Source organism: Setaria viridis, chromosome 5, assembly GCF_005286985.2.
Source record: "Setaria viridis chromosome 5, Setaria_viridis_v4.0, whole genome shotgun sequence".
NCBI lineage: Eukaryota > Viridiplantae > Streptophyta > Magnoliopsida > Poales > Poaceae > Setaria > Setaria viridis.
In genome coordinates, this window is record NC_048267.2 from 37329328 (window position 1) to 37381822 (window position 52495).

Genomic DNA, 52495 nt, shown 5'->3' on the forward strand with positions numbered 1-52495 from the left:
TTTACCGTCATCAACACCTCGACATCCAGCTCATTACCATATGGTGCTTCTAAGTTCACATGTAACGCATACACGAGTTTTACGTACATACGTATATATTTTATATGTCAACTACCTGAGCGACTACTTCTGCAGGATGCAATAGAAAGAGGAAGAATTGATGAACGGCAGGTTCTCGGTAGCGTACCTTGACCCAGCATGAATTAGCGAGCCAGAGCACAAGTTCAAATTGAATGAAAGGGTCAAAGCAGAAATGGAAGCAGCATAGACACAAGCGGAGAAAAATGCTATAAAGCAAAAGGCCCACAGAGATAAAATGCACAAAGTGTCCGTGTACATTGCAAGAGTAACGAGAAAAAAGGCTCACAAGAATCATATCATGGGGGCTTACAATTTTCGATAAGCTAGCTAGTTTAAATTACTATTTATATACTTGGTGCTAATTAATATCATCTATAATATAAATTATTCTAATATAATGCAGAGATCACTGGATTTGCATCTGTATTTACCCCAAGCAAGGATTTGCAGTGATCCTCGATTCAGCTAGATTTACCAAAGATAGTTACAAGGAATTCCTAAGCATTGTATAAAAGTAAGACATTCCTTGGTAGTAATTAAATGCATGTTGAGATTTTATGCACCTAAGTTGTATTACTAACTCTTGTCTTTATATCCTCAAAGTGCGTCTTGTCTTTATATCCTCAAAGTGCGCACAAACTTTACATAATGAAAGGCGGGGAATACCATGAAAATAGGAAGAAAATGATGAAAATAATAACACATAGATTCGTAAGAATATAAAATTTTGATTTCTTTTCATATAATGCAGACTTATCATTTATAACAACTCATCATTTTTCTAATTGATTGCAGTGCCACAGGCAACCTCCCGGTACTTCGCTATGCGGATATTACGTGTGCGAGTTCCTCAGAAACAATGGGAGGTACCGGACGAACCCCGAAGACGTAAGTCTCTTATATGCTAACTTCCTAATGATGATACATCCTAATCTTCATTTACTATATACCTGCAGATGCCTAGAATCGAACCTCGTGAGGCGACGCTCGAAGACAAAGGCATCATCAACATTTGTAGAGACATGGCGAGGTTCATCAATGCAGGATTTGTCACGAGGAAGGAGAATTCTTTGATCCAAATGGCGTGTTGATGGCGGACGATTGCAAAGGTCTACGTAGATGGACAAAGTAGTTTGAATATTAGCGTGGCAAAGAATAGCTCTATTCCAAATGTTGAATTATGTGAATTATTTATTATTCAAGTTTGTTGAATGATGTGAATTATCTATTATGTACGATGCATTTTTTAATAATATGAATTATTTATTATTTAAGTTCGTTATTATGTGGTTGGAGATACATATTTAAATTTGGCGGCTAAAAACCGGCGGAAAATAAAAATTATAAATAAATCACGAAAAATAATATATAGGGTGGGAAAATAAATATTCCTGGCTACCACCCACCAGCACAGAAACAATATGTGATGGCGGGTGGCTAACATCGCCCGCCAGCATAGAGTGGTCTGTGGTGGCGGGTGAGCACCCGACAGGACAGACCACCATTTGTGCTGACTCAAAGTTGCTAGTGAGTGGTCAGCCCGCCAGCACAAAGTCCTTTTAACCGTCAGACCACCATTTGTGCTGACTCAAAGTTGCTAGTGAGTGCTCAGCCCGCCAGCACAAAGTCTTTTTAACCACCAGCACAAATCTTGTGTGGCCTGGTGGTGGTGAACTGTACAGTTGTCACCGGTAGCTCATGTGTACCAATCTCTCATTCACTCGGAGGCTGTGTTCAGCGGCGTTCGAGAGGGCTCGGTCGTTTGGCCATTAATTGGGCTAGCAGCTACCACTACCAACCAGCGTTCTTTGTGCTTAATTTGGTCATCGGATGGGTGATTAGGATCGGCGGCTCCGTCCCGTACACTTGTGGTTCATCGATCGGGTCATGTGTAGCCAGCCGTGGTGACAGCAGGTGTTTCTTTCCAGCCTTCAATATGCAGTTGGCAGGAGACTAGGAGAGAGCAACCTTCAATCTGCTAGCCATCGCCCTTGGCGGCTATTCTATCGCTAGATACACCTATATTCCACAATCCACCATCACTAACAATCTATTTACTACTATGGATATTCGTATCCCCCTTTTCTTTACGTGGTATCGCACTCCTTTGCCACCAGCCCCAGCAGGTGCCAGTTCCGTCGTCGTTGCGTTGCCATTTTATCCGACCAGCACCCTGGCTTCCCCTTCCCTCTTAAGGCTTTTGTCGGTGAACCCTCACAAAACCTAAACCCTCCACTAATCTCATGACCCTACAACGGCTGAAGACTGTCGCCTGAAGCCCCTCCTAAATTTTAGGCATTTTACTTTTAGAAAAAGTGTCCTTTTGAATATATGATGTTTTGGACAGACTAATTAATTTGGTCATATATTTTAGAAATGAAGTGAGTACTTTGCTAGTGTTTATATATATATATATATATATATATATATATATATATATATATATATATATAGTTATTAGGAAAACAATATGCTGCATTTATAATCATTTTATTGATAGATATCCAACTAACTTGTTGGGAGACAAATTTCATAATGAGACAGTACAAAATATGTGCTTCATATCTGTATAGTTGTAATAAGATAATTATATATTGTGCTGGGCATGCATTTTGTCCATTATGTAACAGTTTCGGTTTTAAATTATATATTATTAGGTATATGTCCATTGTATGAGGACATACATGATCTTTTATAAAATCAGAGCTATTGAAAAATGCATAATCTGATTTGCTGCATGGACGACAACAATATTGTAGGCACGTGATGATAACTTAAAGTAAAAAAAAAAAAAGGCACTTCTTGTAAGAAGAAAAATAAGCTAAAGTCTGAGGGTGTCAATCAATTAATTATGTGTAATAAAAAACAATTTATGCTTGAATAACGTATAAACTATTAGGTTTCGATCATCTATAGCCTGTAGGTGTCGAAAAATTAATTGTAGAACGCCGACCAAATCTGCATGGATTTTTTTTTTTGTACTTCAGCAATCCAAGTAGGTTAGACCGGGATCACCCTCATTAATTCCGAGCTCAGATGAGGCCAGCTTAAGCGAGCACGCTGCAGATAATCTCCATCTTACGAAGCAGGGAATCAGCTCGGTCCTGCACGACCTTCCACGCTTCGCGGACGTGCCGTTCCTCCGTGAGCGTGCTCCCGATGGCGCACCTCAGCATGTAGACGCCGCCCACCTTGGCCGAGCAGCCGAGCTCATGTATGGCCCCGAGCAGGTCGCGTTCACCTCCTCGAGGAGCCTCCTGTTGAGCTCGTTGGCCGTCTTCTCGCCGCCGAACCTCGCCGGCGACCGGAGCCGGAAGCACACCAGCGCGAACCCCCTCGGCAGCACCACCTCGAACCGGGCGTCGGCCCTCACCATGCCCTCGAACGACGCGGCCATGCGGACGTGGGCGCGGACGTGGTCGCGCAGGCCCTCGGCGCCGTAGCAGCGGAGCACGAGCCACAGCTTGAGCGCGCGGAATCGCCGCGTCAGCGTCATGGACCAGTCCTTGTAGTCCACACGACGTGCTTAACCGAATCCTGCGGGCTCGCACCCTGTGTACACACGGTAGCCGGCGCGCTGGCCGCTGGTGAGCGACCTTCGCCGGAACAGGCCCGGCACCACGCGCACCGCAGGATCATCGCTGGCCGCGTGTCACCCTTGCCGTCCGCAGCGAGCCAGCGACGTGCCGGGCACCGAGAATCTCCCGAATCACACGCGCCGCAGGCCGTGTCGTCCTCGATATTCCCTACGCTATACTGTTGCGGTGTTGCCGATGAACGGAGCCTACCGGCTGAACGCCAAGAGCGTTGTCTCGCCGTGGCCCTGCAGGTTCCTTTGATCGAGTGCGTGCCCTGAGGGTGGGCAGCCGAGCTCGGAAGTCGGAACTCATCCGATCATCCCCTCTCTGCATCCGACCCCGATCGACTAAGATGGGAACGGGAATTGCTGCAGGATCGATCTGTTTCAGAAGCTCAATCGTACATTTACCATAGCGCGCGTCGCGGTTGGAATAAAGTTGCGGCTGTACTGTCACGTCGTGAAATTACGCTAGAACACAGTTGATTGAATTGGGATCCTGCCATCCTGCTGGTCAGAGAAAAGATTTGTCGAGCAACAGGCACCAGTGACGACGGCCATATCAGAAGATCTACCCATAAATAGCCGAAATAGAACGGATGGATTGTGATGGGTTATTACATGACTAAAGTTTAATCCCTATCACATTTAATATTTAGATACTAATTAAGAGTATTAAATATAGATTAATTAAAAAAACTAATTGCATAAATGAAGGTTAATTCACGAGACGAATCTTAGTTCATAATTTGATCATGTGATGCTACGTGCTAATCATGGATTAATTAGGTTTAATAAATTCGTCTTGCGAATTAGCCTTCATTTATACAATTATTTTTGTAATCAACCTTTATTTAATACTCATAATTAATTAGTATCTAAACATTCGATGTGATATAGACTAAACTTTAATCCCCGGCAAACAACCCTAAGTTACAGTTAATCCGCCGTGGACATGGGGCGTTAAGGTCAACCGGGAGTAACGGTGAGCACTACATCACCGGACTGATTAGTAGTGTTTGTCGTAGCTTAAATTCAGCCGCCCATCAAAATCCATACGCATTATGTCAAAATTGACCGAGCCGCGCAAGCTCCAGCAATGTACGTTTGCTGTATGGGACACGGATTGGCCCCGTGGCCGGGGTGGGTGTTGCGACACCACGGGATGGCCCAAATGAGCGGTGAACTTATAAGATGGCATACGGAGAAAAACAATTACAAATATATAGCACGCACTTCACTTTACTTGCACGCTAACTAGCGTCCTAGCTAGTCATCTCTGCTTGAATCGACGCGTTTTATTTTGGTACCATACAGTTCATCTACCGATTCGTCTTCTCATCATCATCAGGCCAGCCAGACCATCATTGCTCAAGCTTAGTAGCTGCATCCCTGATGCGCCTGAGGGAGCCGGCGAAGTCGTCCAAGAGTTCATGGCAGGCGAAGTGCGCCTCGTCCACCGCCAGAATTACCTTGATGGTGTTACTGTAGCTTTGATAATGTACCGTAAGGGCCTGCGGATATTAATAACCAGCCAGTTAAGTACTAGTACTACTGCAGTACTCTTATGAAAGTGAACTACGACTGCGAATTCTGTATCAAGAATATTGCAATCATACGAATGACTTACTAGTGGAGGCCACTAGAGGCTAGGACTAGGAGCTATGAAGGCAATGGGGTGCCCAAAAAGCTCTACCTCTTCACCGGGCCCAACCATGTTTGAGAATGCTATGGTTGTTTGGGTAGGCATATGCGGCCGAAGATAGTAGCAGCTGCCTGCCTTTTCGTTTAATAAAATGTTATTACAAACATGATGATATTATGTGTTTACAATATAAGCAAGGGGAGTTTTCGGAAAAAACCGACAAGTTTGCGCACGAGGTAGGCAGCACATATACCTTTTGCACCATAAAATTTAAGGACCATTTCCCCGATTGCGTGTGTGTAGAGCATAGTCAAGTGGATCAGCATGCATGGTTATATGAAATGGAAGGATGATGTAGCCAAGTTTGTTTCCTCATTTCACCGCCTTACTCTCACCGGACTATCATTTCAACCACTCTCTATGTTGACAGCGATAAAAAACATTGTTAAGAGTTAATCATCATATGCTAACTGATGCTCGTACGTAAAACAAGCGAAAACGGTTAGGGTCCGTTTGGCTCCTAAGCAAGCTTTCCTAGCCTTGCCTTGCCTATCATAAGCATTAATGAGCTTCCCAACCTAGGGGAGTGGTAATTTGGCGCTCTCACGAAAGCAAGGGCCTTGTTTAGTTGAGGCCCGAATCTGGCTTTGTACATTGTTTGGGCCTCCTTTTGGGAGTTTTGAACTAAACGGCCTGCCAAACTTCGATCCAAAATCGGCCTTTAGGATGGCCCGATTTCGGCCCAAACTTCGCAACCTTATCCACCGGCAGATGACCGGCCGCACTCCCAACCCTAGCACCGCCCGCAGTCACGCTTCCTCTCCCCCGCGCCGCTCACCTCTCCCCCGCCGCTCGCCTCCTCCCCGCTGCTCTCCCCCCTCCCCCGCGCCTGTAATAAGTGCCATTTAAAGCAATACTGTGACCATGAAAAATTCAGAAAGAAATCCAAAAGAAAAAGAAAGAAAAAATGGCAAAAAGATCAAATTCGGCCAAATTTTGACCGAAATTTGAATTTCAAAATTTGAAATTCAGAAAACTTTGTCCAACATGTGGAAGGCAAGTATGAGATTATTTGGAATTGAGGGATCAAAAATTTGGAGCTAAATTGGTGCCAAATATTATAAAAGAATCAGAGAAAGAAAAAGAAAAAGAGAAACTGCCGTTTACTGTTCACCGTCCGAAAAACAGCAGTCCAGAAAACAGCAGCAGAGTCTGTTTTCAAAATTCATTTCTGGAAAATTTTGCAACTAAGTGCACCAGAACAACTATACCATGTTGAAATATAGACTTTGGACTACAATAATCATGTGTTGTTGGCCAGGAACAGTAAAAGGAAGGGAGTCAAATTCCAGCTCAAAGTCAGCACAAATTCATAAATTGACTGAAACTCTGAATTTTCCTAAGTCTGGACAGCAGCAAGGCAATAACTTGGAGCTTGAATTCAGAGCTATTTAAATCAAAAGAGGTACTCGTTCATGAGCAAAATGGAACAATGGGACAACATAGAGCATGTTTGAGGTGAAGTTGGACTGAGGACAGAAGGATTTGATCATGAAATCGAGTCATTAAGTGAGCTCCATGACACTGACGACGACTGACGAAACTGAATGAAGGTTTCAGTTGCAATTCAGAAGAACTTGAGAAAACAAATCCAAATTCCCTCAAATTCGGTGTTTATCTCAAACCGACGCCAAAATAAAAAATGGCAAGCTTGAGTTTATCTTCCGACTCTGTTAAAGCACGGGAGGCCGTCGGATTGCGGATCGACCATCAATTGCTTCTGAAGATCGCGGGCGCCAGAAGAGCGGTGACTGAGCACCATGGCGTGTCGCCGCCGCCGCTTCCGATAGCTTGCCAGCACGACGACTAGGCCACCTTCTCACCACGCAAGCCTAGGGGTAGACCACGGTGGCAGCCATGCGCGCGGTAAACCGTTCATATACTTACTGCTCCCGCGCCGCCGTTTCACCATCTCCTTTTTACCGCCGCCCGCTCTCCTCTGCCCGAGCACCGCCGCCAAGCAAAAATTCCACCGCCACGTCTCACCTCCCGTCGATTCCTCTCGCCCACCCCTCCACAGACACCCCAGCCACACCCTGAGCTAGTTGTTGTCCCACATCCTCGCCAGAATAGCCGTGCTCACCGCCGCTTCTGTCCGCCGCCGTCGCGCCGCCCGCTCACGGTGAGAACCACCTTGCGCTGCTTTTCTTCCCTCTTGTGTAGTTGTGATCAAGTCCTTAGGGTCCCAGGATGGAGTAGAAGTAGTCGTTTGAGTCGGTTAAGCGGTTGTCGCGAGTAACCACGGCCGGCCGAGGGAGTTGCCGCCCGTCGCCGTGGAGGGGATGGCTCCGGCCATCTCCGGGGAAGCTGTTGCCGCGCATGGGGTCGTGTAGGTCTAGGGTTGGGGTAGCAACCTAGTCCCGCCGCCGGGAGGGCGCCGGCCGGCGAGCCGCGCCGCCCCCTGTCACGGGCGTTTTGGCGGGAGGTAGAAGAAGCGCTGTGCGCTCGGGCCCGTGTGTCAGAGAGAAGAGGGGGAGAAGGAGCAGGCCGAGGCGGTGCAGTCGGTGCTGGGCCGCGACGCGTTAAAGGCCCAAGTGTAGCGCGCGTGCGGTTTGGCCGAAAAAGAAGGAGGCAGGTGCGGTTCGTGGGCCGGCGTTGCGGAAGCCCAGGGAGTCGCGCGCGCAGCGACGCAGGCCGGCGTCGCGTGGTAAAGGAAGAAAAAGGAAAAGGGGCCGTGGGCCGGTGCTGGGCTACCAGAAGAGAGAGAAGGGGAAATCGGCCCGTGGGGCCCATCGGGGGAAGAAGAGCCGGCGGGTAGATTGAATAGGGAAATGTGGGGTCCGCGCCGTGGGGTCCAGGGGTTCGTGAGAGAGGGTAGAGCGTGGGTGAGTAAGAAAAGTTTTTCCGGGGGAATTTCGGGAAAAGTTAGATTTCTTTAGCAAAATAATCCATTTAAATTCGTTTTACACCATTTTAATCACAGAAATTTGTAGGAGTGTCCAAAATTAGTGAAACCAATTTTGTTAGGCTTGTTTTATTTTCCTTTATGCATTAAAATTTTTACACCCTAGGAAAATAATAAAAATTTGGGTATTTATTTAATGCCTTCCTTTTAAGGTAATTAAATAAATACTTAATATTTATAAAATGTATAAAAACATGAATAATACTTTATCAATCACAAATAACTCTTAACCCATAGGAAATTAGATTTTCAAGTTAGAAAATAATTACCACTTTTTAAAAAAAATAAAAGAAAAAGCTATAGGAAGGGTTTATTAAGAAAAATAAAAATATAAGTTAATCTTTTAGATTTTTGTGTGTTGACTTGCAACTTTATCATGATAAAGTCGTATAGTCCTTGTTGGCTTGCAACTTTATCATGAAGGAAAGTCGTATAGTCCGTTATTCAAAAAGTTTGCATTCTAACCCCTGCATGTATATGCCGTAGATTCAGAAGCACCGGAAGAAGATTACTGGGAATTTTCAGAAAGACCCTTGGAGTCCGACGAAGTGTTTGAATTTGTCCCCTGGGAAGCAAATCCGTCGGCATCTACTAATCTTTTTAACGATCAAGGCAAGCCCCGGTGCATTTATACCTATCTATTTTGGAGTCGTTATTTCATGTGACTAGTTATAGGTTATTTGTTATTGCATGTACTAAGTCTAGGAGTTGAATGAAACCTATGCTTGTGTATGATCCTACCTTGTTTTAAGGACATCTTTGCCACTTGTTCAAATCCTAGAAACTACCCAAGTCTAGAATTGCTTACTTGCTTACATGATTGGCTTACCAACCTTAAGGAAAACTCTTAAGTCATACATGTTGCTTATGAAGAATAGTCTGGAATATGAAAACGGACAGAAGCTAAAGATGTAGTTCTGTCTGCCAGATTAATTTGGTTAAGGACCGATTCGTGTCTTAACCATTGATCAAGTGATAACATCTGATCACTTACTGGGTATGGGACCAGTAAAGCCCAGTAGATTAGTAAATTCTATGATCAGGAATGCTTCGTACCCGCATTTGACGTGCTGGAGATTGGCAGGGGTGTAGCCTGAAACTCACATGGAGATCAGGCCAGACGTGGGGTCCCATGTGGGGGTGCATCCCTGGGTCCGGGTAGTTGTATTCCTAATCATTGACTTTACTAATCGAGAGGTTGTTAGTACGACCTGGACAGTCGTATGATGCTGGTGATCAGGGTACTCTCCTGCAGGATGTAATTAGATCCGGATCGCCGCAATTCTCGGTTATGAATGCACTTGATCACTGTTGAGCATCGTAGTATAAACTCATGTGATATAAAACCTTATGTTACCAAGTCCTGTATGATTTAACAGCTATGATTGTTTTACTTCTGTTATCATCTAGAATGGTTAGGTAATGACTTAACTAAAATAAAAGATAAAACTAAGGCCTCACTCGTAGTAAGCTTTTCCGGCAAAATTGTGTCAACCAAGCACACCCAAAGGCTGACATGCATTCCAAAGAAAACTATTATACTGGTTAGTCGGGTAAGACTTGCTGAGTACCCCGTACTCAGGATTTTCCCCTTGTGGTTATCTTTCAGAAGCTCCTCAGGAAGCTACTGAGGAGGAGACCCCGAAGACCTAGAGTATTGACCTGAGTCTCACAATACTCTAGAAAACAGTTTATCGACGCATCTTCTCCTGAACTTTTTATGTTTAATCTTAGAGTTTGTCTAACACTGCACCACTAAGTTTGCCTCAACTTATGTCTTGTAATAACTCGTACCTCTTAATTATGTATGTAAAAATGTAATGTTTGTTGATATTATCCCATCGCGGATATTATCCTGATGTATGGCTATGAGACACATCGTGGATCCTTCGAGGAGTCCTAGGGACACTCGACGGACTACCGGACTTATGCTGTTTTAGGTGCGTTTCGGATAATTGTTGTTCCGACAGCGATTAGGCGCACTTAAACCAGCTTAAGTTGGGCGGTTCCGCCACAGCGCCGCGCGCCCTCTCCCCCGCCGGTGTCCTCTCCCCCGCCGCTCTCCCCCTCGACCGCGCCACTCGCCCTCTCCCCCCGTCGGTGTCCGCTCCACCGCCGCTATCCCTCTCGCCCGCGCCGCTCTCGTGTCCCCTGCCAGTCTCCCCCTCCCCTACAGATCTCCCCCTCGCCCGCGCCGCTCGCCCTCTTCCCCGCCGGTGTACGCTCCCCCGCCGCTCTCCCCCCTCGCCTGCGCCGCTCCCCTCTCCCCCGCCGCGGTCGCCTCTCCCCCGCCTAGATCTGTCCCCCTCGGCCGCTGTCCCACTCCCCCTCCAGGATATCGCCGCATCCGCTCCAATCGACCTTTCCACCACCAGATCCAGTACGTACTCGGTCCGCTGCACCGCGTCCGGTACCGGGTGCACCGTTGTTGACCCAGGCGGTGGCGATGGACCACTTCAACGAGGAAGGGGACGGCGCGGAGTTCAACGTCGGCGGATCTAGACTCCCCGCGGGCTTCACCGCCAGCGGATCCCGACTCCCCGCGGGCTTCACCGCCAGCGGATCCGGCAACCCCGCTCCCTTCAACGCCGGCGGATACGGAGATGCCTCTTCGGGTTTGGACTTCGGCCACGTCCTCGACTACGACGCCGGCCACCCCACCAGGAACTTGTTCTCCCTGGCGCCGCCGGGCTCAGCAAGCAGTGCGTACAACCCCTTCTCCTCCATGCCGCAGCAGACCCTGTCATCCAGCTTGCCCACCCCAAGCCAGCTGGGCATGGCCGGCCTCAACCTGAATGCAACCTCCGGGTGGCCGAACATGAACGACTACGAAGGCATCCTTCGCTCCGGCAACCGAGTTGGAGGAGGCGGCAGCAGCCGGGTCGGCCCTCTCGGCGGAGAGGGTTCCGGCAGCGGTGACCAGGCCACGGCTCCCTTGCCTCGTCAGCGGCGTCCTACGGCCAGGGCACGCGGTTCCCGGCGTCGTGGCGTGGCTCAAGCAGTGGAAGCCGAGAACAATCCGGTACTTGTTCCCACTCCCACTCCCCCTCTGTAGTTCCATGATCTGTATATGTGGTGCCGCGTACATGAAACCCTTGTGTGCATCAAATGTATTGCTTACTCACGGTTACTGTCATTAGGAGTTCTTGCATTGCTTGGTCGATCATGATGTATCCCTGGTGTGCATGAAATGTATTGGTTAGTCATGGTTACTGTCAATAGGAGTTCATGCATTGGTTGTTCAATTACATTTATCCCTGGTGTGCATCAAATGTATTGCTTAGTCATGGATACTGTCAATAGGAGTTCATGCATTGCTTGTTCAATTACATTGTGCACAGAATGAGCCAAGCAGGGCCAAGTGGACAAAAGAGGATACACAGCTCTTTTGTGAGTTGTACTGCCAACAAATCGAGTTGGGCAACTGCAAGAGTGGCAACATGAGCAAGTGGGGCTGGAAAGATGTTCAGGAGAAGTTCCAAGCGGCGACTGGCAAGTTCAGGAACAGCGAGCAGTTTGGGTACAAGTACAGGCAGTTGAAGTTGCTTTGGCAGTTCATCCAACATCTGCGAACAAAGTGCACAGGCTTGGGGCACCGAGAAGATGGCTCTGTGGTTGCTAGTGATAACTGGTGGCACAAAAATAGCAGGGTTAGTGATATGTGAACACCGCATGTGTACTCCTTTCATTCCTGTCGTGGCTACTGAATGTTTGTGTCTTGCTATTTGCAATGCAGGGGCACGCGGAGTGGTATGACCTCAAGGATGGATGGCCAGAATACATTGACGAGCTGGACCGCATGTTCTGTGGAGTAGCAGTGACTGGAGAGACGTCCTTTGTTCCAGGGGTCAGCCGGCAGATCAACTTCATCAGCAGCAGCGAAGAAGATGTTGCTGATGCGGACTGTGCCACCCCTCGCAGCTGTGCCACCCCAGTCAGCAGTGGGAGCAAGAGGAGCTCAAGTAGCTTCCGCAGCACTGCTACAAGCCCCAGCAAGAAGAACAAGGGCCCTGCTGTTCGGAACATGCACAGCAACATGACAAGGTTCAACTCCAGTTACGATCACAGGACATCAATTATCCAAAGGGCCTTGGAGGGTAAGATGAAGGAGGTTGAGGATGTGATGGACAAGAAGCAGCACCGAGAGGAGGCTAGGAAGCAAGAACAGAAACTTGTGACAGATTCAGCGACAGAGCTTGGAGTGCACCTGATGGAAGGACAACTCTGGGATAGTGTCATCAAGATCTGCATGGATGATGACCTACGCAACATCTTCCTGTGCACACCTGTTCAAGCAAGGTTGCGAATGATCAAGAAATATGCTGCTACGGTGTAAACCAGACCCTATGTCTTTTGTGTGTGCTTGGCATGTCTTTTGTGTTATGTCTTGTTGTTGAATTAATATGTGTTGGTATTGTTTATGTTGTGAGGATGAACATTTGATGAACTGTGTTGGCTAATCCTATATGAACAGCATGGTTATTAACAACATGGTTGTGCATTAGAGCAGTTTGGTTGTTACTTGTTAAAGTTATTGCCTCTGTCTTCAGATGGGTGTCATTTGACTGAAGGTAGCAGCAATTACTACTGTGGCTACCAATTTATTTGTGCTAACTTTTGCTGTGTTGTTTTGGAATGCCCAGGATGTTGCTGCTCATTTTGGTGCCCAAGTGGAGGAGGTCGAGGACCAGGAGGAGGAGGAGAAGTTGATGGCCGAGTGGTGGGACCTATTCTGGGAATTGGTGGTATTAGACGATGATGAAGCACCATTTATCTATGGTACGTATGAATATGCTATTCATATCGACAAGTATTGCGATAGAGGACCCTATAGGAATCCACCATTGACTGGGGAGCAATGGGTAATTAACAAGCTTGCCAATGAAACATCCTGCTACACCATGTTTAGGATGAGCCCCCACATGTTTTATAGGCTGCATGACTTGTTGACATCTGAGTATGGGCTGACTGCATCAAATAAATCTAGCACTATTGAGGCTCTAGGATTGTTCCTTTGGATATGTGGGGCACCACAATCTGTTAGGCAAGCAGAGGACAGATTTGAGAGGTCACTAGCCACTGTTCATAGGCTATTCTACAAAGTCCTCAATTATCTGGTAGACCTATCTGCCGACATCATTAAACCTAGGGACCCAGAGTTTAGAACAATGCATCCTAGGCTGCCAAACAATAGGTTCTACCCTGAATTCAAGGGTTGCATAGGGGCAATAGATGGCACTCACATCCCTGTAGTAGTGCCAAGTGCAAAGTTTATGCAGCACATGTGTAGGAAGGGCAAGACAACCCAGAATGTCATGGCTGCTTGTGACTTGGATATGGTTTTCACATTTGTGCTTGCTGGGTGGCCGGGTTCAGTGCATGACATGAGGGTGTTTGATGATGCAATGACAACTTACAGCGACAAGTTCCCAAAGCCACCTAGAGGTACACACAACTGTTTCTAGGTCACTAGTGTTTTCTAATACAACCATTGTAAACTTACAGGTATGTACTGTTCCTATAGAGAAATACTACTTGATGGACTCGGGGTATACAAACCGCACCGGCTTCCTAGCTCCTTACCGCCAGACCAAGTATCACATCCAAGACTTTCAAAACACGCCAGAACCACAAGGTATGAAGGAGGTATTCAACTTTGCCCATTCATCTCTTAGAAATGTCATCGAAAGGGCGTATGGAGTGTTGAAAATGAAGTGGCGCATATTGTTGGACATCCCGGAAACAGTGCCTGCGCCGGAGAGTGCGTACATGGCAAGCATGAATGCATTCCGAGACATGCTTGCTGAACATTTGTTTGCTAGGTCTTGAATAATTTGTGTTTGAGGACATGTAATTGTTTATGTACTTTGTGATTCGGTGTAATAATTTTCGGTGTTGTTAATCTGTAATAATTTGCGGTGCACTTGAGAATATTTTCGTTGAATTTTTGTTGTTGAAACAGTAATGAATTGTGTTGTCATTTGGCTGGGTCAGTGCATTTTTTGGAGGACAACATGCATGGGCCAATGCTGAATTGTGTTGTAATGGTGAAACAGTGCCTGGTATAATGATTCAACAGTGTATTGCAAAGTTTGGGGGGGCACCAGTTTGGAGCTCCAGAATTTGGCATGCAAGCCAAATTTCGGCTGCACAGTAACTCCCAAGTTGGGAGGTCCCAACTTGGGCAACTAAACATGGCCAAGGTCAAAACTTGCCAGCAGCACAGGCTCCAAGGTGGCCTTGCCCCTCATCCAAACTCCTAGCTCACTTCCTCTCGTAGCTGAGCAAGGCAACACACATGTGGACCTGTTCGGCTGGACTTATAAGCCGGCTGAAAAGCTGAAACGGCTGATTTGTTGTGAGAGAAAAACACTATTCGGTGACTGATAAGCCGGCTGATAAGCTGAAGCGAACACACAAAAAAAAACATTAACGACATCTCTAGCATTTCTTGCATATATTTTCATGGAAAAAGAAACATTCTTACTTGTAGGCTAGCGGGTGGCCTTAGATTGACGAGTGTTAGAGATAGAGTCAATGTAAATGTAAACGTATCTTAGGTGTGTGCGCCAGGACTCTTAGGTAGTTTGGATGGTGTATATCTCCCGTAGAGATAAACCGCTTGATTTTTTTGTAACTAGAATATCTAGATGAGTCCCGGCCAAGCAACTCAGGGATAAATATGTAACTCATGCGTGCGTAATGATTAGCACGCCAATTAACATGCAATCACCGCTCAGCCTGAGTTTGGGTGTCGGTGTTCCACCTATCCGCTCCTCTGATTTTACAAGGAGGACTGACCGAAAACAGATGAGCTTCCTTGTGTCAGTTTTACATGAAATTCAACTTAGGAAGTTAGCTAGGGAATATGTAACAGATTTAGGAGTTTTGTTACAATGGTTGTAAAGTACCGATTAGTATTTCCAAGTATCTTTTTTTTGTAAATTTTTGCTCGGCGTTGATCCGAGGAATGTATAAATTTATGCATTGATTGTTTGTCTTGTTGTCGAGCTGAGCAATGTATAAATTTTTTAGTAAATCGGCTGTGATTGTGGTGGACAGAACTCTCTAACTCGGCTGGGGGCCTGGCCTTTTGTAGTTGTAGATGTGTTGATTTTTTTAGTTCGCTGTGCTAGGCAGTGAATCTGGACTGTTGCAAATGCGGGAACAAACTTTGAAGATTTGAGGAATTCCTGGATTAAATTAGCTTGATTTGCTTCGTCGCTGGGAAAAAAGAGGGACGGGAAAAGATTAATCAAACAAAACCTAAACATGTTTGTATCAGTATTCCTGTAAACAATTTGCACAGCAGTGATTACTGAACCTTCACAATCCTGATTGCCCTCCCCTTCCGTGTTTACTCCGCTGCGATACCATACATCCGTCATCGGCCTTCCCTCCTCATTCTACTGGGCATTCGTACAAAAAAAAATTGAAAAGCCAGTGGCAAATTTGCAAATGCACCTATTTCCAAATTCAGCTAGGATGAAAGGTAGTCTCGCGCACATAACGCCTAGAAACGGACAGCAGGGCTAACTTTTCCGAAAAGGACGGTATATTAGTCTATATTTGATACAGTGCCAGGAGCATGACCCCTCAAAGATTTAAGCAAAAAAAAAAGGTGCTGCTTGCTAAATAACAAAATCTTCGGGGCTTCCTTGAGGAAAGTATAATGTCAGCTTGGCCTAGGAGCACCAAGCTCAAGTGAGGCACATTGCATGGCTTCCCTTCATAGTGCTTTGCTGTAGATTCGACTCCAATGGCATTCCAGCCTGTAGTAACCCAACGCAAACATGTATATATACTTACAGGTACGCAAAGTCACCACTACGCTGGAATAATCAACGGATGGGAGGCGTCTTTGTCCGATTCTTGCACTGAATGATAAATACTCCTATATTCATCCAAAAAGCATCCCACAGTCCTGAAAACGATGATGAAAGAGTTCAGTGCAGCACTCAGCAACCTTAATCCCAAAAGTTCATAACAGAGTTTCAGTATAACATGCATAAGGAAAATGCTGTCTTCTTTTGAACAACAATTGCCCTTTTTTACTGATGAACAAACATGCTACACATCAAATGCATTGAGGAAACAGAGGTATCAATTGTAAACATACCCCGGTTGTAAATAGGAACAATCCTCAATTAACATAATTAACAAACATGATTATGGTAAAGCATTGTTTAATCACTGCCAAAACACAACCAGGGACTTTAAACTCAACTGATGGATGGGTTTTACACATGAAAATGAAGCTGCTACAGTATAGCTTTATTACTTACAAGCATATGTAATAATATTTCAGATAACCCGGCAAATGATATCTCTATCTCATAAAATCCGAATACACCAAAAAAAGGAAACAAATTCATCTTCATTGCCAGTAACAACTTGCCTAATCATCCAGGAACCACAGCATAACCAACTTAACCTCTTGCCGAGAATGTTTCCCATGCTAGTTTGAAAAAGAAAGGAACTAAAATAGACACGTCCGGAAAGGAGGCCACTTAATCTGACAGATGATTCTCCAATACGAAAAGAAGCCCATACGTGGTGCACTAATCATGACAATACATGGCAAGGCATTGGAAGTTTGACGGTAAATTGTTAGTACCAGCTAAACATATAATCCAACAAGCCCACAAAGGCACAAACTGAAGATTTCTAAATTCACAACTATTACTGCTCTAGCCTGAACATGTATGATACTTGTTCCACACATCAGTTCTTCAACTAAAACTTCAATCAGCGCAAACCATGCTTCATGCTAATTGCATCACATAACAGGCTACCTCATAAAACTATTACAAAATTACATTGTGAGTTGTGACTGGTAAATCAAGGAAGCCAAGTAATAGATAACCTCAGTTTGAAGCCAAGAATAAAATAGGGTCTGCAGAGTAGGCCTCCAACAGAATACAGGAAAACAGATCATCAATCATAAATGGTCGATGCTAGGTTTAACGACACGCATGGAAATGCAAATTGGTTTGACAACAGAGAGCCACAAAAGCAAGAGGTCCAACAATGTGCTCACAATTTTGTTTGGGTCATGAAAGATGGGAACAAAACCCCAAGTATGCTGTTTACACAATCAAAGAACGCAATGGAAATCACTAATATCACTAAAATGAGAAACAAATACTTTCATAGCTAAACAAATCCACCCAGAACTACACCATTTAAGGAAAGTACGCTATAACTTCCAATTTAATGATGAACCAAACCCAAATTCACCTATGCATCTATCACTTCCATTTTTGGTAATAATTATCCTTTTATGTTCCAGTTTAGAAAAGCAGCATTTGTAGCTTATCAGTTCTATTTTTGGCAACAATTATCCTTGTGTGTTTCCACTTTACAGAAAATACATTTGTTAGTTTTAGATGTTGTTATTACACTGCGCATCATTAACCTTTCAGTATTTTGGCGGTAATTAAACACATAAATCTTATTTGGAACTGCAAAGTGGAATTTTACCTGCCATAAGGGTGGAACTCTCTGGAACTGAATCCGTGATGCTCAGAACGAGTTCATTTCAAGGCAATACGGCCTTCTCTTGAGAAGCACCTTTGCTGCAGTTCGATATGGCTCCTCAAAGGCCTCTGAAACCCAACATGTACCGACAGAACCAGCAGTCCCAACCCCTTGACCCTCCCCCCTCAAGGCATCTTCGCTTGGTCTGATCGCCACCAGCGTGGCACCCTTCAGCAGCATTCCCCCAGGCAGCTCGATGAGCGGCGCGTAGTGCAGTCGCATGCTGAGCGCCGGCATGAGCGTGCGATGCGAGCTTGCTGACGCCGAGACGGGCCGCACCCTCAGCTCCTGAAGCTGCCTCTTGTCCATGGTGAGCTCCCCCTGTCCGTCAGCGTCAGTGAGGTTCAAACTCTCCAGCGTTGCGTGATTAGAAATTATCGGCTGCAGCAAGTAATGCCTCGCCGACGCAGCAATCAGCGAGCTGATGGTCCAGACGACGCGAAGCTTGAGGCCTCCATTGGTATAGAGCGATTCAGGCACGCTCCCCAGGTCTTCAGTCTCCCTGTTGGGATCGGGTGAGGTGTCCGTGCTGTCGGCGGCGTCAGTTTCGGGCTGAGCAGACGGCGACGTCGTCTTGGACGAGACCGACGAGGCCCCGAGGATGACGCAGCTGCCGAGGGTGGAGCCGAAATCGGCCTTCCACTTGAGGAGCACGCCTTCGTCGATGCCGAGCTCGCCCGAGGGCAGCTCGATGTGGAGGCGGCGGAGCTCCTTGAAGGAGCGGAGCACCTCGGAGGGCGAATGGTGGGAGACGTCCGCGGCGGGCGCGGGCGGGGAGGCGGGCTGCGGCTCGGAGCGGCGGGAGACGGCCGCGGCGGCGGGGGAGAGGATCTGGCCGAGCGCGTGGATGGGCCTGGCGATGCCGCCGAGCAGGACGCGCGCGATGTGCGCGAGCGCGCCGCGCCCTCGCGCGGCCGGCGCCTGGTGCTGCTGCTGCTGGTGCTGCGGGGAGCCGGGTGCCGGGGGCGCGGGGTGCGGCGGGTCGTCGGGGATGACGCAGTCGACGCGGACGAAGACGGAGTCGACGAGCGGGACGAGCGCGTGGAAGCGGCGCGAGACGAGGGCGCAGCGGCCCAGCGCCTTGACGTCGCCGATGCGGTTGAGGACGTCGAGCAGCACCGCGTCGTGGAGCCGGTCGAACTGGTCCCCGGCCTCGGCCTCCGCCCCGCCGCACGGGCAACCCTCCTCCGCCTCCTCCTGCTGCTGCCGCCCCGCCTCCATCCGCTCACCCACGCGGCCACGCAGATCGGGATCCGGACTGAGAGAGTCGTCGGTGCGGCGCGGCGAGGGGCGGAGAGCCGGTCGGCCGCGGGGCTGCCTCGGGGACTCCGATTAGATTCCCCTGCGGCGGATTGCTGGCTGGTAGCCTGGAGCCTGGTAGTCGGCACGGCACGGCTCACGGCTGGACTCCTGCGAGTGCGAGAGAGGAGAGGGGGTCACGGGTAATCGGGGGGATCGGCTCTCGTGTGTGGGGTGACTGGGTGAGGGGTGCGCGTGCGGACGATGAGGTGTCAGCCGGGGACTGGGAGTTAAGCTGGTACCCGTGGTGGGGGTGCGTGGGATCAGGGTCACGGCGGTGTCAGCGTGGTGGTGGGTTTCTGGTGCAGGCCGCGCTGGGAGCCTGGGAGGGGGCGGTGCGAGCGACCTGCACAGGCAGAGGCACCCAACGTCCCAACCCAAGCAACGGCCAACGGGGACGTCTCAGCGCGCTGGCTCCGGCAAGTGGCTGGACTGGAAGCCCGGACCTGAAACGAGAGCAAAGCAAAGAGGCCGTCGCTCTCCGGGTGAAATTCCGACGGCAACGGCCGCGATCCACCACCGCCAGCCACCGCCACCAACGGGATAGGATGAATGGACGATCCGTTGGCTGGCAGTGGCAGGCTTACCCCTGGGCGGGGGAAGCACACGCAAAAGCATCGCACTCGCAGCGGCAGCGACCTGTGGGTGGCGTGAAAGCGAGGGAAACCCGATAGGGACCGGTCGCTCGGGCAGCACTGCACAGCAGCGCGTGCGCCCGCGCCTGTGGCGCTGCGCAAGCGTGCCGAGCCTGGTGTGCTTGTCCCCCCGCCCCACGCCCGCCCGAGCCGTCCGATCCTCGACGCCGACGGCTGAGCGTACGGCCGGTGCATCTCGTTCTCAGGTGCTTTTGACTTTGCACGTTTGTGGGAAGTGGGGAGGAGGGATCTTAGGAAAGGGCGATTAGTTTAAACAAACCCGGCTGTTGTCAGAGCAGAGCAGCAACCAGTTGGATGAGCGGAGCGGATCACAGGCCATGTTTAGTTACCCTAACTCCCAACTTTGACACTATGCAAAAAGAAGATTCCCCGTCACATCAAACTTGCGGTACATGCATGGAGTACTAAATGTAGATGAAATTAAAAACTAATTGCACAGTTTTGTTGTACTTTGCGAGACGAATCTTTTGAGCCTAATTAGTCAATATTTGGACAATAATTCACAAATACAAACGAAACGCTACAGTGTGCTACAGTGCTGTAACAGTAATTTGACACCTCCCAAATTGGCCAACTAAACAAGGTCACAGATTAGATGCAGACAAAGTGTTCAGATTCAACGCTGCCGAGGTGTCAGGAGTCGGCACTCGGCAGAAGGAATCTGGCGCGGGTTAAACTAGTTCACCGCCTGCAAGACGACCGACGCCGGCTGCACTCTGCGCAGCTCGATTGACCTGACTGTTGGGGATCACTGAACCCCTCGCACATCGCACTCTCTGCCTGTGCAAGCGATGTGAGGGGGAGTTACCGACGACTCGTGCGAGGACAAAGAAGCGCTGCGTCATTTGGCGAGGGGTGTGGAGTTGGGGGATGATTGGTTTCGTTTACGCACTCCATGGAGGAGTGTCATCGACGCAAACTTCGCCCTCAAGCGACTGCGCAAGTAACCCAATGTGCCGGCATGATCATGTCTCCATCGAGTCTCGAACGCTTCCAATGAGTGGGTTGATTGCTTGCTTCTTGTGGTGTGTGCTTGATGTCAGATCCAATCATCGGCAGCGTGAGGTAAGGCAATGGCAACCCACACGACGAGGGATTTCCGCGGTTGTCTTTTTGCTCGCAGTTCCTAGATTCTTTAGTTGGGCTAAACATGTTGGCTACCCACCACATACATTGCGCACGGTGGCCTATTGTTGCTCCCTCTAAAGAAACTATTGGGCCTTCCCAACACTCGGCATACTGACGAGTGACGACGATGAGCCAACTTGAACAATCTAACTTTCCCCCAAGTGTTCAGTTGAGTCATTTGGGAATTGGAAGGATCCCATGTTTCGAGCAGCACATGTGCACCTCAGGAGAGTTTTTACTGAAGCAGCATTGTTTTGTTTAACAATGATTCCATATCCAAGAAAGACTACATCTAATCTACACAATCGACTACCCAGAAGTTTCTTGGTTATTGGTGTTGGTTGTAAAATATTTGGTTGCTTGGTACCAATCCCAACCCATTGGCATGGACCGTTCCTTTTGGCACAGCATGATACGTGGCAGTTACCACTCACGGGCCACGGCGCTTTAGTAAGATATTCCCAAAAAAAAAGAGAGAGAGGAAGAAACCAGAAACCATATATATGAAATGGCTGTAGCTGAACCGCATTTGTATAGATTTATCAGCACTATAATTTCCTTGTTATAGCAAGCCATCATTGCAAAACTGCAGGCAAGCACCCAACCCTAAGTAGACCCTGCCTGAAGCCCTCAAGAACTGAACCATGGTCAAGTTTGACTCTATGCAAATATAATGAATTTTTCTAAACTTAATTAGCTAATAACTTATTCCTTTTTCTAAAAAAATTAGCTTATAACTTTTCTAGATTCGACCTAATTAAAAAGCATTCAGAAGTGTTCTTGTCCTCGTGAGCATAAAGTCTTCCAGAGAAAATTAGCCCGGGTTAGAATAGGATGGAAGAAAGACTCACAAGTCATTTCCAAGTTTATCCACACCAATGGCATCTTGTCATCACCTTGCAGAAAAAGCCATTTGAGCGCCTACATAAGCCCAATCACTCATGGCATGGAGCGCTCTGTACTCTACTACAGAAGCTAAGAAACTTGCATAGACTCCCTAATTTTCCCACACCAGTGCAAGATTGAAGAAGGTATGCCATTCCAATTTAGCTAGAAGTAGAGAGATTAAGTAGTAGAGATGCAACATATGATATTGGATGCTAATTGTGTCAATACTCCATCAGAATGCATAAAGCTGATAGCCCCTAACGCACAAAAAAATCGTATGAGCTATCTTACAGAGTTACAGCAGAAAATTATGTTGTTTATTTACTGTTTATAATCCTAGTCCACTGCGATTGGATCTCTTGTTGTTAGCACCTCCACCTCGAAGAGGCCGAGCTGCAGCGTGGCGTTGATCCACGCGTAGATCTCGTAGCGGCCGACGAAGTAGGCGCCGTCCATCAGGCATCATGCCGATGTTGATCGCCGCCATCACCGTCCCTAAAGATCCCAGGCAGATCGGAATGTGCCAAGACGGTCTTCACGGCGGCGGTGCTGCATATTCCCAAATCCGGCTTGTCTAGTTCTCGCAATCGCATGACTGTGGAAGACCTCACGGGCGGCGATGGCGATGCGGCGGTGTGGGGAGGCCGGGTTGGTCCCTGCCAGTGTGAAGAAGAGCTGGTTCACGGCCGCCTACGCTACTGCCAAGAGCCGCACCGGCGCCATGGTGCGCCTGTGGCGTCGATGGCAGGAGTGGCAGCGGGGGAGCTGGGGTGGAGAATGGAGCAGAGGGCCGCGACGGAGGCGGAGGGCGAGACGGTGGAGGCGGAGAAGCCCCGCAGCGGCTTCCCCGGCCCCCGGGACAGCGCCGGCGGCGGGCGCGTCGGATCTGCCACTGCTGTAGGTGGTGTCAGGGTAGAGCGACGACGCAGAGCAGCAGGACGCCAGGACGGGGGCGATCGAGCGAACGCTGCCTCGACGAGTCCTGGCGCCGCCGACTTGGTTCGAATCCGACTCGGAGTCAGACTTCGTTCGCCGCGGGAGACGAGCAGCGGGCTACGGAAACTAGAGAAACTCTTCTATCCGACAATCCGATTCCGACTCCTGTTCACCCTTCACGCGCTATATAGTCGGTAGTCGCCCGATCCTCTCCCCTCTAGGCCTCTCACAATTTCCCGGCTGCGAACGCGCAATGGAGGCAGCAGCAGCGTCCACGGCATCCAAGTTGGGCCTTCCGCCAGGCTTCCGCTTCGTGCCCACCGACGAGGAGGTGGTCGTGCACTACCTCCTCCGTCGCATCCAGAACCAGCCCCTCCCGGTCGGCGACATCCTCGACGACGACCCGCTGAGCGCGCCTCCGTGGCTCCTCCTCGCGAAGCACGGGCGGAAGGGAGACGCGTTCTTCTTCGCGGAGGGGCAGGCCATGAAAGGTAAGGGCAGCCGCCAGAAGAGGAGCTGCGCGGGCGGCGGGACCTGGGAAGGCCAGGGCCAGAGGAAGGCTGCCAAGGGCCGCGAGGGCGAGAAGCTGCGCGTGCGCGTGGACGGCGAGGAGATCGAGTGGCGGAAGTACGCGCTCAACTTCCAGGGGGAAGTAATCAAGGGCAGCACGGGCTGGGTCATGCACGAGTACTCCATCACCGCGCCGCCCGAGCTCGCCGCGTCGCCGGTGAGGGTGTACCGCATCCGCTTCAGCGGCCACGGCAAGAACGCCCAGAAGCGCAAGAGGAATGAGATCGACTGGGCCAGCGACGAGGAAGAGGAGGTGTACCAAGGCGCGGCACGCGCCGCGGCCCGTCCCGCGGTGGCAGAGCCCGATGCGCTGTTCGTCGGCGGGTGCCCGTCAGCACCGCAGCCCGAGCCCGTCAGCTATCTACCCGTTCCAGTGGTGGCGGGGTCTGATGCTCTGTTCGTCGGTGGGTGCCCGTCGGCGCCGCAGCTCGGGCCCGTCAGCTATCTTCCCATGGCGCCGGTGTATGTTGGCAATGGCAATCTTGCTGAATGGACGGGAACCGGAGCGGGCGGTGCGTTGTCGGCGGCGACGTCGTCGTTGGCTCAGGACCTGCCGGCGCTGGTGGACGGCGGCGGCGAGGACTGGAACTTCATATTCTCCTCGGATGATTTGCTGCCCGGTTTCGAGTTCTCAGGAGCGGCTGATGCTGGAGCCATGTCAGCCCCGATGGTGCCAGCTGCATGATCAAACACGTCGATTGTCGCTAACTGCTTGTGATTTGTCGTTGTAGCTTGAGATAGCGAATTGCTGGATGTGCTGATTTTGTGCGCGGAGAGCGTCTCTTCAGTTTGTATGTGCTTCCTCTGGGTTTGTACCGTGGTTAACATTCTTGACTTGTTCGAAGAACAAGATTCGATTTTTAGTCTCAAATTCCATTGCCCTGTTTTCGACTAATTTCATTTCTACGTAGCAGAATATAATGTGTGGTACTGAGAGAACCATGGATTTTAAGTTGCATCGCTGCATTGGTCTCCCATCAGCTCGTGACATGGCAGAGTTCGTCATGGGGCTCTGTTTTTTTCCTGTCCGGAAAGAAACTGTTACGATATGTAAACGATGAAACACGTTGTGAGTTCCACCGGACGAATTCATCCACCGCCGCCCAAAAATAAGAAATGCTTCTACGCTCATGTTTGGGTATGAATATTGTTGATCGTGGGGCACGGTATTGTCGCATGGTCCGGGTAGATTATAAGCATGTTTTGCCCGTAACTGGAAGGTTCGAATCATGCTTATATCCCTGCGATTCTCCTAGGTAGCCATGATTTCAGAGTTCAGACTCTGCCATGTTTCAGTTCTTCAGGTGTGATGGTTTAACTGCGTAATCTGGTGTTGTAGCTTGGGATGGCGAATTTGCTATGTCGGTTGATTTTGTGCGTGGAGAGCCTTTCGTCAGAAGATTCGCCAATTCGTGTTTGAGTTTGTAACTTTGTATAATGGCTGAAGTTACATTCTTGAGTTGAACGAAGGAATGATATTTGATGCAGTCATGTTTTGTGTTGGTTTATTGGATCATTGGCAGGTGTTTGGTATTTTGGACTTCTGCTATCTTTTCGTATTTGCCTTGTTTCTACATAACGGAATATGATGTGTGATACTGAGAGAACCATGAAATGTGAGTTATGGCGTTGTAAGTTGCATCAGCTGCATTATTAATCGACCCAAAAAGACATAATTAATCGATTGTCTCCTTGTTTTAAGCATGGCAGAGTACAGAGTTTATCTCAGAGCCCTGTATTTCCCCCCTAAATTGTAGAGGTTCACTGCTGTGATGCTGTGTCTACTCTCCAGTTCCTACAGTACGCAACATCCTACAGCCGACTGGATGAGTGGATGACTGAGCATGAGCCCAGCTGTACCTGATCTTTTTTATTTCAGGCTGTATTGCCAATGTTCCAGCAAAACTACCGTTGACAACAACATGATAAGTTGATTTGCAATTAGTCGATTCATCATACGAGGAACTTTCTCAACAGCTTGGGGAATTAGAGCTCAAAATGGCCAAAGTAGCGTGCCTGTTTTTTCTTTATAAATCTTGATATAGTAGGGACGTCACCTTGGATGATTATCTGGCCATCTTCCATATAAATAGCACCATCCGCGTATTTCAATTCTTCCAGCCGATGGGTCACCCATAATGCGGCGACCTCCCCATCAGCAACTAGAGAGTTCCTTACTGCCTTTATCACACCCATCTGCAATTGCAGAAAACGGAGATTAGAGCACTCATGGTAATAGGACTGCCACTAACTGCATAATAGACACAGCAAAATGATTACCAAATGCAAACTCTTTCATCAGATCGTTTGGCATAAATGGTTACAGTGCAAGTAGCCGTACCTTATATAAGGCATGATGATAAACAAAGTACTGGAAGGAACATGAAAGGGAGAGCAATGCAGCACTCACTGAATCATGAAACCCAGAAAATGAAGGTCGGTACCTGGTCATGTTCATCTAAGAATGTTGTCAGCTCGTCCAGCAGTAATACTTTGGATGCTTCAGCTAAAGCACCAGCAATTGCAACTCTCTGCTTCTGCCCACCACTCAGGGTTTGGATTGGCCTCTGTTTTGGATGAAGGATGTTTATGAACCATGTGAAGATATTAGATTATAATCCAGAAGGTGGATTTCAGTTGCCTACTTGAGAGTAGCTCAACATCCCGACAGCATCTAAAGATTTTGACACCCTTGACCTGACCTCATCTAATGGAAGGTTGAGCTTACCAAGACCAAATGCAACATCAGATTCCACTGTAGGCATCACAACCTGCGTACAAAAGGTTAGAACTCAACAGGTAGTAGATACTGAGAAATACATTGTTTTTGCATATAAGGAAATGGCACATGCAATCTAGAAATGTCTTTTGTACATCCTACAACACATTTGATTCCAATGCATGCATTGAGTGATCAACATAAATGTATGGTTTGTCAAGGAAACGGAAGGTCACAGAGTTTTATGTATAGTAGCCCTAGGCCATAGGCAAGATTTGGTTCAAAATGACCCTTATGCATGTAATGTTCCGAACAAAGAAGGCTATTCAGGAACACAAAACTAGATTCACAAGTGATGGCCCTTTTTTTTCCCTTGCATGATTAAAGAATACGTCTATCATGAAGACTTCTTAGTTCTTACCAGTGACCTCACCATATTATAATCAGTCACACGACGCACTAATGCTAGAAAACAAAGCTCTGAGTAATTATTGTGTGAATTTTGGTGCTCCGGTAGGAGATGCATACAAAAGCTTTTATGTGACAAATTGGCTGTGTCTATGACATAGTTCTCAACCACATGGTTACTCGTCCAATACAAAACAAAATAGCCAAGAGATGCTCAGAGTTTAACGCGTAAGCTGATACAGGGTACACTGGAATCAATAGATGTTATATGAGAACTTGTGTCAACACTACTTCAGATTTCTTTAAATGTAGTGTGAACATTTCGAAACTATTAGCAAATTAAAAGTCACCACCTGGTGATCAGGATTTTGGAAGACGTAGCTGCATGGCCCATTTATATACACAGTACCAGCCGATGGATTTAGAAAACCTGCTAAAACCTGGAAAAGCATGCTGTTAGTATTTATTTCCAGTGACACTAATAGGAAATTGATAAGCAACATTCTCAAAGGCCCGCTGCCTATTATTACCTTCCATTAGTTATAGTAGGAATATTAGGATTTGAAAAGGCCTTTAGAGGTACGCTTTGACCACCTATTTTTCTTACAATATATCATCAATTGCAGCAAAATTAATGCCATTTTAAAGGTATTTGAAATATGATTCTATTCGTATTTATACACTAAGCATGCATGTAATTTGACTATTTGTTGGTCAAAATTTAGGAAGCTTGACTTCATAAAATTATAGACGCCTACTACAAACAAACACAAGTAATTATGAATGAGCACAATGCAAGTAGCAAACAAATTTACAAAGGCAAGAACATAAGGTATCTTGTAAAACCAATTCATGTCCATGCCTTCAACATGAGATCCTTTTTTAAAATTATAATGAACTCACCAAAATTATATTATGGCACAAAAAAGGGTACAAATTAACCTTGCCTAACTGCCATTCATTGCTCGAGCAATATCATATTCATATCTACCAAGTAAGTTGGGCACTGCGCACATCAGAATATCCAACACTTATCTAGTATAACATATTCGCTGTTGAATCGTAGTAATACATAACCTGTTATATCGCTTAAGTCGGAGAGATTCAGTTCTGAGCCCAATTCTCAGCGCTCTATGAATAAAATGAAAACACGATATGGTGTCTCCTAGTTCAGAGGAGGAACCTTGAGCAGGGTGGACTTGCCACAGCCGTTGGGGCCGAGGAGCATCCAGAGCTGCCCGGGCGGCACGTGGAGGGAGCAGCCCTTGAGCACCGGCAGAACCCGCCCCCGCCGCGTCGTCACCGAGAGCCCGACGTCGCGGCCCTCGATGGCCGGCGCGGCAGGCGGAGGGGAGGCCGAGGCACGCGCCCGTAGGCTTCGACGATGAGGAGCCTCCAGGATGGGTCGAACGTTGGTGGGGGAGGAGGACGCGGAGGGGCAGCAGCGGAGGGGTCCGCCGACGCTGGCGGCGAGGCCGTGCGCCATCTCGGCATGCGGAGAACAGAGGGATGAGTGCCTGGAAGGCTGGAAGGGCCCGATCTGTCAGGTCTTTCGTTGAGAGATGGGCTGGGCCAACGTGGGCCGGTGGCTCACTGTTGCGCGAAGAAGCCCACGAGGTCTGATCGAGTCACTTTCCAAATTGGTGAAGTGGCAAAACCGTCGTGAATGAGATTTTTATTAAAAAGAAGGACCTCCTGAATGAGATTTTTTTTGAACGGAAAGGGCACGAGAGTGTGCCTATTCATTGATATAGAGGGAATACAACCGTCGGAGCGGTCAAGTGCTTAAAAGAAAAAGGAACGGCAAAAAAACGGCAAAAACGGCGTATGGGGTCGTAGCGTTGTGATTACGGTAACAGGGCCGCTAGGTCTCTTGCTCCCGCTGTGATCCACATATTGGCTGAGGACTTTATCTTTGCCAGCAGTTGCGTTGTCGATGAGCCCTTGTGGCGGAAGACACGTGAGTTTCGCTCAATCCATAGCTCCCACATAACCAGCAGGGTTAGGCTTCTATACGCTTTACGTGGGGTCCCTGGTGTTGAGTTGATGCCAAGCCACCAGTCGATGGCCTTTGTGCTGTGGTTCCATTGCTCCGGTTGCAGGTTACCTTGTGATAGCCATTGGCCTATGAGTTTCCAAACCTGCTTTGTGTATCTGCATTCAGCTAGTAGGTGATGCGCCGTCTCCATCATGCAGCGGCATAGGGTGCAGGTGGGAGTATAGTCCCAGCCCCGCTGTGCTAGTCTGTCCGAGGTCCAGACCCTGTTTTGGAGGATGAGCCAGGCGAAAATTTTGCATTTTGCCGGTGCCCAAGTTTGCCACACTGTTGCCAGATCTGGCGTTCTGATGCTCCCTAGTAATTGGGCCCTGTATGCTGAAGCTGAGGTGTATTGACCGCTGTTGGTGAATTTCCATGTAATTGCGTCCTCTTGGTCCGGATTGAGCTGGTATCGTTGGATTAGGGGCCATAATGTGACGAATTCGCGGAGAAGAGAGGTTGTGAAGCCTGTTCTGTGCTGTAAGTCTCTAATCCAGTTGTTATGGTGGAAGGCCTCCCGTACTGTCTTCTTTTTCCTTTTGGTTTTCGCGTAGAGATGTGGAGCGATGTCCTTTGGTCGTCTCCCTGCGACCCATGCATCTAGCCAGAAGCGTGTGTTGGCTCCATTGCCGAGTGTGATCGTCGTACATGCCGCAAAAAGGAGTCTATCTTTTTCGTCACAGGGTGTATCTGTTCCGATCCACTTCTTTTCCGGGGAAGCCCATGCATGCCATAGCCATCTCAGTCGAAGCGCTCTTGCAAACTTGTGAAGGTCGAGGATTCCGACGCCGCCATGTTTTTTCGGAAGAGTTGTCCTCGTCCAGTTGATTTTGCATTTGCCGCCAGTAAGTTCTTTGTCCCCTGCCCATAGGAAGCGTTTCCTGATTTTATCAATGTCTTCTAGTACCTCCTTGGGCGTTCTTAGGGCCGTCAGCGTGTAGATGGGTTGTGAGGATAGCACAGATTTGGTGAGACATAATCTGCCAGCATGCGTGAGATTTCTGCCCTTCCATTTTGAGAGTTTGCTCGCCACCTTGTCGATCAGAGGCTGGAAGTCAATGCGACGTAGACGGTCGACCGTTAGTGGGAGGCCAAGGTATTTTATTGGGAAGTTCCTCCTTGCAACCGGGAGGTCACTGAGGAGCTCCTGGAAGGTATCGTTTGAGCAGCTGATCGGTGTGACACTCGTTTTTTGGATGTTCGTATTGAGACCCGTCGCTTCTCCGAATTTTTGGAGGAGAGTCTTCAAGTTTGTGATGTCCCGTATGGAAGGTTTGACAAAGATCACGGCATCATCGGCGTACATGGATGTTCTCATAACTGTTGCACGGTTGTTGAGTTTTTGCAGCAGTTTCTTCTCCGTGGCCGCTGATAGCAGGTATTGTAGAGGGTCAATTGCAAGGATGAAGAGGAGCGGCGAGAGAGGGTCGCCCTGGCGGAGTCCTCTTCCATGTTGTATGTGGTCCAGCGGAAATCCATTGAGGGAGACTCGTGATGTTGACGTAGTGAGGATTGCCGCGATCCAGTCTCTCCATTTTGGTGGGAATCCTCTGTGTTGCATCAGGGTGAGGAGGTAGTCCCAGCGTACCGAGTCGAAAGCCTTGGATATGTCAAGCTTCATGAGCAAGGTCGGTTGCTTACGTCTGTGGAAGCGGCGTGCTAGGTGCTGGACGTATAAGAAATTATCGTGGATGCTTCGTCCTTTTATGAAGGCGCTTTGGCAGGGTGAGACAAGTTTGTGCATGAGAGGAGCTAGTCGCAGAGCCAGGGTCTTTGTTATAATCTTCGCTATGGCATGTATGAGGCTAATGGGTCTGTAGTCTGCGATGCACTCCGCCCCTTCCTTTTTGGGTATTAGGATAATTGTGGCTTTATTGAGGAGGTTGAGATCGGCGCAGCGGGAGTTAAAAAAGGAGGATACCGCCGCCATGAGGTCATTTTTGATAGTCTCCCAACAGGTGGTGAAGAAGAGGCCTGTGAAGCCATCTGGACCAGGCGCTTTGTTTTTTGGCATCTGGGAGACGGCCTGTCGGATCTCCTCTTCAGTGAAGGGGTTGTCGAGCGTTGATAGGTCGACTGTCGGGAGAGCAAGGGCTGGCCAGTTGAGGTCGAGCGTCCGACGTGGCGGATCCTGCATGACCTTTTGGAAATGATCTTGAACGATCAGTAGTTTGTCATTATGGGTAAGTGCCCAGCCGTTGTTGTCGCGGCGTAACTTCTGAATGTAGTTTTTCCTTCTTCTGCCATTAGCTTTAAGGTGAAAAAAACTTGTGTTGGCATCTCCTTCTTTGAGATAAGTTACTCTGGAACATTGCTTTTTCCTGGCTTTTTCTATGACGGTCCACCCCATGAGCCTCTGTTTCAGTTTGCCCCGTAGTAGTGTTTCTGTCGAAGATAACTCGCGTGTATCCTGGGCTTCGTCTAGCCGTAAAATCACCTCCTGAGCCATGTGTATCTTCATTCGTGTATCTGAAAGCATTGATCTGCTCCAGTGTCGTAGCGCCTGCGACGTGATATAAAGTTTATGTCCCAGTCTATGAAAAGGTTCCGTGTGATGGGTCGGTGTGTTCCAGGCCGTGGAAACAATTTCTTGGAAATGTGGTAGCCGTACCCAGAAATTTTCAAATTTGAAGGTTGCAGGTCGGCGTATATCAGCGTGGTTAGTTAGTAGCAGGGGGCAGTGATCCGAGTGGGATGAAGATAGCGCGTGTAATAGGCTATTGTCGAATCGGAGATCCCAATTTTGATTACAGAAGATGCGGTCTAGGCGGATTAAAGTTGGCGTTCTTCGTTCATTACTCCACGTGTATTTCCTGTTTTGCAGGTTGATTTCCTTTAAGCCGCAGTAATTGATGGTGTTTCTGAAGCTATTCATGAGCCGCCGGTTGATGTTGGTGTTATTTTTATCTCTTGCCCGGTAGATTAAATTGAAGTCCCCAAGGATTATCCACTTGGTGTCGTCGGAGGGTTTAAGAGATCGCATGTGTCGTAGAAAGGATTCTTTCTCGTGACGTCTGGCCGGGCCGTATACCGTAGTGAGCGTAAAGGTGGTCATGCAGTGACGAATGGTGACCTCTGCCGTTATGGAGAAACGGCCAGTGGTTATGTTTTGAAGCTGTACTGCCGTATCGTCCCAGAGAAGGAGGATTCCTCCTCTCGTACCTGCCGCCGGTTTGTATGCGAAGTTGTCTAATTTGTTGGCGCCCAGAAAGGAGGCCAGACTCGAGTCGATGGATTGTAGTTTAGTTTCTTGCAAGCATGCAATTTGGCACGGTGTCGATCTCATGAAGTCATGCACTGTTAGACAACGGGCTGGTGCGTTTAGGCCCCGTATGTTCCATGATAGGATAGCCAGATTGTCGTATGTCATGGGGCAGATGTTGGGCGCGCGGGGTGTAGTGTATGACGGTGATCGTCGCAAGTTAAAGCGGTATCATATGTGTAGACGGATTCGATGACGGTTGTTGACGTGCGGTTGACGTAGGCGGTCGGGCCTCCTAGCTTTAGGGAGGTGCGCAGGTTCGTGGTACATGGAAATGCCCGAAGGTCGAAGCCAGCAGGGCATGGAAATGTAGGAGCCCGAAGGTCGCAGCCAGCAGGGCGTGGAAAGGTAGAAGCCCGAAGGTCGCAGCCAGCAGGGCTTTGCAGTACTGATACAAATAAGAGGATAACTGTCATGTAGTAACGATAGACGCAGGTAGACGTTCTTTTCGGGCCGAGTCGCGGACACCCATTAATCAAGCTGTGGTTCCGCCGCAGCCGTGCCCGCGTGGTGCAAGAGCGCATCTTCTATCATGTCCGCCCCAACGTCGTCCAATTCAAATATGGTCGTCAGGGCTGCCACAACGGTCTCCGGAAGAGGGCCCTGGAACATGGACAGGAAGTCGCGAAGGACCTCGTCAATGGGAGTTAGCTCTTCGCTGGTTAGTCCCAGTTTCTTGCATAGGTTTCTTTGTGCCTTTTCAGTCGCCGGCATGGTTGGCTTCTTTGCGAGTCGTGCACTTCTTCGGACAGCCTTCATATCGAAGGTGCGACGCTGTCGTTGGCGATGCGTTCCGGGTTCCTGGAGTAATGACGGGGGTGGGATACAGAAGAGGGAATCCATCACACTCAGGTCAGGATCCCCCTCCCTTACATTGCACGGTGGATCTCTTTGGGCGCCGGGGGGAGTGAGGCCCAAGTCAGTGGGCCTTCCCTGGCTCACCTCCTGGCAGGTCGCGTGGGCAGTTTGCCCGGACCCCGGGCCGGCCTGTGACGCCCCGTGGGCCGATGAGGGAGATGCTCCGTCCAGGGCGGTGTGGGCCGCGGGCTTCCCCTTCCCCGTGTCCCCAAGGTTGTCGTGCGGCCCAGGGGAGGAGAAGGCCCGATGGCCCAGCTGTGTCTGTGAGGGAGGTGACCCAGGTAAGGCGAGGTGGCCCGCGGAGCCCCCCCCCAGCATCCAGCCATCGGAGCGGCTGGAGCTCAGCCCAGGCGACGTGGGCCGCTGGCCCAGCTGAGGGGTGTGCTGCAACGCTGCCACAGGGGAGAGCGGCCCAACCAAGGAGCCGGCGGCGCGGTCGATGGCCGTGGCGCCAGGCCCCTCCTCGACGTCCGCCGCGGATGGCGCTGGAAGGAGTGCCACCCGCTGCAGCGCTGCCCCGGTGGGCAGCGGCCCTTCGTTGAAGACGGCGTCGCGGGCCGTCATGGATCGCCTCTGTTTGGTGCCGACGAACATGGCGTCGAGGGCTTGTTCAACTGCCGCCACCGTCGGCGGTGGTGGCGCCGGGAGCAGCGCCGCCCGCAGAGTGTCGAAGACTCGGGGCAGAGGTATCGTTGCGGACCAGGCCTTTTCCCCGGAGGAGTTGTCCTCGGAGTCGAGCCGGTCGGCGATGGCGGCGAATTTGCGGATGAAATCGTCGGCGTCAGTTCCCCTGTTTCTATCCTTCAAAGCAAAATCGTTAGCTGGTGATGTTACCTGGACGTTCCCCGTCAGTGCCGACGCTTGAGCTTGGAAAAGGGCCCGCAGGTGAGATGGGCTGAAGTTGCTCTGTTCCCGGGCGTGGTGATGTCCTTGCGGCGGCGCGTAGTTGCGGCGGGGCGGGGATCTGGTGCGTTCCCGGCGTCCCGAAGGTGCGCAGCCCCAATAGGCGTCGCCAAACTTGCGCCCGTGACCCGGATGGTTGTAGTCGTGGTGCACGTCGTCGTCGTCATCGTCGTCCTCCCCGCGCCGTGGCGGCCAGGTGAAGCCCTGCTTACAGGTCGACTTGTCCGCCCGGTGTTTGTTGCGGTTCCCGTCGACTTGGCGATGTTGTCGTTCCCGCCCCTGGCCGCCGACAGCCGCGCCTCCGTCGCCGGGAGCTCCGCGGCCGCCGCCTGCGGCCCCGGAGGAGCCGGCTCCTCCGCGGCGGTGGGCAGTCAATCTTCCATCTTCATGGTCGTCGCGGTTCCGTTGCTCAGGTTCCCGCGGCGGTCGCGGCAGCCGAGCCGGGAACCGAGAGCGCGCGTCCGGAGGGGCGCCATCCACCAACCCATAGCGCCATTCGTACCGGCGATGAATTGGGGTGATGTTCTCCGGGTTGGTGACGGCGTGCTCCAGGTTGCGCGCCGCCGCCGTGTAATCTTCCAGGAGGGGCATGTGTATGAATACTTCATAACGTGCTCCTTGCTGCCAAGAAGTGGGGGGAGGTTCGGCCGAAACAGAGAAAGCAGAGGATTTGGTCGCCGGACTGTGAACGAAGGCGAGCCATACCTTCTTCGGGATGTCGCTGGGGTCGACCGTCCATGCCCAGAGCTCGATGTGGCGTGAGTCCGCCGGCTGGACGAGATCGGTGACGATGTTCTGGAGCGCGCATTTGTTGCCGATGACGCGCTCGACGATCTCCGGCGTCCACGCATGGCTCGGGATTCCGTCGAGGCAGAGCCGTACTCTGTAGAAGATGCGGAAGCCGAGGGCGTGGGTGAGGCTACGCCATGGTCGGAGGCAGATGTCGATGCCGCCACCGGTGAAGCGTCCGCGTCGCCGTGCCTCCGCCGCCTGGGTCTCATTGTCGAAGCGGATGAGGTATGGCTCCGGTTGATGTAGGGTGACGCTGACCTCGCCCTGGCGTAGCCGAAGTTCCCTGCTGAGCAGCCCCGCGATGTCCCGTGCGCCGGCATCCGGCGGCAGATGTAGCGCCCATGGGACGAGGGCACAGGCCTCCCAATCTCGAGCGTCGTGGGCGAGGTGGAAGGAGTCGGAGACGAAGACCGTCTCGACCTCCGGGCGCGTATGCGGGTCACCGATGGCCATCGCGTTGGAGGTCTTGCGGCTTGACGGCGGGAGGGGAGCGGCCGAGGAGGGTGGAAAGCACGGCGCTTTGGTGGCCGGGGCGTTGCGCGAGTTGGTGGATGGGCGAGGCACAGCGAAGGTGGGGTGGTGGCTGGTGTAGGCGCGGTGGCGGGGTGCGGCGGTAGGGGCGGTCCTTTCCTTGCAAACTCTCTCCTTGTGGCCGGAGCGCCGGCAGCGGAAGCAGCGCACCGGGTCACGGCAGAGTGCGGCCCGGTGGTCGGGTGCGAGGCAGATGAAGCAGCGTCCCTCTGTCACGCGGTTGAAGTCACGGAGAGCAGCGGTGGGTGGCTTCCTTGAAGAGGCCTTGTACTGACGGTCACCTCCGCCATCCCGTCGCGGCAGCTCGGGCGGCGCGCGCAGCCGCGTCCTGCGGCGCGTCACCGGCTGCCACTCCCGAGACGGCTGACGCGGCTGGATCTCCGGTGGCGTGGCACGTTTGATTCGGGTAGCGGCTGACGTCGTGGAGGATTGAATGCGCCGTATTGCCGTCGTGTCGCCGGAGTTACTGCTTCCGCCTCTGACAGGGGGGAGAGGGCCTTCAATGTAGCGTCGCGCGAGCGGAGTAGGAGGGGAGTTGAATCTCCCCCCCCTGACCGCCTCCGCGTAGGATGGTCTTTTGCCAGGTTGGCTCTCTGGAAGCAGATCCGTGGTCGGGGGTCGAAGATCCGGTGGGGAGCTGCGCAGATCCGGGGATTCCGGCACCCAAACGTCGCCGACGGGCGCCGGTCTGCCATGGCGGGGTGGCGGAGGCGGGGAAGGGGAGAAGAACTGCTCCCAGGACGAGCGGGCGCGCGGGGAGGTAGGTGGTAGGGGACACAGCAGCTTGGGGTCTTGGCGGCAGGGGGGTGGGGGTCCGCGGCGGAGGGGCAGGGGTGGGCGGTGGTCGGTCAGCGCCGGCGCGGGGCGGAGCGACGGGGAGGGGGCGAGGTAGGGGGCCATCCTTGAACGGTGTTCTCCCTGAATGAGATTTTGCTCATGTGTTGCGTGACTTGTGTGTACTTGGCGAGTTTCACATAAAATATGTACTTCCTCTCTTGTACTACTTGACACCAGCGTGTCATAGTAGTATGTATTGCTTACTGCAGCTGTCTATTGTTATTTTCAAAATTGATGTCCTCGGACTGTTGAAGGCCTTCGTCATTTCCTATCATTCCTATTTTACCGTGCATGATGATTGATTTAACAAAATTACGGGTTTTATCCATCTTAATGTGAGAGCACGCTATGTGATGGCCTGATCCCTGATGTTACAGAAAGATTGATGTCACGTGCAAAGAGGCTGGTAACCCTTTTCGCTTTGATCTTTTCGTGCATTTGATCTTCTATTTTTCTCCAACATCGATACCGATAGAGCACATATCTGCTTCGAAAAACAGTACAGTTGATGGTAAAAAAATATATATAGTACAATTGGATTTAGCTTTGGAAGAAAGCTTTGTCCTTTTTCCTCACAATCAGTCAGCAAGCAGTTCGCGTCCACATGTCCATCCTCCGAGAATCCGTGTGGAAACGATAAGATATTTGGTTCCCGGCTGGCCCGCGGTTCAATGCACTCGGCCGCCGTTTTGCCGTGCAGCCAGGTCCGTACCAAAGATTTTGACCCCTGCGCAAAACATAAAATAAAATTCTATTTTGAACAATACAAATAAACTAAAATATATTTAGATTTCATTATAGAACTATGTAGGTAACTGTGTCGGTTGCTGACGCATGAAAGGAGATTTACCAACATCAGATAGGAGTAATGGACTAATTAAGTATTGTTTTCCTAGGTTTATTTTGTGATTAAGTGTGTCACCAATTGCTGATTAGAAGACCTCTAATTTTTTATGGCCCTGCGCGGTTGCGGCTGTTGCGCCATGCAATCAACGGGCCTGCGTGCAGCGCCCGGCCGTCCCGGGCTCCCGTCGCAGTACACATCTCTGCCCTGCCCGCCGTGTACGCACACGCGGGTGTACTACCACATACCCTCCCCGTCTCTCCCTCTCGTCGCGTCGTACTGCACGCCGTCGCGCCGCCTATATAGGCAGCCGAGGGCGGCACGCTCCGGCCGACGCGCGCTACAGCACAGCACCTCCCCAATCCCCACACTCTCACGCGTCGACAGAGAGGGCACAGCACGCGTGAGGTCGCCATGGACATGGGGGGAGGGCACGACATGGGCGGCATGACGTCCCCGCCGATGCACATGCGGTACACCCACATGACCTTCTTCTGGGGCAAGGACTCGGAGATCCTCTTCACGGGGTGGCCCGGCGCCAACGGCGGCATGTACGCGCTGGCGCTCGTGGCCGTCTTCGCGCTCGCGTTCGTCCTCGAGTTCATGGGCTCCCGAAGGCTGGACTCGCTCCTCCCCGCCGCCGCGGCCGGGACCGGGAACGTTGGCAAGCGCGCGGCGGCCGGGGCGGCGCGCGCCGCGGTGTACGCGGTGCGCGTGGGCGGGGCTTACCTGCTCATGCTCGCGCTCATGTCGTTCAACGGCGGCGTGCTCCTCGTGGCCGTCGCGGGGCACGCGGCGGGGTTCCTGGCGTTCAAGGCCGGCCTGTTCGGCGACGGGCGGGCGCAGGTGGAGGACCGGTGCAACAAGGAGGAGGTCGCGCCGGCCGCGTGCTGCTAGTAGGTTCGCTTCGACGGCGGCGGCGCCGGTGGTGATCGGTGGGTCTGTTCTTCTAGCGTTGTTCGTGCGTGTTCGATTCGTGTGTGTCCCGCGTGCGATTGACTGAATCCATGTTGCTGTGCTGTTTAGCTGAATCTCCGATGGTGGTTGGGAGTTGTGTAGCACCTGAATGGCTGAATCTTGAACTGAAAGGTTAAAATTCCCGTGATGACTGATGAACTGTGAATCTGTGCTCCGTCGGAAAAAAAGATATATCTCTTGGCTGTATCTTCTTCACACGCCATACTCGATTTATGGTTGGGAAGTTGTGCCTTCTTGAATCCATACCATATCCGGCTCTTCTTTTTCTTTTTCTTTTTTTGCAGCAGCAGAGCATGTGCGCGTTCATGCAGGCTGTGTCCTTGTCCTACTTTCGCTTGAGCTTGTCTGCGTGCATAACAGCTCAAACCAAAATGGCTTGTCTGCATGTGTGCATCAGCCATTAGTAGTAACCGTTGTATTGATGGCCTGCAGCTGCAGTACACCATCTTAACACTTCGACTTCTCGCGTGGTTATTTGCTCTTAGGTTTACTTTTTTTTTTGTTTTGGACGGCGCCAATAATTTGTTCTGTTAAACAAAATGGGCAGCCTCAACACCCCGCTCTCTCACGCCAGAATTTGCATGCGGCGAAATTTTCGAAAGGACGGGTGAACAAGAATTTTACCTTGCTCTGCTTTCCTCGCCACTTTGAACAAGACCAAACGTTATTTACTGCATGGAAATGATCTTTCCATCGGCAATTCTTGCATGTCACCGGAACTATATCCACGGATGCTATTTAGACGGTGAGCTTGAACTATCACAGCAGAAAAACGCGAGGGCGCGCACATCACAATCACGTCGCGCGACGCAATTTTAAAGCTCGTTTGGTAGGACTGTGGTTGTGGCTTCTTCAGTGAAGTAGCTTTTTTTCTCTCCGGTTGAAAAAACGTTTGATAAAACAACTACTCTTGTTTAAAATGAATAGAAAGGTGAAATATCCATAATACCCTAATTTTTTCTTTTTTCTTTTATTCCTTTTATTTTTTTCTTTTTCCTTTTTTCTCTTTCTATTATTTTTCTTATCCACTCCTCCGGTCTTCCTCCTTTTTTCTAATCTACTCCTCCCGTCTTCCTTATCCGTTCTCTTCCCCGTGCTCCTCCTCGCCTGCTGCCGCACTGCCCCCGCCTCCCGCCTCCCACCTCGCCGGCCCGCCCCCACCTCCCGCCATCCCACCTCCTGCCTGGCTGCTGGCCGCTGCCTCGCCTGGCTGCGGGCCCTCCCTCAAGGGCAAAGGTGGGAAATGAGGAGGAGAAGCAGCGGGAAGCCCGTTTTTTTGGCTCCTCCTCCCCCTTCCGGCTCCTCTCAGCGGATTTCGTGAGGCTTCACCGACGAAGCTGTTTTGCATCAGTCCATTTGGCAGGGCTTCAGCTTCTGCTGGTGGAGAAGTCGTAGCCGAAGCCTTGCTAAAGAGGGCCTTAATCTGCTATACTAGCGTGCCATAGTGTGGTGATGAATTCCTATGCAAATTGCGCAGCTAATGATCGGTCGTGATTCAGAATTAAAATCCTAGTGCTGCACCGCATCCTAATAGTTACATCAACAGCTAGGTGTATCTCCCAACGCCCGCGTCGCTCCCGTCGTGAGTGACACGAGCAGACGCCACCGTGCGGCCACCTCCCCTTCCTCCACCTTCCCACGACCGCATCGCTGCCCGAGCCAGCCGTCGGAAGCTCGCGCGGCTTGCAAGGACGACGACGGCGGGACGCCCTTCGTCTCCTCCTCATTCCTTGGCGGCTGCGGCCGCCGGGGCTGCCGGAGGGGGCCGCCATGAGGCGGCACGCGATGGGGCCGGAGAGGCCGGATCCGATGCCCACGACGCCGGATCCGCCGTCTGGAGCGGTGGCGGCAGTCTCGCCCGCGCGGGCTAACACCTTCTCCCCGGCGTGGCCTGGGGCTGCGCGCGGAGCCGGCGAGGGCCTCGAGACCGGGGGCGGGGTCGGCGTCTGGGCGAGGTGGGGTATGTGGCTACACGCGCGGGCGCGTGCGTGACTCGTGCCGGTGCAACGGCGCGGTGGCGGGCAGGCGGCCACCCTGGCCTCCTGCCGGACGACAGCGGCGAGAGGCATCGGGCAGGAGGAGCCACGACAAGGGCGGACAACCGGCGCTGCTGAGAGCGTTGGCAAGGGAGCGGGAGCAGGTATCCATCAAGTGGTCAGGCGAAGGCGGCGGCAGCCTAGGTGAAGACGGCGGGGGGTGGATGCGGCGGCGCGGCTCGGAGCGGCGGGCTGGCGTGGAGGTGCGCTAGTGATTTCCGAGCGCGGACTCGGCGGTGTGGAGCGGTGACAGCGAGCAGGCTAGGCGCGCAGCGGCAGGCGGTGACAGCGGCAGCTCAGGGCCGACAAGGGTAGTGGTGAGCCATTGTCACGGTAAGTTTTTGTGTCTGCGCACATGGTACTGCTGAGATTCCGACGGCGGCAAGGTGGAGGCAAAGTTATTGGAGTAGCTCTATGGCACCATGTCATCCGCGACGGCAAAAGCAAGTCAATCCTTCGTGTGGAGTCCAGCGGCGGAACTGGTGAGGCCCTCGTTCGCTTTAAGGTGATGTGTCCGAGGAGTGGTGTGCGGCGGCGGATGTGTCACATCGGATATTCGGATGCTAATTAGGAGGACTAAACATGAGCTAATTACAAAACTAATTGCGGAACCCCTAGGCTAAATCGCGAGATGAATCTATTAAGCCTAATTAATCCATCATTAGCAAATGTTTACTGTAGCACCATATTATCAAATCATAGACTAATTAGGCTTAATGGATTCGTCTCGCAATTTAGCCTAGGGGTTATGAAATTTGTTTTGTAATTAGCCTATGTTTAATACTCCTAATTAGTGTTCAAACATTCGATGTGACAGGAGCTAAAATTTAGTCGTGGATCCAAACCCCCCCTAAATCTTGAGCGTCACGCAGAAAAGAAATCCACATTATGACCTTGTTTAGTTGGCCAATTTAGGAGATGCAAAATTACTGTGCCAGCACTGTAGCACACTGTAGCGTTTCGTTTGTATTTGTGAATTATTGTCCAAATATTGACTAATTAGGCTCAAAAGATTCGTCTCGCAAAGTACAACTGTCGTTGTCAAGATTTGCGGATCAAGACTTAGACTAGTAAATTTCTTTTATGCGCGTAAAGCTTCAGATGGTGGCGTGGGAGACACGGATTAGACTGGTTCGGGCAAAGGAAGCCCTACGTCCAGTATCGTGGATGCTCGTATTGCCCACGCGGGGTTTTGTAGTAGGGGTTACAGATCAACGAGAGAGGGACTGGTCTCAAGTCTCTTTATGCTTGTGCTCTCAGGGAGCGTATTGGTGTGCTGTGGCTTGTGGGAGAAGAAGCCCCCCCTCCCTCCGGCCCTGGGTTCCTCCTTTTATATCGCAAGGGGGTGGCCGGAGTTACAGCTGGGATCGGGCGAAGAGGACCGTAAAGTGTAAACGTAGTACGGTAAAAAATACGGCAGGAAGGGAGGAACAAGTTCCTAGGCGCCCGACGCCTCCGCCGGTCCCTGACGAGCGCCGGCTTGCATGCTAGAAGGGGAGGCGGCCGTGTGCCAACTGTCGTCGCCCCCTACAGATAGCTCCTTTGGCATTCGTAGGCGTCGGGGTATGATGAAGGCGTTTCGTCGTCTTCTCGGTGTCCGTTGGGGAGGACGGTGGATGCTGTGGTTCTGATGATGGCTCCTGGAGAGAGGGCGTCACATCCTTGTTGCCGGGCGCGCGGGACCCGAGGGCGCGCGGGGCCCGAGGACAGGCCAGTCTCTCCTTCGCTCCGGTCGGCGCAGGCCATGAGTACCCTGCGGCGAATGGAAGCGAGCCGCCAGCACTGTAGCTTGTACAGTGTGGTCGTGCATGGGTACTTGCGGTGGGTTGCGTGAGGAGCGCGGTCATCCTTCCCTCTGCCAGGCCTGCGGCGCATTTATGGCGAAGCCGACGGGGGGGACCCACAGGATTTTGTTTATCTTGCCCACCTGGTCCGCATCCGAGGGGGAAGCCTGCCCTGGGGGCCCTAGCGAGCCTGACCCCTGCGCTTGGGGTCGGACGAGGCGGAACCTTGTGGCGAGGGGTCGGGCGCCTCCGACCCCGAGGCCGCAGTCGGACGAGGCGGAAGCCTCGTGGATGGAGGTCGGGCGTTCCCGACCCTGAGGGCGCGGTCGGGCGAGGCGGAGCTCTCATTATGCTTAGGTGGGCCCGGGCTTTCGCGTCTGCTCCTTTAAGCGGTATTTAGGGGATCGTTAATATTTCCCCCCAACAACAACAAAACTGTGCAATTAGTTTTTAATTTTGTCTACATTTAATACTCCATGCATGTACCGCAAGTTTGATATGATGGTGAATCTTCTTTTTGTATAGTGTCAAAATTAGAAGTTGGGGGTAACTAAACATGGCCTATATTACCAAGTAACCTTCCGGGATAACGTATACAGCACGGCTGCATTTGGGTTTCATCTTCAGAAGACTGTGCTACCTCTGTGCTACGTACGATGAGGCCAGAAATTCGACGCCCGCGTTCTAACGTCATGTGTGACAGTTCCATCTGCTATTAGGCGTACCATGGGTTGCTTGTTTTCACGGATTAAAGTTTAGTTCCTATCACATTAAATATTTAGATACTAATTAGAAGGATTAAATATTAGCTAATTATAAAACCAACTGCACAGATGGAGGCTAATTCGCGAGACGAATGTATTAAGCCTAATTAGTCCATGATTTGACAATATAATGCAACATTAAATATGTGCTAATCATGAATTAATTAGGTTTAATTGATTCATTTCGTGAATTAGCTTCCATCTGTGCATTGATTTTATAATTAATCTATATTTAATACTTCTAATTAGTATCTAAACATTTTTTTTTAAACGAACCTGGCAGGAGAGCTGCAGATTATATTAAAAAGAAGGAATCCAGACTGGATAAATACAATGGATCAAAAATGAAATGAGGCAAAATTGAGTTAGGAAAATAAAACAACACTGTGAACTCAGTCGCAATCAGCATCGCGCCAGTAGAGCGGAGAGATGTTTCACTCCCGCCATAATCCACACGGTGGCCTCGTCTTTGATCCTCTCGAAAATCATGTTGACAGTAGACTCCTTGCTGTTAAATATTCTCATATTCCTTTCCCTTCAGATTGTCCATGTAACTAGCATAATCAAAGTTCGCATGCCTCTCTTAGAGCAGAAATTTGTTTCCGCTCTCATCGACCACCAATGGTGCAGCGTATCGGCCTGTTGCCAAGCCCTCGGGTGGATTGCTGGCGCCGACAACCAGTCCACCACCATGGTCTAGATTCTTATTGTAACCCGGCATTCGGCGAAGAGGTGTAGCGCCGATTCTTGTGATCTCCGACATAGTGGGCAGGTAGCTTGATTTGACCATCCCCTTTTGTGAAGTCTGTCAGCAGTCCAAAGGCGATTTTGGATTGCGAGCCAGGAGAAGGTTTTGCAGCTTTTGGGAGCCCATATTTTTCAAATCAAGCTGTCAAAGTTGGTGGATGCTGAACCAATGAACTGTGCGTCGTAAGCGGATTTTGCGGAGTAGTTACCATCTGCAGTAAGCTTCCAAGTGATATCATCTTGGACACTCGGGCGCAGGGCTACCTGTTGTACGACTTGCCATAGAAGGACGTATTCTCGGAAGTGTTGCACAGAGAATCTACTGTGGTGTATGTTGATGTCCCGGATCCAAGTTCGGTTGTGAAGCGCGTCACGTAAACTCCTATTCTTCCTTTTTGAAATGGAGAAAATACTTGGCGCTATGTCCTTTGGCCTTTGGCCTTGAACCCAGGCGCTATTCCAAAACGAAGTCTTTGCTCCATCGCCTACGACAATGTGTGTACATGCCGCAAATAATTTCCTATCTGTGTTATTATACGGAACCTCAGAGCCTACCCAAAGCTTGTCTTCCGCTTTCCACTTGTGCCACAACCATCTGAGCCTCAGTCCTCTTGCAAACTTGTAGATGTTTAAAATACCTACTCCCTCCAATCTTGTCGGTCGGGCGGACCTTCGCCAATTCACTTTGCATTTTCCCCCTGTTAATGTCGCCGCCCTTGCCCAAAAGAACTTCTTGCGCCTTGCGTCAATTTCCTTCATCACCTCTTTGGGGGCCTCCATTGCCGATAGGAGGTATACCGCCTGTGATGTTAATACTGATTTCGTGAGTGCTAGACGGCCCGCCATAGTCACAGTCCTTGCATTCCACGCAGTGAGTTTGTAGGTCGCCTTGTCTATGACATACTGGAAGTGTACTCTCTTGAGCCTTGACGTCGTTAGTGGAATTCCAAGATATCACACCGGGAAGGAAGACCGTGTGACTGGAATGTCTCCAAAGATGTCGTCCATATTAAGCCCTTCGCATCTTATAGGCACCACACTAGATTTCTCAAAATTTGTTCTCAACCCCGACGCTTCACCAAATCTAGTGAGTAGGTCAGCTAAAGCAATGACATCCTGCCTAGTTGGGTTTAGGAAAATATCCGTGTCATCAGCGTACATGGATGTTCGGAAATTGAGGGACCTGCCTCGCAGCTTGGATATGAATCCTCTGTCAGTGGCCTGCTCCAGTAAAGCTCATAGTGGTTCAATTGCAATCACAAAAAGTAAAGGAGATAAAGGATCTTCTTGCCGTAGTCCTCTGTTGTGTCTGATGCGGCTGTTTGGGACCCCATTGAGAAGGATCCTAGATGAAGATGTGTAGAATAGAGAGGCCATCCATTCCCGCCAACGAATGGGGAAGCCCAAGCGTTGAAGTAAATCTAGCATGTAATCCCATCTCACCGAATCAAACGCTTTGGCGATGTCAAGCTTAAAAAATAATGCCGGAATTCGTTGTCGATGGTAGCGACGCACCATGTTCCTGACTGTCATAAAATTATCGTGGATGCTCCTTTGCTTGATGAAAGCCAATTGTGATTGTGATACAGTATTTTTCATGTGCGGAGCCAGCCGCATGGCGAGCACCTTTGTAATAATTTTGATGAATGAGTGTATCAAGCTTATCGGCCTGAAGTCAGGGACTGCCTCGGCCCCTTCCTTTTTTTGGCAACAACACTACGTTGGCTGTGTTGATTAATGGCAGGCTCGTGCAACGCAAGTTATGAAAAGCATTGGCCGCGTTTATGACGTCGCACTTTATAATCTCCCAACAGGGCTTATAAAATGCCCCAGTGAAGTCATCTGGTCCCAGCGTCTTGTCCGATGGTATGTCGAGTATTGCACGTTTAATTTCCTCCTTCGTGAAAGGTTCGGCGAGGGAGCTGAGGTCCCGACTGGGGAGATTTATGTTGTCCGAGTTAACGTCCTGTGATCGTTGTCCCAGTGGTCCCATCATCATAGCGAAGTGGTGTTGAATTATGTTGGCTTTTTCTTCGTGATTGAAAGCCCAAATGGATCCTTGTTTTAGTTGTTGAATGTAGTTTTTCTTCTTCCTTCCATTAACTCTCCGATGGAAGTATTTGGTATTAGCATCAACTAATTTGATATTCGTAATGCGTGATGCTTGTTTCCGTCTGACGCTTTCAACCGCCAGGCTGATTCGTCCCTGGTGAGGGCTCTATGTTCTTATGCCATATCCAATCTAAGGATGACATCAGACGCCATGAGAAGCTGCATCTTGGCATCGGGTAAAAGTTGTGGCTCCAGGCTCTAAGCATTTGGGAAGTTTCCCATAACTTGTAGTACAGGCGGTGAAAAGGCTCGTGATGAGCACAGGGCTTACTCCAAGCTTCAGTTACTACCTCCTTGAAGCGTGGCAATCTCATCCAAAACTCCTCGAACTTGAATGTCCTTGGCCGTCGTGGTCCACTTTGATTGGAAAGGAGTAGTGGGCAGTGATCCGAGTGCGATGTTGAAAGTGCATGTAGAGCATGGGAGGCAAATAAGGTGTCACCTTCCGTATTACAGAACACTCGGTCAAGACAAGCGTCGGACTTTGTTGCTCATTGCTCCATGTGAAGCGGCGGTTCTGAAGTGGAATTTCCTTGAGCTCGCAATCGCTGATCGCCTCCCTAAATAGACTCATCAGTCTAGTATTTAGCCTAGAATTGTTCTTGTCCGCGGCTCTATATATGATGTTAAAATCGCCCATTATAATCCACGGTGTCCCAGTGGGAGGCTTAAGAGTTAGCATTTCTTGTAAGAAGGCTCTCTTTTGCCCTGACTGGATGGTCCGTAGACATTTGACAGTCTGAATGTTTCGCCATCATGTAGTGAAATAGAGGTTGATAAGTGTTATCTAAACATTTGATATAACATAACTAAATTTTAATGTAACATAACTAAACTTTAGTACGTGGAACAAAATGCGCCTATTACCACCACTTGGTCAGCCCAATTCTGACGAAGGAAGCATCCCAGACGTGGCGTGGGCATTCTGCTCCGGAGATCGGACCTGGCGCATGGCGACCACCACCGACCCGTCTGCCTTGCCGGAGAGAAAAATAAAATTCAAGAATGTTATCGTGCGACTTGGATCCGAAAATGGGCGCCAAAAGCCCATGCAATTATTTGAGGAGATCCTAGCCCTGTGTGGTCTAAGCGATGTAGTCGGCCTTTTCCTCCTGCATGGCCTCCGCGACGATCTTCGACCATTTGGTGCGGGCGGTGATCACCAGCAGCGAGCAGACTTTGGCATGCCAGCCCGCAGATCAGGCCCATCCACAGTCCCTGCACAAAAACTTGGTTTCAGAGGCTCGGTTTAGTTCTTTAGTCCCCTATAGTTCCTGAATACTAATTAGGAGTACTAAATATAGACTAATTAGAAAACCAATTGCACAAATAGAGGTTAATTCGCGAGACGAATCTATTAAGCCTAATTAGTCTATGATTTGACAATATGATGCTACAGTAAACATGTGCTAATGATGGATTATTAGGCTTAATAGATTCGTCTCGCGACTTAGCCTCCACTGTGTAATTAGTTTTATAATTAGCTCATGTTTAATCCTCCTAATTAGTCTCCGAATATTTGATGTGATATGAACTTTAGTGCACCCCAGAGACTGACATCTTCTTCGTTTGATTGCTGCTGTCTGCCTGTCTTATCTTTGCTGGAACACGACGAGCTGCAGCGGGCTCGCCGCGTCGAGCCGACACATGCTGCGTACAGTATTTACCTTGGTGTACAACTTGAGCTTGAAGGCGAAGAGGATGGCCAGCGGCATGGCGATCAGGTAGAAAGCCACAAGGTTGGTGAGCGCCACGAGATGCTGCCACCCGCAGCCCCTCGACACGCCTGCACAGTGCACACCGGCTCGTCATTTCCAGGATTCAAGGCGTCTTAATGCACCAGTCGCAGACAGGGTGGATTCGGCGACGCGAGATCGCCGGCCGGTGGAGCACTCACCTTCCAGGACACCCTGCGCCGAGTCGAGCACGACGGAGACGATCATGAGCGGCGTGATGGCGGCGAACTCCGACACGATCACCGCGCTCCCGCTGAAGAGCCTCGCCCACACGCCGTGGCCGAACGCCAGCAGCAGGACGAAGGAGATGGCGAGGAGCACCGACAGCTTCATCGTCACCGCCACGGCGTTCTTGGCCCTGTCCACGTTCCCGGCCCCGACCTCATTCGACACTCGGGTGCTGCAAGGTGAAAGCAAATCGATCGGCGCGGTCACAGACTCACAGTAAGCACGCACAAGGAAACAATAGCTGAAGCTGACAGTAAATTCAGAACATGGAAGTAGCAGAGATCAGATGAAATCGGCAGGACTTTGATCAGGAGTACCTCACAGCAGCACTGAACCCGTACGTGGTCATGAAGCCGATGGCCTCCGTGCTAGAGCTGCACACATTTCGTTGATGAGTCATTGCCTTACATGAATTTTTGCAGCTAGTGATGAAGCTTCGGTCTCGAAACGACATACCAGATGGCGATCAGTGACGTGCTCACCGTGGAATTGGGGAGCAAGCCGGCGACAAGGACCAGGAGCTCAAACGCCCAGATCTCCAGGCTGCAAGGAGTCCAGGACATCGCGCGCGTTAAGGTTCAAGAACTGGCGCCTTGACTTGCGCACAGACACTTACCAGACCATGACGGCGGACGGCGCGGCGAGCTTCAAGGTGGGCAGCACGTATCTGAATGCCTCGGCGGAGAACCCCTTCCACGTCTCGCTGAACGCCTCCGACCGCAGGATGTACGCGAGCAACATGAGACAGGACGCCGCGAAGGTGACCGAGATGGCGGCGGGCGCACCGGCGAGCCCCAAGCCCAGCACGTTCACCAGCAGGTGCGTGAGCACGACGTGGAGCACGAACGGCGCCACGGAGCAGACGACGAGCGGAATGACGACGGACTGCATCTGCAGGTAGCGCAGCAGGCACTGGAGGAAGGCGAACGCGAAGAGGCCGGGGATCTGGGGCCGGACGAACGCCGCCGCTTCACGGGACACCTCGGGGTCCTGCCGGAGGAGCAGCAGGAGAGGCTCCGTGAACATCCAGAGCACGGAGATGAGCGCGGAAACCGCCGCAGACAGGAGCAGCGACGACTGCAGGTACAGACCCAGCATCCGGTACAGCCGGGCGCCGTAGGCCTGCCCGCACAGCGTCTCCAGCGCGCCGCTCAGGCCTGTCTGGAACAGCCATTCATCGAATGTTAACACGTGCGATTTTCAACAGTAGCCAATGTGATCTCAATTCAGTCATGGGCTTTGGAGTAAAATGTAACGAAACGGAATTGCACTTCAGTCACTGACTCACTGATGACTTCACACCGCGTGACGTGCTACCAGCTCAGCTCAGTTAAAAGGTAGGCCCGCCCGGAAATGGATGTTTCCTAGCGGCCGGTAGCCGGTACGGCATATCGGCACAGCTGCACAGGGAATGAAGACGGGTTGCTACCGGCCATTGTGTAGAGGACTAGAGGTAGACCGTCACTGTTACCGTGTTACCCTCATTATATTACAGCTACGTGTAGAGGACTAGAGGTAGAGTGTCATTGTTACCCTCATTACATGGCTACTATACTACCTATCGATCTACTGACAAACCCGAAACCGTCAGTGCAATCAACGAAACAAAACCAGTTGAAATGGTAAATGATCTAGCAGGAGAGATCTAGTAGTGCGGGTAGCTGATGCTTACGACCAAGGCGTAGCCGGTGACAGTGGCCCAGGAGTTGCCGAGCGTGGCGCCGGCGAGCTGGACGTCGCCGAGGTGGCCTGAGAACATCACGGAGACCAGCGGGATGCCGTAGTAGGCCATGCTCATCAGGATCATCGGCACCGCGAACTGCAGCTGCGCCCATGCCTCCTCGGTGTCCACCACGCGACCGAGCCACGACGAGCACGGCGGGCCAGCAGGGCTCCCGCGCGGCGGGCCGGGGCGACGCTCGTGGCCCTCGGTGGCGGCAGCGATCACGCCGCTGCCGTCGGGCGCGGCGGAGCCGAGCAGCGGGGCGGAAGACATGAGACCCAACTCTCTATCGGGGAGAAATCCTACCGAGCTGCTCTTTCGATTGGGGGCAATAGCTGACCCAAGACTCTGTCGGGCCGGGGACCAGCCACACACGTTGCACGCTAGCAAATTATTCACTTGAGAGAAGAAATTTCAGCGACACTACTGTGACGAATTAAAAATGGCTAAAACAAATCATGCATGAGCCTTAGCGTGTTTGGTTCCAGGAACTAAAATTTAGTCCCTATCACATCGAATATTTAGGTACTAACATACCGTTTTCTTCCACTAACTTATTTTTAGCACCCATCACATCGAATGTTTAGATATTAATTAGGAATATTAAACGTAGACTATTTACAAAACCCATTACATAAGACGAATCTAAACGGCGAGATGAATCTATTAAGCCTAATTAGTCCATGATTTGACAATGTGTTGCTACAGTAAATATTTGCTAATGATGGATTAATTAGGCTTAATTAGGCTTAATAGATTCATCTCGCCGTTTAGCCTCCACTTATGTAATTTGTTTTGTAAATAGTCTACGTTTAATACTCCTAATTAATATCTAAACATTCGATGTGACACGTGCTAAAAATAAGACAGCGGAAGAAAACGCCCTAATTAGGAGTATTAAATATAGATTAATTATAAAATTAATTGTATAAATGAAGACTAATTGGCGAAACTAATCTATTAAACTTAATTAATCCATAATTAGTACATATTTGCTATAGCATCTGTGATCAAATCATGGACTGAGCAAGCCGTCGTCTGATTCACCCTCCCAAATAAATCTCCTCTCGCTAAGCGCCGCCGACTGCCAGGCATCGCGTTGGGGTCCAGCCTCCAGCGAAGGTTCCGGTGGAAAGTAGAAACGAGCAAATGGAAGCAGACGTGGACATGCCGAAGCATGTCGCCAGGATGGGACGCTGCGGTGATCGTAGGGTGTTGAAAAGGATTGGCAATTGTTGCTCCTCCTGCCGAGCGCCTGTGGCATAAAAAAGCTACCCAACGATGAGCAAAGGAGGAAGCAGTACAAAGTCAAAGGTAAACAGATTGTGATGATTTCAGTACATAAATTGGATTACTGATCAATAAGCCGAATAATGGAAGAAGAAGTACAGAGCGCAAGGGGATGGCGTCAAATATAATTGCTTGCCAACACCCATGGATAATAATTGATTGAAACCAACAATGATAATCCATATGGAAAACTGCTTCTATAATATTGGTGGGGTGTTGGCGATTGGCATAATGTTTTCAATTATTTGGATGTTATAAAATGGAGTATCCATGGATTATTGGAGGAAGCATGGAACTGCCCCGTATGCAGTCAGCCTTGATCGGGTTGATCCTATGCATAAACGGTGGTGCGCGCACCACGCGCTAAAACGCAACAAACAAGACTCTAGATCCGGCCAGTTCGTCAGGCCGTTGAGCACGTACGAACACGCATATCTCCCCGCCCGTGTTCGTGTACGCACGCGCGGGTGTACTACCAGTACGTACCACACTTCATCTCGTCGCGACGTACTGCACGCCGCACGCGCCGCGCCTACATACGTAGGCAACCGCGGCAGCAGACTCCGATCGACGCACAGCACATCACCCCCCCACATTCGGCGCGACGGCAGAGAGAGAACACGGCACGCGCGAGGCCGCGCGCCATGGACATGGGAGGAGGGCACCACCACATGGGCGCCATGGCCCCGGCGCCGTTCCCGCCGGGCGGGGCGCACGGCGGCGGCATGGGGATGCGGAGGAAGCGGTACATCCACATGACCTTCTACTGGGGCAAGAACTCGGAGATCCTCTTCACGCTGTGGCCCGGCGCGGACGGCGGCATGTACGCTCTGGCGCTCGTGGCCGTCTTCGCGCTCGCGGTCCTCCTCGAGTTCCTCGGCAGCCGCAGGCTGGACTCGCTCCTACCCACCGCCGCGGCAGGGGCGAACAAGCGCGTGGCGGCCGGGGCGGCGCGCGCGGCTGTGCACGCGCTGCGCATGGGCGGGGCCTACCTGCTCATGCTCGCGCTCATGTCGTTCAACGGCGGCGTGCTCCTCGTGGCCGTGGCGGGCCACGCGGCGGGGTTCCTGGCGTTCAGGGCCGGCCTGTGCGGCCACGGGCGGGCGCAGGTGGAGGGCGGGTGCAACAAGGAAGAGCACGCGCCGGCGGCCTGCTGTTAGATTTGCTGCGACGTCGGCGCCGATAATGATCGATGGGTCTGTTAGTTTGCTTCTCGTTTCGTGCCACGTGCGATTGACTGAACCCTTGTTGCCGTTTGGGTGAACCGCGTGCCGGTGGTTGGGAGTTGTAGCACCTGAATCTGGAAGGTTAAGGGCCTGTTTGGCAGAGCTCCAACTCTGAAAAAACAGCTCCAGATCCATAGATCCACCTAGCTCCACCATAGAGCTGCTCCACCGTGAATCTGAAATCTCAAAAAGCGTTTGGTACAGCTCCACTCTTATCTTTGTCTCACTGGCAATTTGGACCCATGCATCAGAATTAAAAAAAAGAAAAAAATGTCTTCTTCACGGCGAGTGTGACCTCTCCACGCCTCCGCTGCCTTCCCTGCCGAGCGCTGCCGCGCCTGCGGACCCGCTGCTCTCCTGCGCTCCGTCGGCAAGGGCGGGCGGGGCTCTGGCGGCAGAGACGGGCAGGGCTGGGGCGGTAGGGGCGCGTGGGGCTCGGCAGTAGGGGCGCGCGGGGCTCCGGCAGGGCGGCCTCCAATGGCAGGGGCGGGCGGGGCTCCGGCGGGGCGGACTTCGGCGGCAGAGGCGGGCGGGGCTCCGACGGTAGGGGCGCGCGGGGCTCCGGCGGGGTGGCCTCCAATGGCAGGGGCGGGCGGGGCTCCAGTGGCAGGGGCGGGCAGGCGCGAACAGGGGCGGGCGGGGCTTTGGCGGGCGGAGCGAGCGTGGCGGGCGGGGCGAGCAGAGGCGAGCGGGGCTCCGGCGGGTAGGGGCGGGCGGCGCTCCGGCGGGCAGGGGTGGACAACGACGGAAGAGGAAGGACTCCAGTGTGTCGCACGGAGAAGAAGAAAAAGAAATAGAACGAACCGGTCATTTTCCACTAATGAGTGGCAGTGGTGGGTAATTCTCTCCAACTCCACCAAATTTGATTTCGTGGAGCACCCCCTGAGGTGCTCCACCAAATCCATGGATCTGGGGGTAGATCCACCGTTTTCGTGGAGCAGCTCTGCGGTGGAGTTGCTGGAGCTAAAACCGTTTGGCTAGAAAAATCGGGAGCGGAGCTGTTTTTGAGGATCTGGAGCTACATGGAGCTCTGCCAAACAGGCCCTAAAAATTTCTGTGATGAGCTGTGAATCACACGCCTGACTTGGGTGGTCTTTTTTTAAAAAAATTAAGACTTGGGTGTTGTACCTTCTTGAATGCACACCATATATATGCGGCTTGTTTGCAGCTGCATGTGCGTGTGCATGTAGGCTATGTTCTTACTTCTGCTTGAGCTTGCCTGCGTGTATATAAGGCCGGTCTCCATGGAGTTAAATTTTATGCCACATCAGCAATTTTGCTTACGAGATCATTTATGAGGAGAGTTTTCATCGATGTGAGAGAAGTTCTATCCCCGTGACACTCCACTAGTATAGTAGTTACCTAATTATCAGTCTTGTAACTATACAGTAGAA

The 52495-nt window shown here is 51.0% G+C and overlaps 5 protein-coding genes and 1 pseudogene across 6 annotated transcripts; 3 read left to right on the forward strand and 3 right to left on the reverse strand.

The window, feature by feature from the left end:
- Window positions 1–15775: 15775 nt before the first annotated feature.
- On the reverse strand, window positions 15776–19477 carry LOC117858167 (F-box protein At4g18380). Its single transcript, XM_034741178.2, has 2 exons — window positions 17752–19477; window positions 15776–16192 (listed from the first exon to the last, which is right to left on the reverse strand). Exon 1 carries the CDS (start codon window positions 19027–19029, stop codon window positions 17794–17796), a length of 1236 nt encoding a protein of 411 aa, XP_034597069.1. The 5' UTR covers window positions 19030–19477; the 3' UTR covers window positions 15776–16192; window positions 17752–17793.
- A 3208-nt stretch (window positions 19478–22685) lies between these two features.
- LOC140222741 (uncharacterized) lies at window positions 22686–24156 on the forward strand. The gene has a single exon (XM_072293730.1). It carries the CDS (start codon window positions 22969–22971, stop codon window positions 23968–23970), a length of 1002 nt encoding a protein of 333 aa, XP_072149831.1. The 5' UTR covers window positions 22686–22968; the 3' UTR covers window positions 23971–24156.
- An 802-nt stretch (window positions 24157–24958) lies between these two features.
- Window positions 24959–27936, reverse strand: LOC117859282 (ABC transporter I family member 10). 2 transcript variants are annotated; one of them, XM_034742493.2, is made up of 5 exons: window positions 27596–27936; window positions 26766–26852; window positions 25988–26056; window positions 25730–25852; window positions 24959–25481 (listed from the first exon to the last, which is right to left on the reverse strand). In XM_034742493.2, the coding sequence occupies exons 1-5, from the start codon at window positions 27896–27898 to the stop codon at window positions 25272–25274; spliced, it is 792 nt and encodes a 263-aa protein (XP_034598384.1). In that variant the 5' UTR covers window positions 27899–27936; the 3' UTR covers window positions 24959–25271. The 2 variants fall into 2 exon arrangements, with proteins under 2 accessions (XP_034598384.1, XP_034598383.1); XM_034742492.2 differs by having other exon boundaries at window positions 25931–26056; window positions 27596–27932.
- An 8759-nt stretch (window positions 27937–36695) lies between these two features.
- Window positions 36696–37582, forward strand: LOC117855355 (copper transporter 1). Its single transcript, XM_034737690.2, has one exon. The coding sequence runs from the start codon at window positions 36892–36894 to the stop codon at window positions 37372–37374; it is 483 nt and encodes a 160-aa protein (XP_034593581.1). The 5' UTR covers window positions 36696–36891; the 3' UTR covers window positions 37375–37582.
- An 8075-nt stretch (window positions 37583–45657) lies between these two features.
- Window positions 45658–48986, reverse strand: LOC117855248 (protein DETOXIFICATION 19-like; annotated as a pseudogene).
- Window positions 48987–49671: 685 nt separating this feature from the next.
- Window positions 49672–51310, forward strand: LOC117859145 (copper transporter 1). The gene has a single exon (XM_034742345.2). The coding sequence runs from the start codon at window positions 50520–50522 to the stop codon at window positions 51033–51035; it is 516 nt and encodes a 171-aa protein (XP_034598236.1). The 5' UTR covers window positions 49672–50519; the 3' UTR covers window positions 51036–51310.
- The last annotated feature ends 1185 nt before the right edge of the window (window positions 51311–52495 follow it).

Coding starts and splice junctions, on each gene's coding strand:
- LOC117858167 (XM_034741178.2), bottom strand. CDS start 19,029: ATGGAGGCGGGGCGGCAGCAGCAGGAGGAGGCGGAGGAGGGTTGCCCG.
- LOC140222741 (XM_072293730.1), top strand. CDS start 22,969: ATGGAGGCAGCAGCAGCGTCCACGGCATCCAAGTTGGGCCTTCCGCCA.
- LOC117859282 (XM_034742492.2), bottom strand. CDS start 27,898: ATGGCGCACGGCCTCGCCGCCAGCGTCGGCGGACCCCTCCGCTGCTGC. Junction 25,853..25,930: donor GGATGTTGAGCTACTCTCAA/GTAGGCAACTGA, acceptor CATCCAAAACAG/AGGCCAATCCAAACCCTGAG. Junction 25,482..25,729: donor TCTTAGATGAACATGACCAG/GTACCGACCTTC, acceptor CTGCAATTGCAG/ATGGGTGTGATAAAGGCAGT.
- LOC117855355 (XM_034737690.2), top strand. CDS start 36,892: ATGGACATGGGGGGAGGGCACGACATGGGCGGCATGACGTCCCCGCCG.
- LOC117859145 (XM_034742345.2), top strand. CDS start 50,520: ATGGACATGGGAGGAGGGCACCACCACATGGGCGCCATGGCCCCGGCG.